This window comes from Phalangium opilio, unplaced genomic scaffold (genome assembly GCF_054372755.1).
Source record: "Phalangium opilio isolate 3A_F unplaced genomic scaffold, DU_Popi_V2 ptg000101l_1, whole genome shotgun sequence".
NCBI classification, from domain to species: Eukaryota; Metazoa; Arthropoda; class Arachnida; order Opiliones; family Phalangiidae; genus Phalangium; species Phalangium opilio.
Window position 1 is genome coordinate 9,748,815 of NW_028324204.1, and position 72,089 is coordinate 9,820,903.

Here is a 72,089-nt window from a genome sequence, read left to right on the forward strand (position 1 = left end):
GCTCCCGGATGGGCTCGAACCACCAACCTATTGGTTATCAGCCCAACGCGCTAACCATTGCGCCACGGAAGCCCAAAAATTAAATGGTCTTCAGGTATTGTGGAAAAACCTTGACTTTTTACGTCACATCTGAGACGTCACAACACCGCTCCCGGATGGGCTCGAACCACCAACCTATCGGTTAACAGCCGAAAGCGCTAACCATTGAGCCACGGAAGCTCAGAAATTAAATGGTTGTCACGTATTGTGGAAAAGTTTTGACTTTTTACGCAACATCTGAGACCCCACAACACCTCTCCCGGGTGGGCTCGAACCTTCAACCTTTCGATTAAAAGCTGTACGCGCTAATCATTGCGCCACGGAAGCCCAAAAATTAAATGTTCGTCAGGTGTTGTGGAAAAACTCTGACATTTTACGTTACATCTGAGACCTCACAACACCGCTCCCGGATGGGCTCGAACCACCAACCTATTGGTGAACAGCCGAACGCGCTAACCATTGAGCCACGGAAGCTCAGAAATTAAATGGTTGTCAGGTATTGTGGATAAGTTGTGACTTATTACGTTACATCTGAGACCCTACAACACCTCTCCCGGTTGTGCTCGAACCACCAACCTTTCGGTTAACAGCCGAACGCGCTAACCATTGCGCCAAGGAAGCCCAAAAATTAAATGTTCGTCAGGTATTGTGGAAAAACCTTGACTTTTTACGTCACATCTGAGACCTCACAACTCCGCTCCCGGGTGGGCTCAAACCACCAACCTATTGGTTAACAGCTGAACGCGCTAACCATTGCGCCACGGAAGCCCAAAAATTAAATGCTCGTCAGGTATTGTGTAAAAATCTTGACTTTTTACGTCACATCTGAGACCTCACAACACCGCTCCCGGATGGGCTCGAACCACCAACCTATTGGTTAACAGCCGAAGGCGCTAACCATTGAGCCACGGAAGCTCAGAAATTAAATGGTTGTCACGTATTGTGGAAAAGTTTTGACTTTTTACGCTACATCTGAGACCCCACAACACCTCTCCCGGGTGGGCTCGAACCTTCAACCTTTCGATTAACAGCTGAACGCGCTAATCATTGCGCCACGGAAGCCCAAAAATTAAATGTTCGTCAGGTGTTGTGGAAAAAACTTTGACTTTTTACGTTACATCTGAGACCTCACAACACCGCTCCCGGATGGGCTCGAACCACCAACCTATTGGTTATCAGCCCAACGCGCTAACCATTGCGCCACGGAAGCCCAAAAATTAAATGGTCTTCAGGTATTGTGGAAAAACCTTGACTTTTTACGTCACATCTGAGACGTCACAACACCGCTCCCGGATGGGCTCGAACCACCAACCTATCGGTTAACAGCCGAAAGCGCTAACCATTGAGCCACGGAAGCTCAGAAATTAAATGGTTGTCACGTATTGTGGAAAAGTTTTGACTTTTTACGCAACATCTGAGACCCCACAACACCTCTCCCGGGTGGGCTCGAACCTTCAACCTTTCGATTAAAAGCTGTACGCGCTAATCATTGCGCCACGGAAGCCCAAAAATTAAATGTTCGTCAGGTGTTGTGGAAAAACTCTGACATTTTACGTTACATCTGAGACCTCACAACACCGCTCCCGGATGGGCTCGAACCACCAACCTATTGGTGAACAGCCGAACGCGCTAACCATTGAGCCACGGAAGCTCAGAAATTAAATGGTTGTCAGGTATTGTGGATAAGTTGTGACTTATTACGTTACATCTGAGACCCTACAACACCTCTCCCGGTTGTGCTCGAACCACCAACCTTTCGGTTAACAGCCGAACGCGCTAACCATTGCGCCAAGGAAGCCCAAAAATTAAATGTTCGTCAGGTATTGTGGAAAAACCTTGACTTTTTACGTCACATCTGAGACCTCACAACACCGCTCCCGGATGAGCTCGAGCCACCAACCTATTGGTTAACAGCCGAACGCGCTAACCATTGCGCCACGGAAGCCCAAAAATTAAATGGTCGTCAGGTGTTGTGGAAAAAACCTTGACTTTTTACGTCACATCTGAGACGTCACAACACCGCTCCCGGATGGGCTCGAACCACCAACCTATTGATTAACAGCCGAACGCGCTAACCATTGAGCCACGGAAGCCCAAAAGTTAAATGCTCGTCAGGTATTGTGTAAAAACCTTGACTTTTTACGTCACATCTGAGACCTCACAACACCTTTCCCGGATGGGCTCGAACCACCAACCTATTGGTTAACAGCCGAACGCGCTAACCCATGAGCCACGGAAGCTCAGAAATTAAATGGTTGTCACGTATTGTGGAAAAGTTTTGACTTTTTACGCTACATCTGAGACCCCACAACACCTCTCCCGGGTGGGCTCGAACCTTCAACCTTTCGATTAACAGCCGAACGCGCTAACCATTGAGCCACGGAAGCCCAAAAATTAAATGCTCGTCAGGTATTGTGTAAAAATCTTTGACTTTTTACGTTACATCTGAGACCTCACAACACCGCTCCCGGATGGGCTCGAACCACCAACCTATTGGTTAACAGCCCAACGCGCTAACCATTGCGCCACGGAAGCCCAAAAATTAAATGGTCTTCAGGTATTGTGGAAAAACCTTGACTTTTTACGTCACATCTGAGACGTCACAACACCGCTCCCGGATGGGCTCGAACCACCAACCTATCGGTTAACAGCCGAACGCGCTAACCATTGAGCCACGGAAGCTCAGAAATTAAATGGTTGTCACGTATTGTGGAAAAGTTTTGACTTTTTACGCAACATCTGAGACCCCACAACACCTCTCCCGGGTGGGCTCGAACCTTCAACCTTTCGATTAACAGCTGTACGCGCTAATCATTGCGCCACGGAAGCCCAAAAATTAAATGTTCGTCAGGTGTTGTGGAAAAACTCTGACATTTTACGTTACATCTGAGACCTCACAACACCGCTCCCGGATGGGCTCGAACCACCAACCTATTGGTGAAGAGCCGAACGCGCTAACCATTGAGCCACGGAAGCTCAGAAATTAAATGGTTGTCAGGTATTGTGGATACGTTGTGACTTATTACGTTACATCTGAGACCCTACAACACCTCTCCCGGTTGTGCTCGAACCACCAACCTTTCGGTTAACAGCCGAACGCGCTAACCATTGCGCCAAGGAAGCCCAAAAATTAAATGTTCGTCAGGTATTGTGGAAAAACCTTGACTTTTTACGTCACATCTGAGACCTCACAACACCGCTCCCGGATGAGCTCGAGCCACCAACCTATTGGTTAACAGCCGAACGCGCTAACCATTGAGCCACGGAAGCTCAGAAATTAAATGGTTGTCACGTATTGTGGAAAAGTTTTGACTTTTTACGCTACATCTGAGACCCCACAACACCTCTCCCGGGTGGGCTCGAACCTTCAACCTTTCGATTAACAGCTGAACGCGCTAATCATTGCGCCACGGAAGCTCAAAAATTAAATGTTCGTCAGGTATTGTGGAAAAACTCTGACATTTTACGTTACATCTGAGACCTCACAACACCGCTCCCGGAGGGGCTCGAACCACCAACCTATTGGTTAACAGCCGAACGCGCTAACCATTGCGCCACGGAAGCCCAAAAATTAAATGGTCGTCAGGTGTTGTGGAAAAAACCTTGACTTTTTACGTCACATCTGAGACGTCACAACACCGCTCCCGGATGGGCTCGAACCACCAACCTATTGGTTAACAGCCGAACGCGCTAACCATTGAGCCACGGAAGCCCAAAAGTTAAATGCTCGTCAGGTATTGTGTAAAAACCTTGACTTTTTACGTCACATCTGAGACCTCACAACACCTTTCCCGGATGGGCTCGAACCACCAACCTATTGGTTAACAGCCGAACGCGCTAACCATTGAGCCACGGAAGCTCAGAAATTAAATGGTTGTCACGTATTGTGGAAAAGTTTTGACTTTTTACGCTACATCTGAGACCCCACAACACCTCTCCCGGGTGGGCTCGAACCTTCAACCTTTCGATTAACAGCTGAACGCGCTAATCATTGCGCCACGGAAGCCCAAAAATTAAATGCTCGTCAGGTATTGTGTAAAAATCTTTGACTTTTTACGTTACATCTGAGACCTCACAACACCGCTCCCGGGTGGGCTCGAACCTTCAACCTTTCGATTAACAGCTGTACGCGCTAATCATTGCGCCACGGAAGCCCAAAAATTAAATGTTCTTCAGGTGTTGTGGAAAAACTCTGACATTTTACGTTACATCTGAGACCTCACAACACCGCTCCCGGATGGGCTCGAACCACCAACCTATTGGTGAACAGCCGAACGCGCTAACCATTGAGCCACGGAAGCTCAGAAATTAAATGGTTGTCAGGTATTGTGGATAAGTTATGACTTATTACGTTACATCTGAGACCCTACAACACCTCTCCCGGTTGTGCTCGAACCACCAACCTTTCGGTTAACAGCCGAACGCGCTAACCATTGCGCCAAGGAAGCCCAAAAATTAAATGTTCGTCAGGTATTGTGGAAAAACCTTGACTTTTTACGTCACATCTGAGACCTCACAACACCGCTCCCGGATGAGCTCGAGCCACCAACCTATTGGTTAACAGCCGAACGCGCTAACCATTGAGCCACGGAAGCTCAGAAATTAAATGGTTGTCACGTATTGTGGAAAAGTTTTGACTTTTTACGCTACATCTGAGACCCCACAACACCTCTCCCGGGTGGGCTCGAACCTTCAACCTTTCGATTAACAGCTGAACGCGCTAATCATTGCGCCACGGAAGCTCAAAAATTAAATGTTCGTCAGGTATTGTGGAAAAACTCTGACATTTTACGTTACATCTGAGACCTCACAACACCGCTCCCGGAGGGGCTCGAACCACCAACCTATTGGTTAACAGCCGAACGCGCTAACCATTGCGCCACGGAAGCCCAAAAATTAAATGGTCGTCAGGTGTTGTGGAAAAAACCTTGACTTTTTACGTCACATCTGAGACGTCACAACACCGCTCCCGGATGGGCTCGAACCACCAACCTATTGGTTAACAGCCGAACGCGCTAACCATTGAGCCACGGAAGCTCAGAAATTAAATGGTTGTCACGTATTGTGGAAAGGTTTTGACTTTTTACGCAACATCTGAGACCCCACAACACCTCTCCCGGGTGGGCTCGAACCTTCAACCTTTCGATTAACAGCTGTACGCGCTAATCATTGCGCCACGGAAGCCCAAAAATTAAATGTTCGTCAGGTGTTGTGGAAAAACTCTGACATTTTACGTTACATCTGAGACCTCACAACACCGCTCCCGGATGGGCTCGAACCAACAACCTATTGGTTAACAGCCGAACGCGCTAACCATTGCGCCACGGAAGCCCAAAAATTAAATGGTCGTCAGGTGTTGTGGAAAAAACCTTGACTTTTTACGTCACATCTGAGACGTCACAACACCGCTCCCGGATGGGCTCGAACCACCAACCTATTGGTTAACAGCCGAACGCGCTAACCATTGAGCCACGGAAGCCCAAAAGTTAAATGCTCGTCAGGTATTGTGTAAAAACCTTGACTTTTTACGTCACATCTGAGACCTCACAACACCTTTCCCGGATGGGCTCGAACCACCAACCTATTGGTTAACAGCCGAACGCGCTAACCATTGAGCCACGGAAGCTCAGAAATTAAATGGTTGTCACGTATTGTGGAAAAGTTTTGACTTTTTACGCTACATCTGAGACCCCACAACACCTCTCCCGGGTGGGCTCGAACCTTCAACCTTTCGATTAACAGCTGAACGCGCTAATCATTGCGCCACGGAAGCCCAAAAATTAAATGCTCGTCAGGTATTGTGTAAAAATCTTTGACTTTTTACGTTACATCTGAGACCTCACAACACCGCTCCCGGGTGGGCTCGAACCTTCAACCTTTCGATTAACAGCTGTACGCGCTAATCATTGCGCCACGGAAGCCCAAAAATTAAATGTTCTTCAGGTGTTGTGGAAAAACTCTGACATTTTACGTTACATCTGAGACCTCACAACACCGCTCCCGGATGGGCTCGAACCACCAACCTATTGGTGAACAGCCGAACGCGCTAACCATTGAGCCACGGAAGCTCAGAAATTAAATGGTTGTCAGGTATTGTGGATAAGTTATGACTTATTACGTTACATCTGAGACCCTACAACACCTCTCCCGGTTGTGCTCGAACCACCAACCTTTCGGTTAACAGCCGAACGCGCTAACCATTGCGCCAAGGAAGCCCAAAAATTAAATGTTCGTCAGGTATTGTGGAAAAACCTTGACTTTTTACGTCACATCTGAGACCTCACAACACCGCTCCCGGATGAGCTCGAGCCACCAACCTATTGGTTAACAGCCGAACGCGCTAACCATTGAGCCACGGAAGCTCAGAAATTAAATGGTTGTCACGTATTGTGGAAAAGTTTTGACTTTTTACGCTACATCTGAGACCCCACAACACCTCTCCCGGGTGGGCTCGAACCTTCAACCTTTCGATTAACAGCTGAACGCGCTAATCATTGCGCCACGGAAGCTCAAAAATTAAATGTTCGTCAGGTATTGTGGAAAAACTCTGACATTTTACGTTACATCTGAGACCTCACAACACCGCTCCCGGAGGGGCTCGAACCACCAACCTATTGGTTAACAGCCGAACGCGCTAACCATTGCGCCACGGAAGCCCAAAAATTAAATGGTCGTCAGGTGTTGTGGAAAAAACCTTGACTTTTTACGTCACATCTGAGACGTCACAACACCGCTCCCGGATGGGCTCGAACCACCAACCTATTGGTTAACAGCCGAACGCGCTAACCATTGAGCCACGGAAGCTCAGAAATTAAATGGTTGTCACGTATTGTGGAAAGGTTTTGACTTTTTACGCAACATCTGAGACCCCACAACACCTCTCCCGGGTGGGCTCGAACCTTCAACCTTTCGATTAACAGCTGTACGCGCTAATCATTGCGCCACGGAAGCCCAAAAATTAAATGTTCGTCAGGTGTTGTGGAAAAACTCTGACATTTTACGTTACATCTGAGACCTCACAACACCGCTCCCGGATGGGCTCGAACCAACAACCTATTGGTTAACAGCCGAACGCGCTAACCATTGCGCCACGGAAGCCCAAAAATTAAATGGTCGTCAGGTGTTGTGGAAAAAACCTTGACTTTTTACGTCACATCTGAGACGTCACAACACCGCTCCCGGATGGGCTCGAACCACCAACCTATTGGTTAACAGCCGAACGCGCTAACCATTGAGCCACGGAAGCCCAAAAGTTAAATGCTCGTCAGGTATTGTGTAAAAATCTTGATTTTTTACGTCACATCTGAGACCTCACAACACCTTTCCCGGATGGGCTCGAACCACCAACCTATTGGTTAACAGCCGAACGCGCTAACCATTGAGCCACGGAAGCTCAGAAATTAAATGGTTGTCACGTATTGTGGAAAAGTTTTGACTTTTTACGCTACATCTGAGACCCCACAACACCTCTCCCGGGTGGGCTCGAACCTTCAACCTTTCGAATAACAGCTGAACGCGCTAATCATTGCGCCACGGAAGCCCAAAAATTAAATGCTCGTCAGGTATTGTGTAAAAATCTTGACTTTTTACGTCACATCTGAGACCTCACAACACCGCTCCCGGATGGGCTCGAACCACCAACCTATTGGTTAACAGCCGAACGCGCTAACCATTGAGCCACGGAAGCTCAGAAATTAAATGGTTGTCACGTATTGTGGAAAAGTTTTGACTTTTTACGCAACATCTGAGACCCCACAACACCTCTCCCGGGTGGGCTCGAACCTTCAACCTTTCGATTAACAGCTGAACGCGCTAATCATTGCGCCACGGAAGCCCAAAAATTAAATGTTCGTCAGGTGTTGTGGAAAAAACTTTGACTTTTTACGTTACATCTGAGACCTCACAACACCGCTCCCGGATGGGCTCGAACCACCAACCTATTGGTGAACAGCCGAACGCGCTAACCATTGAGCCACGGAAGCTCAGAAATTAAATGGTTGTCAGGTATTGTGGATAAGTTATGACTTATTACGTTACATCTGAGACCCTACAACACCTCTCCCGGTTGTGCTCGAACCACCAACCTTTCGGTTAACAGCCGAACGCGCTAACCATTGCGCCAAGGAAGCCCAAAAATTAAATGTTCGTCAGGTATTGTGGAAAAACCTTGACTTTTTACGTCACATCTGAGACCTCACAACACCGCTCCCGGATGAGCTCGAGCCACCAACCTATTGGTTAACAGCCGAACGCGCTAACCATTGAGCCACGGAAGCTCAGAAATTAAATGGTTGTCACGTATTGTGGAAAAACTCTGACATTTTACGTTACATCTGAGACCTCACAACACCGCTCCCGGAGGGGCTCGAACCACCAACCTATTGGTTAACAGCCGAACGCGCTAACCATTGCGCCACGGAAGCCCAAAAATTAAATGGTCGTCAGGTGTTGTGGAAAAAACCTTGACTTTTTACGTCACATCTGAGACGTCACAACACCGCTCCCGGATGGGCTCGAACCACCAACCTATTGGTTAACAGCCGAACGCGCTAACCATTGAGCCACGGAAGCTCAGAAATTAAATGGTTGTCACGTATTGTGGAAAGGTTTTGACTTTTTACGCAACATCTGAGACCCAACAACACCTCTCCCGGGTGGGCTCGAACCTTCAACCTTTCGATTAACAGCTGTACGCGCTAATGATTGCGCCACGGAAACCCAAAAATTAAATGTTCGTCAGGTGTTGTGGAAAAACTCTGACATTTTACGTTACATCTGAGACCTCACAACACCGCTCCCGGATGGGCTCGAACCAACAACCTATTGGTTAACAGCCGAACGCGCTAACCATTGCGCCACGGAAGCCCAAAAATTAAATGGTCGTCAGGTGTTGTGGAAAAAACCTTGACTTTTTACGTCACATCTGAGACGTCACAACACCGCTCCCGGATGGGCTCGAACCACCAACCTATTGGTTAACAGCCGAACGCGCTAACCATTGAGCCACGGAAGCCCAAAAGTTAAATGCTCGTCAGGTATTGTGTAAAAACCTTGATTTTTTACGTCACATCTGAGACCTCACAACACCTTTCCCGGATGGGCTCGAACCACCAACCTATTGGTTAACAGCCGAACGCGCTAACCATTGAGCCACGGAAGCTCAGAAATTAAATGGTTGTCACGTATTGTGGAAAAGTTTTGACTTTTTACGCAACATCTGAGACCCCACAACACCTCTCCCGGGTGGGCTCGAACCTTCAACCTTTCGATTAACAGCTGAACGCGCTAATCATTGCGCCACGGAAGCCCAAAAATTAAATGTTCGTCAGGTGTTGTGGAAAAAACTTTGACTTTTTACGTTACATCTGAGACCTCACAACACCGCTCCCGGATGGGCTCGAACCACCAACCTATTGGTGAACAGCCGAACGCGCTAACCATTGAGCCACGGAAGCTCAGAAATTAAATGGTTGTCAGGTATTGTGGATAAGTTATGACTTATTACGTTACATCTGAGACCCTACAACACCTCTCCCGGTTGTGCTCGAACCACCAACCTTTCGGTTAACAGCCGAACGCGCTAACCATTGCGCCAAGGAAGCCCAAAAATTAAATGTTCGTCAGGTATTGTGGAAAAACCTTGACTTTTTACGTCACATCTGAGACCTCACAACACCGCTCCCGGATGAGCTCGAGCCACCAACCTATTGGTTAACAGCCGAACGCGCTAACCATTGAGCCACGGAAGCTCAGAAATTAAATGGTTGTCACGTATTGTGGAAAAACTCTGACATTTTACGTTACATCTGAGACCTCACAACACCGCTCCCGGAGGGGCTCGAACCACCAACCTATTGGTTAACAGCCGAACGCGCTAACCATTGCGCCACGGAAGCCCAAAAATTAAATGGTCGTCAGGTGTTGTGGAAAAAACCTTGACTTTTTACGTCACATCTGAGACGTCACAACACCGCTCCCGGATGGGCTCGAACCACCAACCTATTGGTTAACAGCCGAACGCGCTAACCATTGAGCCACGGAAGCTCAGAAATTAAATGGTTGTCACGTATTGTGGAAAGGTTTTGACTTTTTACGCAACATCTGAGACCCAACAACACCTCTCCCGGGTGGGCTCGAACCTTCAACCTTTCGATTAACAGCTGTACGCGCTAATGATTGCGCCACGGAAACCCAAAAATTAAATGTTCGTCAGGTGTTGTGGAAAAACTCTGACATTTTACGTTACATCTGAGACCTCACAACACCGCTCCCGGATGGGCTCGAACCAACAACCTATTGGTTAACAGCCGAACGCGCTAACCATTGCGCCACGGAAGCCCAAAAATTAAATGGTCGTCAGGTGTTGTGGAAAAAACCTTGACTTTTTACGTCACATCTGAGACGTCACAACACCGCTCCCGGATGGGCTCGAACCACCAACCTATTGGTTAACAGCCGAACGCGCTAACCATTGAGCCACGGAAGCCCAAAAGTTAAATGCTCGTCAGGTATTGTGTAAAAACCTTGATTTTTTACGTCACATCTGAGACCTCACAACACCTTTCCCGGATGGGCTCGAACCACCAACCTATTGGTTAACAGCCGAACGCGCTAACCATTGAGCCACGGAAGCTCAGAAATTAAATGGTTGTCACGTATTGTGGAAAAGTTTTGACTTTTTACGCTACATCTGAGACCCCACAACACCTCTCCCGGGTGGGCTCGAACCTTCAACCTTTCGAATAACAGCTGAACGCGCTAATCATTGCGCCACGGAAGCCCAAAAATTAAATGCTCGTCAGGTATTGTGTAAAAATCTTGACTTTTTACGTCACATCTGAGACCTCACAACACCGCTCCCGGATGGGCTCGAACCACCAACCTATTGGTTAACAGCCCAACGCGCTAACCATTGCGCCACGGAAGCCCAAAAATTAAATGGTCTTCAGGTATTGTGGAAAAACCTTGACTTTTTACGTCACATCAGAGACGTCACAACATCGCTCCCGGATGGGCTCGAACCACCAACCTATCGGTTAACAGCCGAACGCGCTAACCATTGAGCCACGGAAGCTCAGAAATTAAATGGTTGTCACGTATTGTGGAAAAGTTTTGACTTTTTACGCAACATCTGAGACCCCACAACACCTCTCCCGGGTGGGCTCGAACCTTCAACCTTTCGATTAACAGCTGTACGCGCTAATCATTGCGCCACGGAAGCCCAAAAATTAAATGTTCGTCAGGTGTTGTGGAAAAACTCTGACATTTTACGTTACATCTGAGACCTCACAACACCGCTCCCGGATGGGCTCGAACCAACAACCTATTGGTTAACAGCCGAACGCGCTAACCATTGAGCCACGGAAGCTCAGAAATTAAATGGTTGTCACGTATTGTGGAAAAGTTTTGACTTTTTACGCTACATCTGAGACCCCACAACACCTCTCCCGGGTGAGCTCGAACCTTCAGCCTTTCGATTAACAGCTGAACGCGCTAATCATTGCGCCACGGAAGCCCAAAAATTAAATGTTCGTCAGGTGTTGTGGAAAAAACCTTGACTTTTTTCGTTACATCTGAGACCTCACAACACCGCTCCCGGATGGGCTCGAACCACCAACCTATTGGTTAACAGCCCAACGCGCTAACCATCGCGCCACGGAAGCCCAAAAATTAAATGGTCTTCAGGTATTGTGGAAAAACCTTGACTTTTTACGTCACATCTGAGACGTCACAACACCGCTCCCGGATGGGCTCGAACCACCAACCTATCGGTTAACAGCCGAACGCGCTAACCATTGAGCCACGGAAGCTCAGAAATTAAATGGTTGTCACGTATTGTGGAAAAGTTTTGACTTTTTACGCAACATCTGAGACCCCACAACACCTCTCCCGGGTGGGCTCGAACCTTCAACCTTTCGATTAACAGCTGTACGCGCTAATCATTGCGCCACGGAAGCCCAAAAATTAAATGTTCGTCAGGTGTTGTGGAAAAACTCTGACATTTTACGTTACATCTGAGACCTCACAACACCGCTCCCGGATGGGCTCGAACCACCAACCTATTGGTTAACAGCCGAACGCGCTAACCATTGACCCACGGAAGCTCAGAAATTAAATGGTTGTCAGGTATTGTGGATAAGTTATGACTTATTACGTAACATCTGAGACCCTACAACACCTCTCCCGGTTGGGCTCGAACCACCAACCTTTCGGTTAACAGCCGAACGCGCTAACCATTGCGCCAAGGAAGCCCAAAAAATAAATGGTCGTCAGGTATTGTGGAAAAACTTTGGCTTTCTACGTTACATTTGAGATTCCACATCACCCTCCCGGGTGGGCTCGAACCACCAACCTATTGGTTAACAACCGAACGCGCTAACCATTGCGCCACGGAAGCCCAAAAACTAAATGGTCGTCAGGTATGTGGAAAAACTTTGGTTTTCTACGTTACATTTGAGATCCCACAACACCGCTCCCGGGTGGGCTCAAACCACCAACCTATTGGTTAACAGCTGAACGCGCTAACCATTGCGCCACGGAAGCCCAAAAATTAAATGCTCGTCAGGTATTGTGTAAAAACCTTGACTTTTTACGTCACATCTGAGACCTCACAACACCGCTCCCGGATGGGCCCGAACCACCAACCTATTGGTTAACAGCCGAACGCGCTAACCATTGAGCCACGGAAGCTCAGAAATTAAATGGTTGTCACGTATTGTGGAAAATTTTTGACTTTTTTCGCTACATCTGAGACCCCACAACACCTCTCCTTGGTGGGCTCGAACCTGCAACCTTTCGATTAACAGCTGAACGCGCTAATCATTGCGCCACGGAAGCCCAAAAATTAAATGTTCGTCAGGTGTTGTGAAAAAACTTTGGCTTTCTACGTTACGTTTGAGATCCCACAACACCGCGCCCGGGTGGGCTCGAACCACCAACCTATTGGTTAACAGCCCAACGCGCTAACCATTGCGCCACGGAAGCCCAAAAATTAAATGGTCTTCAGGTATTGTGGAAAAACCTTGACTTTTTACGTCACATCTGAGACGTCACAACACCGCTCCCGGATGGGCTCGAACCACCAACCTATTGGTTAACAGCCGAACGCGCTAACCATTGAGCCACGGAAGCTCAGAAATTAAATGGTTGTCACGTATTGTGGATAAGTTATGACTTATTACGTTACATCTGAGACCCTACAACACCTCTCCCGGTTGGGCTCGAACCACCAACCTTTCGGTTAACAGCCGAACGCGCTAACCATTGCGCCTCGGAAGCCCAAAAATTAAATGTTCGTCAGGTATTGTGGAAAAAATCTGACATTTTACGTTACATCTGAGACCTCACATCACCGCTCCCGGGTGTGCTCGAACCACCAACTTATTGGTTTACAGCCGAACGCGCTATCCATTGCGCCACGGAAGCCCAAAAACTAAATGGTCGTCAGGTATTGTGGAAAAACATTGGCTTTCTACGTTACATTTGAGATCCCACATCACCCCTCCCGGGTGGGCTCGAACCACCAACCTATTGGTTAACAACCGAACGCGCTAACCATTGCGCCACGGAAGCCCAAAAACTAAATGGTCGTCAGGTATTGTGGAAAAACTTTGGTTTTCTACGTTACATTTGAGATCCCACAACACCGCTCCCGGGTGGGCTCAAACCACCAACCTATTGGTTAACAGCTGAACGCGCTAACCATTGCGCCACGGAAGCCCAAAAATTAAATGCTCGTCAGGTATTGTGTAAAAACCTTGACTTTTTACGTCACATCTGAGACCTCACAACACCGCTCCCGGATGGGCTCGAACCACCAACCTATTGGTTAACAGCCGAACGCGCTAACCATTGAGCCACGCAAGCTCAGAAATTAAATGGTTGTAACGTATTGTGGAAAAGTTTTGACTTTTTACGCTACATCTGAGACCCCACAACACCTTTCCCGGGTGGGCTCAACCTTCAACCTTTCGATTAACAGCTGAACGCGCTAATCATTGCGCCACGGAAGCCCAAAAATTAAATGTTCGTCAGGTGTTGTGGAAAAAACCTTGACTTTTTACGTTACATCTGAGACCTCACAACACCGCTCCCGGATGGGCTCGAACCACCAACCTATTGGTTAACAGCCCAACGCGCTAACCATTTAGCCACGGAAGCTCAGAAATTAAATGGTTGTCAGGTATTGTGGATAAGTTATGACTTATTACGTAACATCTGAGACCCTACAACACCTCTCCCGGTTGGGCTCGAACCACCAACCTTTCGGTTAACAGCCGAACGCGCTAACCATTGCGCCAAGGAAGCCCAAAAAATAAATGGTCGTCAGGTATTGCGGAAAAACTTTGGCTTTTTACGTTACATTTGAGATCCCACATCACCCCTCCCGGGAGGGCTCGAACCACCAACCTATTGGTTAACAACCGAACGCGCTAACCATTGCGCCACGGAAGCCCGAAAACTAAATGGTCGTCAGGTATTGTGGAAAAACTTTGGTTTTCTACGTTACATTTGAGATCCCACAACACCGCTCCCGGGTGGGCTCAAACCACCAACCTATTGGTTAACAGCTGAACGCGCTAACCATTGCGCCACGGAAGCCCAAAAATTAAATGCTCGTCAGGTATTGTTTAAAAATCTTGACATTTTACGTCACATCTGAGACCTCACAACACCGCTCCCGGATGGGCTCGAACCACCAACCTATTGGTTAACAGCCGAACGCGCTAACCATTGAGCCACGGAAGCTCAGAAATTAAATGGTTGTCACGTATTGTGGAAAAGTTTTGACTTTTTACGCTACATCTGAGACCCCACAACACCTCTCCCGGGTGGGCTCGAACCTTCAACCTTTCGATTAACAGCTGAACGCGCTAATCATTGCGCCACGGAAGCCCAAAAATTAAATGTTCGTCAGGTGTTGTGGAAAAAACTTTGACTTTTTACGTTACATCTGAGACCTCACAACACCGCTCCCGGATGGGCTCGAACCACCAACCTATTGGTTATCAGCCCAACGCGCTAACCATTGCGCCACGGAAGCCCAAAAATTAAATGGTCTTCAGGTATTGTGGAAAAACCTTGACTTTTTACGTCACATCTGAGACGTCACAACACCGCTCCCGGATGGGCTCGAACCACCAACCTATCGGTTAACAGCCGAACGCGCTAACCATTGAGCCACGGAAGCTCAGAAATTAAATGGTTGTCACGTATTGTGGAAAAGTTTTGACTTTTTACGCAACATCTGAGACCCCACAACACCTCTCCCGGGTGGGCTCGAACCTTCAACCTTTCGATTAAAAGCTGTACGCGCTAATCATTGCGCCACGGAAGCCCAAAAATTAAATGTTCGTCAGGTGTTGTGGAAAAACTCTGACATTTTACGTTACATCTGAGACCTCAAAACACCGCTCCCGGATGGGCTCGAACCACCAACCTATTGGTGAACAGCCGAACGCGCTAACCATTGAGCCACGGAAGCTCAGAAATTAAATGGTTGTCAGGTATTGTGGATAAGTTGTGACTTATTACGTTACATCTGAGACCCTACAACACCTCTCCCGGTTGTGCTCGAACCACCAACCTTTCGGTTAACAGCCGAACGCGCTAACCATTGCGCCAAGGAAGCACAAAAATTAAATGTTCGTCAGGTATTGTGGAAAAACCTTGACTTTTTACGTCACATCTGAGACCTCACAACACCGCTCCCGGATGAGCTCGAGCCACCAACCTATTGGTTAACAGCCGAACGCGCTAACCATTGAGCCACGGAAGCTCAGAAATTAAATGGTTGTCACGTATTGTGGAAAAGTTTTGACTTTTTACGCTACATCTGAGACCCCACAACACCTCTCCCGGGTGGGCTCGAACCTTCAACCTTTCGATTAAAAGCTGTACGCGCTAATCATTGCGCCACGGAAGCCCAAAAATTAAATGTTCGTCAGGTGTTGTGGAAAAACTCTGACATTTTACGTTACATCTGAGACCTCACAACACCGCTCCCGGATGGGCTCGAACCTCCAACCTATTGGTGAACAGCCGAACGCGCTAACCATTGAGCCACGGAAGCTCAGAAATTAAATGGTTGTCAGGTATTGTGGATAAGTTGTGACTTATTACGTTACATCTGAGACCCTACAACACCTCTCCCGGTTGTGCTCGAACCACCAACCTTTCGGTTAACAGCCGAACGCGCTAACCATTGCGCCAAGGAAACCCAAAAATTAAATGTTCGTCAGGTATTGTGGAAAAACCTTGACTTTTTACGTCACATCTGAGACCTCACAACACCGCTCCCGGATGAGCTCGAGCCACCAACCTATTGGTTAACAGCCGAACGCGCTAACCATTGAGCCACGGAAGCTCAGAAATTAAATGGTTGTCACGTATTGTGGAAAAGTTTTGACTTTTTACGCTACATCTGAGACCCCACAACACCTCTCCCGGGTGGGCTCGAACCTTCAACCTTTCGATTAACAGCTGAACGCGCTAATCATTGCGCCACGGAAGCTCAAAAATTAAATGTTCGTCAGGTATTGTGGAAAAACTCTGACATTTTACGTTACATCTGAGACCTCACAACACCGCTCCCGGAGGGGCTCGAACCACCAACCTATTGGTTAACAGCCGAACGCGCTAACCATTGCGCCACGGAAGCCCAAAAATTAAATGGTCGTCAGGTGTTGTGGAAAAAACCTTGACTTTTTACGTCACATCTGAGACGTCACAACACCGCTCCCGGATGGGCTCGAACCACCAACCTATTGGTTAACAGCCGAACGCGCTAACCATTGAGCCACGGAAGCCCAAAAGTTAAATGCTCGTCAGGTATTGTGTAAAAACCTTGACTTTTTACGTCACATCTGAGACCTCACAACACCTTTCCCGGATGGGCTCGAACCACCAACCTATTGGTTAACAGCCGAACGCGCTAACCATTGAGCCACGGAAGCTCAGAAATTAAATGGTTGTCACGTATTGTGGAAAAGTTTTGACTTTTTACGCTACATCTGAGACCCCACAACACCTCTCCCGGGTGGGCTCGAACCTTCAACCTTTCGATTAACAGCTGAACGCGCTAATCATTGCGCCACGGAAGCCCAAAAATTAAATGCTCGTCAGGTATTGTGTAAAAATCTTTGACTTTTTACGTTACATCTGAGACCTCACAACACCGCTCCCGGATGGGCTCGAACCACCAACCTATTGGTTAACAGCCCAACGCGCTAACCATTGCGCCACGGAAGCCCAAAAATTAAATGGTCTTCAGGTATTGTGGAAAAACCTTGACTTTTTACGTCACATCTGAGACGTCACAACACCGCTCCCGGATGGGCTCGAACCACCAACCTATCGGTTAACAGCCGAACGCGCTAACCATTGAGCCACGGAAGCTCAGAAATTAAATGGTTGTCACGTATTGTGGAAAAGTTTTGACTTTTTACGCAACATCTGAGACCCCACAACACCTCTCCCGGGTGGGCTCGAACCTTCAACCTTTCGATTAACAGCTGTACGCGCTAATCATTGCGCCACGGAAGCCCAAAAATTAAATGTTCGTCAGGTGTTGTGGAAAAACTCTGACATTTTACGTTACATCTGAGACCTCACAACACCGCTCCCGGATGGGCTCGAACCACCAACCTATTGGTGAACAGCCGAACGCGCTAACCATTGAGCCACGGAAGCTCAGAAATTAAATGGTTGTCAGGTATTGTGGATAAGTTGTGACTTATTATGTTACATCTGAGACCCTACAACACCTCTCCCGGTTGTGCTCGAACCACCAACCTTTCGGTTAACAGCCGAACGCGCTAACCATTGCGCCAAGGAAGCCCAAAAATTAAATGTTCGTCAGTTATTGTGGAAAAACCTTGACTTTTTACGTCACATCTGAGACCTCACAACACCGCTCCCGGATGAGCTCGAGCCACCAACCTATTGGTTAACAGCCGAACGCGCTAACCATTGAGCCACGGAAGCTCAGAAATTAAATGGTTGTCACGTATTGTGGAAAAGTTTTGACTTTTTACGCTACATCTGAGACCCCACAACACCTCTCCCGGGTGGGCTCGAACCTTCAACCTTTCGATTAACAGCTGAACGCGCTAATCATTGCGCCACGGAAGCTCAAAAATTAAATGTTCGTCAGGTATTGTGGAAAAACTCTGACATTTTACGTTACATCTGAGACCTCACAACACCGCTCCCGGAGGGGCTCGAACCACCAACCTATTGGTTAACAGCCGAACGCGCTAACCATTGCGCCACGGAAGCCCAAAAATTAAATGGTCGTCAGGTGTTGTGGAAAAAACCTTGACTTTTTACGTCACATCTGAGACGTCACAACACCGCTCCCGGATGGGCTCGAACCACCAACCTATTGGTTAACAGCCGAACGCGCTAACCATTGAGCCACGGAAGCCCAAAAGTTAAATGCTCGTCAGGTATTGTGTAAAAACCTTGACTTTTTACGTCACATCTGAGACCTCACAACACCTTTCCCGGATGGGCTCGAACCACCAACCTATTGGTTAACAGCCGAACGCGCTAACCATTGAGCCACGGAAGCTCAGAAATTAAATGGTTGTCACGTATTGTGGAAAAGTTTTGACTTTTTACGCTACATCTGAGACCCCACAACACCTCTCCCGGGTGGGCTCGAACCTTCAACCTTTCGATTAACAGCTGAACGCGCTAATCATTGCGCCACGGAAGCCCAAAAATTAAATGCTCGTCAGGTATTGTGTAAAAATCTTTGACTTTTTACGTTACATCTGAGACCTCACAACACCGCTCCCGGATGGGCTCGAACCACCAACCTATTGGTTAACAGCCCAACGCGCTAACCATTGCGCCACGGAAGCCCAAAAATTAAATGGTCTTCAGGTATTGTGGAAAAACCTTGACTTTTTACGTCACATCTGAGACGTCACAACACCGCTCCGGGATGGGCTCGAACCACCAACCTATCGGTTAACAGCCGAACGCGCTAACCATTGAGCCACGGAAGCTCAGAAATTAAATGGTTGTCACGTATTGTGGAAAAGTTTTGACTTTTTACGCAAAATCTGAGACCCCACAACACCTCTCCCGGGTGGGCTCGAACCTTCAACCTTTCGATTAACAGCTGTACGCGCTAATCATTGCGCCACGGAAGCCCAAAAATTAAATGTTCGTCAGGTGTTGTGGAAAAACTCTGACATTTTACGTTACATCTGAGACCTCACAACACCGCTCCCGGATGGGCTCGAACCACCAACCTATTGGTGAACAGCCGAACGCGCTAACCATTGAGCCACGGAAGCTCAGAAATTAAATGGTTGTCAGGTATTGTGGATAAGTTATGACTTATCACGTTACATCTGAGACCCTACAACACCTCTCCCGGTTGTGCTCGAGCCACCAACCTTTCGGTTAACAGCCGAACGCGCTAACCATTGCGCCAAGGAAGCCCAAAAATTAAATGTTCGTCAGGTATTGTGGAAAAACCTTGACTTTTTACGTCACATCTGAGACCTCACAACACCGCTCCCGGATGAGCTCGAGCCACCAACCTATTGGTTAACAGCCGAACGCGCTAACCATTGAGCCACGGAAGCTCAGAAATTAAATGGTTGTCACGTATTGTGGAAAAGTTTTGACTTTTTACGCTACATCTGAGACCCCACAACACCTCTCCCGGGTGGGCTCGAACCTTCAACCTTTCGATTAACAGCTGAACGCGCTAATCATTGCGCCACGGAAGCTCAAAAATTAAATGTTCGTCAGGTATTGTGGAAAAACTCTGACATTTTACGTTACATCTGAGACCTCACAACACCGCTCCCGGAGGGGCTCGAACCACCAACCTATTGGTTTACAGCCGAACGCGCTAACCATTGCGCCACGGAAGCCCAAAAATTAAATGGTCGTCAGGTGTTGTGGAAAAAACCTTGACTTTTTACGTCACATCTGAGACGTCACAACACCGCTCCCGGATGGGCTCGAACCACCAACCTATTGGTTAACAGCCGAACGCGCTAACCATTGAGCCACGGAAGCCCAAAAGTTAAATGCTCGTCAGGTATTGTGTAAAAACCTTGATTTTTTACGTCACATCTGAGACCTCACAACACCTTTCCCGGATGGGCTCGAACCACCAACCTATTGGTTAACAGCCGAACGCGCTAACCATTGAGCCACGGAAGCTCAGAAATTAAATGGTTGTCACGTATTGTGGAAAAGTTTTGACTTTTTACGCTACATCTGAGACCCCACAACACCTCTCCCGGGTGGGCTCGAACCTTCAACCTTTCGAATAACAGCTGAACGCGCTAATCATTGCGCCACGGAAGCCCAAAAATTAAATGCTCGTCAGGTATTGTGTAAAAATCTTGACTTTTTACGTCACATCTGAGACCTCACAACACCGCTCCCGGATGGGCTCGAACCACCAACCTATTGGTTAACAGCCGAACGCGCTAACCATTGAGCCACGGAAGCTCAGAAATTAAATGGTTGTCACGTATTGTGGAAAAGTTTTGACTTTTTACGCAACATCTGAGACCCCACAACACCTCTCCCGGGTGGGCTCGAACCTTCAACCTTTCGATTAACAGCTGAACGCGCTAATCATTGCGCCACGGAAGCCCAAAAATTAAATGTTCGTCAGGTGTTGTGGAAAAAACTTTGATTTTTACGTTACATCTGAGACCTCACAACACCGCTCCCGGATGGGCTCGAACCACCAACCTATTGGTGAACAGCCGAACGCGCTAACCATTGAGCCACGGAAGCTCAGAAATTAAATGGTTGTCAGGTATTGTGGATAAGTTATGACTTATTACGTTACATCTGAGACCCTACAACACCTCTCCCGGTTGTGCTCGAACCACCAACCTTTCGGTTAACAGCCGAACGCGCTAACCATTGCGCCAAGGAAGCCCAATAATTAAATGTTCGTCAGGTATTGTGGAAAAACCTTGACTTTTTACGTCACATCTGAGACCTCACAACACCGCTCCCGGATGAGCTCGAGCCACCAACCTATTGGTTAACAGCCGAACGCGCTAACCATTGAGCCACGAAAGCTCAGAAATTAAATGGTTGTCACGTATTGTGGAAAAACTCTGACATTTTACGTTACATCTGAGACCTCACAACACCGCTCCCGGAGGGGCTCGAACCACCAACCTATTGGTTAACAGCCGAACGCGCTAACCATTGAGCCACGGAAGCTCAGAAATTAAATGGTTGTCACGTATTGTGGAAAGGTTTTGACTTTTTACGCAACATCTGAGACCCCACAACACCTCTCCCAGGTGGGCTCGAACCTTCAACCTTTCGATTAACAGCTGTACGCGCTAATCATTGCGCCACGGAAGCCCAAAAATTAAATGTTCGTCAGGTGTTGTGGAAAAACTCTGACATTTTACGTTACATCTGAGACCTCACAACACCGCTCCCGGATGGGCTCGAACCAACAACCTATTGGTTAACAGCCGAACGCGCTAACCATTGCGCCACGGAAGCCCAAAAATTAAATGGTCGTCAGGTGTTGTGGAAAAAACCTTGACTTTTTACGTCACATCTGAGACGTCACAACACCGCTCCCGGATGGGCTCAAACCACCAACCTATTGGTTAACAGCCGAACGCGCTAACCATTGAGCCACGGAAGCCCAAAAGTTAAATGCTCGTCAGGTATTGTGTAAAAACCTTGATTTTTTACGTCACATCTGAGACCTCACAACACCTTTCCCGGATGGGCTCGAACCACCAACCTATTGGTTAACAGCCGAACGCGCTAACCATTGAGCCACGGAAGCTCAGAAATTAAATGGTTGTCACGTATTTTGGAAAAGTTTTGACTTTTTACGCTACATCTGAGACCCCACAACACCTCTCCCGGGTGGGCTCGAACATTCAACCTTTCGAATAACAGCTGAACGCGCTAATCATTGCGCCACGGAAGCCCAAAAATTAAATGCTCGTCAGGTATTGTGTAAAAATCTTGACTTTTTACGTCACATCTGAGACCTCACAACACCGCTCCCGGATGGGCTCGAACCACCAACCTATTGGTTAACAGCCGAACGTGCTAACCATTGAGCCACGGAAGCTCAGAAATTAAATGGTTGTCACGTATTGTGGAAAAGTTTTGACTTTTTACGCAACATCTGAGACCCCACAACACCTCTCCCGGGTGGGCTCGAACCTTCAACCTTTCGATTAACAGCTGAACGCGCTAATCATTGCGCCACGGAAGCCCAAAAATTAAATGTTCGTCAGGTGTTGTGGAAAAAACTTTGACTTTTTACGTTACATCTGAGACCTCACAACACCGCTCCCGGATGGGCTCGAACCACCAACCTATTGGTGAACAGCCGAACGCGCTAACCATTGAGCCACGGAAGCTCAGAAATTAAATGGTTGTCAGGTATTGTGGATAAGTTATGACTTATTACGTTACATCTGAGACCCTACAACACCTCTCCCGGTTGTGCTCGAACCACCAACCTTTCGGTTAACAGCCGAACGCGCTAACCATTGCGCCAAGGAAGCCCAAAAATTAAATGTTCGTCAGGTATTGTGGAAAAACCTTGACTTTTTACGTAACATCTGAGACCTCACAACACCGCTCCCGGATGAGCTCGAGCCACCAACCTATTGGTTAACAGCCGAACGCGCTAACCATTGAGCCACGGAAGCTCAGAAATTAAATGGTTGTCACGTATTGTGGAAAAACTCTGACATTTTACGTTACATCTGAGACCTCACAACACCGCTCCCGGAGGGGCTCGAACCACCAACCTATTGGTTAACAGCCGAACGCGCTAACCATTGCGCCACGGAAGCCCAAAAATTAAATGGTCGTCAGGTGTTGTGGAAAAAACCTTGACTTTTTACGTCACATCTGAGACGTCACAACACCGCTCCCGGATGGGCTCGAACCACCAACCTATTGGTTAACAGCCGAACGCGCTAACCATTGAGCCACGAAAGCTCAGAAATTAAATGGTTGTCACGTATTGTGGAAAGGTTTTGACTTTTTACGCAACATCTGAGACCCAACAACACCTCTCCCGGGTGGGCTCGTACCTTCAACCTTTCGATTAACAGCTGTACGCGCTAATCATTGCGCCACGGAAGCCCAAAAATTAAATGTTCGTCAGGTGTTGTGGAAAAACTCTGACATTTTACGTTACATCTGAGACCTCACAACACCGCTCCCGGATGGGCTCGAACCAACAACCTATTGGTTAACAGCCGAACGCGCTAACCATTGCGCCACGGAAGCCCAAAAATTAAATTTTCGTCAGGTGTTGTGGAAAAAACCTTGACTTTTTACGTCACATCTGAGACGTCACAACACCGCTCCCGGATGGGCTCGAACCACCAACCTATTGGTTAACAGCCGAACGCGCTAACCATTGAGCCACGGAAGCCCAAAAGTTAAATGCTCGTCAGGTATTGTGTAAAAACCTTGATTTTTTACGTCACATCTGAGACCTCACAACACCTTTCCCGGATGGGCTCGAACCACCAACCTATTGGTTAACAGCCGAACGCGCTAACCATTGAGCCACGGAAGCTCAGAAATTAAATGGTTGTCACGTATTGTGGAAAAGTTTTGACTTTTTACGCTACATCTGAGACCCCACAACACCTCTCCCGGGTGGGCTCGAACCTTCAACCTTTCGAATAACAGCTGAACGCGCTAATCATTGCGCCACGGAAGCCCAAAAATTAAATGCTCGTCAGGTATTGTGTAAAAATCTTGACTTTTTACGTCACATCTGAGACCTCACAACACCGCTCCCGGATGGGCTCGAACCACCAACCTATTGGTTAACAGCCGAACGCGCTAACCATTGAGCCACGGAAGCTCAGAAATTAAATGGTTGTCACGTATTGTGGAAAAGTTTTGACTTTTTACGCTACATCTGAGACCCCACAACACCTCTCCCGGGTGGGCTCGAACCTTCAACCTTTCGATTAACAGCTGAACGCGCTAATCATTGCGCCACGGAAGCCCAAAAATTAAATGTTCGTCAGGTGTTGTGGAAAAAACTTTGACTTTTTACGTTACATCTGAGACCTCACAACACCGCTCCCGGATGGGCTCGAACCACCAACCTATTGGTTAACAGCCCAACGCGCTAACCATTGCGCCACGGAAGCCCAAAAATTAAATGGTCTTCAGGTATTGTGGAAAAACCTTGACTTTTTACGTCACATCAGAGACGTCACAACATCGCTCCCGGATGGGCTCGAACCACCAACCTATCGGTTAACAGCCGAACGCGCTAACCATTGAGCCACGGAAGCTCAGAAATTAAATGGTTGTCACGTATTGTGGAAAAATTTTGACTTTTTACGCAACATCTGAGACCCCACAACACCTCTCCCGGGTGGGCTCGAACCTTCAACCTTTCGATTAACAGCTGTACGCGCTAATCATTGCGCCACGGAAGCCCAAAAATTAAATGTTGGTCAGGTGTTGTGGAAAAAACCTTGACTTTTTACGTTACATCTGAGACCTCACAACACCGCTCCCGGATGGGCTCGAACCACCAACCTATTGGTTAACAGCCCAACGCGCTAACCATTGCGCCACGGAAGCCCAGAAATTAAATGTTCTTCAGGTATTGTGGAAAAACCTTGACTTTTTACGTCACATCTAAGACGTCACAACACCGCTCCCGGATGGGCTCGAACCACCAACCTATCGGTTAACAGCCGAACGCGCTAACCATTGAGCCACGGAAGCTCAGAAATTAAATGGTTGTCACGTATTGTGGAAAAGTTTTGACTTTTTACGCAACATCTGAGACCCCACAACACCGCTCCCGGATGGGCTCGAACCACCAACCTATTGGTTAACAGCCGAACGCGCTAACCATTGAGCCACGGAAGCCCAAAAGTTAAATGCTCGTCAGGTATTGTGTAAAAACCTTGACTTTTTACGTCACATCTGAGACCTCACAACACCGCTCCCGGATGGGCTCGAACCACCAACCTATTGGTTAACAGCCCAACGCGCTAACCATTGCGCCACGGAAGCCCAAAAATTAAATGGTCTTCAGGTATTGTGGAAAAACTTTGACTTTTTACGTCACATCAGAGACGTCACAACATCGCTCCCGGATGGGCTCGAACCACCAACCTATCGGTTAACAGCCGAACGCGCTAACCATTGAGCCACGGAAGCTCAGAAATTAAATGGTTGTCACGTATTGTGGAAAAGTTTTGACTTTTTACGCAACATCTGAGACCCCACAACACCTCTCCCGGGTGGGCTCGAACCTTCAACCTTTCGATTAACAGCTGTACGCGCTAATCATTGCGCCACGGAAGCCCAAAAATTAAATGTTCGTCAGGTGTTGTGGAAAAACTCTGACATTTTACGTTACATCTGAGACCTCACAACACCGCTCCCGGATGGGCTCGAACCAACAACCTATTGGTTAACAGCCGAACGCGCTAACCATTGAGCCACGGAAGCTCAGAAATTAAATGGTTGTCAGGTATTGTGGATAAGTTATGACTTATTACGTAACATCTGAGACCCTACAACACCTCTCCCGGTTGGGCTAGAACCACCAACCTTTCGGTTAACAGCCGAACGCGCTAACCATTGCGCCAAGGAAGCCCAAAAAATAAATGGTCGTCAGGTATTGTGGAAAAACTTTGGCTTTCTACGTTACATTTGAGATCCCACATCACCCCTCCCGGGAGGGCTCGAACCACCAACCTATTGGTTAACAACCGAACGCGCTAACCATTGCGCCACGGAAGCCCAAAAACTAAATGGTCGTCAGGTATTGTGGAAAAACTTTGGTTTTCTACGTTACATTTGAGATCCCACAACACCGCTCCCGGGTGGGCTCAAACCACCAACCTATTGGTTAACAGCTGAACGCGCTAACCATTGCGCCACGGAAGCCCAAAAATTAAATGCTCGTCAGGTATTGTGTAAAAATCTTGACTTTTTACGTCACATCTGAGACCTCACAACACCGCTCCCGGATGGGCTCGAACCACCAACCTATTGGTTAACAGCCGAACGCGCTAACCATTGAGCCACGGAAGCTCAGAAATTAAACGGTTGTCACGTATTGTGGAAAAGTTTTGACTTTTTACGCTACATCTGAGACCCCACAACACCTCTCCCGGGTGGGCTCGAACCTTCAACCTTTCGATTAACAGCTGAACGCGCTAATCATTGCGCCACGGAAGCCCAAAAATTAAATGTTCGTCAGGTGTTGTGGAAAAAACCTTGACTTTTTACGTTACATCTGAGACCTCACAACACCGCTCCCGGATGGGCTCGAACCACCAACCTATTGGTTAACCGCCCAACGCGCTAACCATTGCGCCACGGAAGCCCAAAAATTAAATGGTCTTCAGGTATTGTGGAAAAACCTTGACTTTTTACGTCACATCTGAGACGTCACAACACCGCTCCCGGATGGGCTCGAACCACCAACCTATCGGTTAACAGCCGAACGCGCTAACCATTGAGCCACGGAAGCTCAGAAATTAAATGGTTGTCACGTATTGTGGAAAAGTTTTGACTTTTTACGCAACATCTGAGACCCCACAACACCTCTCCCGGGTGGGCTCGAACCTTCAACCTTTCGATTAACAGCTGTACGCGCTAATCATTGCGCCACGGAAGCCCAAAAATTAAATGTTCGTCAGGTGTTGTGGAAAAACTCTGACATTTTACGTTACATCTGAGACCTCACAACACCGCTCCCGGATGGGCTCGAACCACCAACCTATTGGTTAACAGCCGAACGCGCTAACCATTGAGCCACGGAAGCTCAGAAATTAAATGGTTGTCAGGTATTGTGGATAAGTTATGACTTATTACGTAACATCTGAGACCCTACAACACCTCTCCCGGTTGGGGTCGAACCACCAACCTTTCGGTTAACAGCCGAACGCGCTAACCATTGCGCCAAGGAAGCCCAAAAAATAAATGGTCGTCAGGTATTGTGGAAAAACTTTGGCTTTCTACGTTACATTTGAGATCCCACATCACCCCTCCCGGGAGGGCTCGAACCACCAACCTATTGGTTAACAACCGAACGCGCTAACCATTGCGCCACGGAAGCCCAAAAACTAAATGCTCGTCAGGTATTGTGGAAAAACTTTGGTTTTCTACGTTACATTTGAGATCCCACAACACCGCTCCCGGGTGGGCTCAAACCACCAACCTATTGGTTAACAGCTGAACGCGCTAACCATTGCGCCACGGAAGCCCAAAAATTAAATGCTCGTCAGGTATTGTGTAAAAATCTTGACTTTTTACGTCACATCTGAGACCTCACAACACCGCTCCCGGATGGGCTCGAACCACCAACCTATTGGTTAACAGCCGAACGCGCTAACCATTGAGCCACGGAAGCTCAGAAATTAAATGGTTGTCACGTATTGTGGAAAAACTCTGACATTTTACGCTATATCTGAGACCCCACAACACCTCTCCCGGGTGGGCTCGAACCTTCAACCTTTCGATTAACAGCTGTACGCGCTAATCATTGCGCCACGGAAGCCCAAAAATTAAATGTTCGTCAGGTGTTGTGGAAAAATCCTTGACTTTTTACGTTACATCTGAGACCTCACAACACCGCTCCCGGATGGGCTCGAACCACCAACCTATTGGTTAACAGCCCAACGTGCTAACCATTGCGCCAAGGAAGCCCAAAAATTAAATGTTCGTCAGGTATTGTGGAAAAACCTTGACTTTTTACGTCACATCTGAGACCTCACAACACCGCTCCCGGATGAGCTCGAGCCACCAACCTATTGGTTAACAGCCGAACGCGCTAACCATTGAGCCACGGAAGCTCAGAAATTAAATGGTTGTCACGTATTGTGGAAAAGTTTTGACTTTTTACGCTACATCTGAGACCCCACAACACCTCTCCCGGGTGGGCTCGAACCTTCAACCTTTCGATTAACAGCTGAACGCGCTAATCATTGCGCCACGGAAGCTCAAAAATTAAATGTTCGTCAGGTATTGTGGAAAAACTCTGACATTTTACGTTACATCTGAGACCTCACAACACCGCTCCCGGATGGGCTCGAACCACCAACCTATTGGTTAACAGCCGAACGCGCTAACCATTGCGCCACGGAAGCCCAAAAATTAAATGGTCGTCAGGTGTTGTGGAAAAAACCTTGACTTTTTACGTCACATCTGAGACGTCACAACACCGCTCCCGGATGGGCTCGAACCACCAACCTATTGGTTAACAGCCGAACGCGCTAACCATTGAGCCACGGAAGCCCAAAAGTTAAATGCTCGTCAGGTATTGTGTAAAAACCTTGACTTTTTACGTCACATCTGAGACCTCACAACACCTTTCCCGGATGGGCTCGAACCACCAACCTATTGGTTAACAGCCGAACGCGCAAACCATTGAGCCACGGAAGCTCAGAAATTAAATGGTTGTCACGTATTGTGGAAAAGTTTTGACTTTTTACGCAACATCTGAGACCCCACAACACCTCTCCTGGGTGGGCTCGAACCTTCAACCTTTCGATTAACAGCTGTACGCGCTAATCATTGCGCCACGGAAGCCCAAAAATTAAATGTTCGTCAGGTGTTGTGGAAAAACTCTGACATTTTACGTTACATCTGAGACCTCACAACACCGCTCCCGGATGAGCTCGAACCACCAACCTATTGGTTAACAGCCGAACGCGCTAACCATTGAGCCACGGAAGCTCAGAAATTAAATGGTTGTCAGGTATTGTGGATAAGTTATGACTTATTACGTTACATCTGAGACCCCACAACACCTCTCCCGGGTGGGCCCGAACCTTCAACCTTTCGATTAACAGCTGAACGCGCTAATCATTGCGCCACGGAAGCTCAAAAATTAAATGTTCGTCAGGTATTGTGGAAAAACTCTGACATTTTACGTTACATCTGAGACCTCACAACACCGCTCCCGGATGGGCTCGAACCACCAACCTATTGGTTAACAGCCGAACGCGCTAACCATTGCGCCACGGAAGCCCAAAAATTAAATGGTCGTCAGGTGTTGTAGAAAAAACCTTGACTTTTTACGTCACATCTGAGACGTCACAACACCGCTCCCGGATGGGCTCGAACCACCAACCTATTGGTTTACAGCCGAACGCGCTAACCATTGCGCCACGGAAGCCCAAAAATTAAATGGTCGTCAGGTATTGTGGATAAGTTATGACTTATTACGTTACATCTGAGACCCTACAACACCTCTCCGGGTTGGGCTCGAACCACCAACCTATTGGTTAACAACCAAACGCGCTAACCATTGCGCCAAGGAATCCCAAAAACTAAATGGTCGTCAGGTATTGTGGAAAAACTTTGGTTTTCTACGTTACATTTGAGACCCTACAACACCTCTCCCGGTTGGGCTCGAACCACCAACCTTTCGGTTAACAGCCGAACGCGCTAACCATTGCGCCAAGGAAGCCCAAAAAATAAATGGTCGTCAGGTATTGTGGAAAAACTTTGGCTTTCTACGTTACATTTGAGATTCCACATCACCCCTCCCGGGTGGGCTCGAACCACCAACCTATTGGTTAACAACCGAACGCGCTAACCATTGCGCCACGGTAGCCCAAAAACAAAATGGTCGTCAGGTATTGTGGAAAAACTTTGGTTTTCTACGTTACATTTGAGATCCCACAACACCGCTCCCGGGTGGGCTCAAACCACCAATCTATTGGTTAACAGCCGAACGCGCTAACCATTGAGCCACGGAAGCTCAGAAATTAAATGGTTGTCACGTATTGTGGAAAAGTTTTGACTTTTTACGCTACATCTGAGACCCCACAACACCTCTCCCGGGTGGGCTCGAACCTGCAACCTTTCGATTAACAGCTGAACGCGCTAATCATTGCGCCACGGAAGCCCAAAAATTAAATGTTCGTCAGGTGTTGTGGAAAAAACCTTGGGTTTTTACGTTACATCTGAGACCTCACAACACCGCTCCCGGATGGGCTCGAACCACCAACCTATTGGTTAACAGCCGAACGCGCTAACCATTGCGCCACGGAAGCCCAAAAGTTAAATGCTCGTCAGGTATTGTGTAAAAACCTTGACTTTTACGTCACATCTGAGACCTCACAACACCGCTCCCGGATGGGCTAGAACCACCAACCTATTGGTTAACAGCCGAACGCGCTAACCATTGCGCCACGGAAGCCCAAAAATTAAATGGTCGTCAGGTATTGTGGAAAAACTTTGGCTTTCTACGTTACATTTGAGATCCCACAACACCGCTCCCGGGTGGGCTCGATCCACCAACCTATTGGCTAACAGCCGAACGCGCTAACCATTGAGCCACGGAAGCTCCCAGCCGAACGCGCTAACCATTGCGCCACGGAAGCACAAAAGTTAAATGCTCGTCAGGTATTGTGTAAAAACCTTGACTTTTTACGTCACATCTGAGACCTCACAACACCGCTCCCGGATGGGCTCGAACCACCAACCTATTGGTTAACAGCCGAACGCGCTAACCATTGCGCCACGGAAGCCCAAAAGTTAAATGCTCGTTAGGTATTGTGTAAAAACCTTGACTTTTTACGTCACATCTGAGACCTCACAACACCGCTCCCGGATGGGCTCGAACCACCAACCTATTGGTTAACAGCCGAACGCGCTAACCATTGCGCCACGGAAGCCCAAAAGTTAAATGCTCGTCAGGTATTATGTAAAAACCTTGACTTTTTACGTCACATCTGAGACCTCACAACACCGCTCCCGGATGGGGTCGAACCACCAACCTATTGGTTAACAGCCGAACGCGCTAACTATTGCGCCACGGAAGCCCAAAAATTAAATGGTCGTCAGGTATTGTGGAAAAACTTTGGCTTTCTACGTTACATTTGAGATCACACAACACCGCTCCCGGATGGGCTCGAACCACCAACCTATTGGTTAACAGCCGAACGCGCTAACCATTGATCCACGGAAGCTCAGAAATTAAATGATTGTCAGGTATTGTGGAAAAACTTTGGCTTTCTACGTTACATTTGAGATCCCACAACACCGCTCCCGGGTGGGCTCGATCCACCAACCTATTGGCTAACAGCCGAACGCGCTAACCATTGAGCCACGGAAGCTCCCAGCCGAACGCGCTAACCATTGCGCCACGGAAGCACAAAAGTTAAATGCTCGTCAGGTATTGTGTAAAAACCTTGACTTTTTACGTCACATCTGAGACCTCACAACACCGCTCCCGGATGGGCTCGAACCACCAACCTATTGGTTAACAGCCGAACGCGCTAACCATTGCGCCACGGAAGCCCAAAAGTTAAATGCTCGTTAGGTATTGTGTAAAAACCTTGACTTTCTACGTTACATTTGAGACCCCACAACACCTTTCCCGGGTGGGCTCGAACCACCAACCTTTCGATTAACAGCTGAACGCGCTAACCATTGCGCCACGGAAGCCCAAAAATTAAATGCTCGTCAGGTATTGTGTAAAAACCTTGACTTTTTACGTCACATCTGAGACCTCACAACACCGCTCCCGGATGGGCTCGAACCACCAACCTATTGGTTAACAGCCGAACGCGCTAACCATTGCGCCACGGAAGCCAAAAAGTTAAATGCTCGTCAGGTATTGTGTAAAAACCTTGACTTTTTACGTCAAATCTGAGACCTCACAACACCGCTCCCGGATGGGGTCGAACCACCAACCTATTGGTTCACAGCCGAACGCGCTAACCATTGCGCCACGGAAGCCCAAAAATTAAATGGTTGTCACGTTAGAGCCAATCCGGGAGCGGTGTTGTGAGGTCTCAGATGTGACGTAAAAAGTCAAGGTTTTTACACAATACCTGACGAGCATTTAACTTTTGGGCTTCCGTGGCGCAATGGTTAGCGCGTTCGGCTGTTAACCAATAGGTTGGTGGTTCGAGCCCATCCGGGAGCGGTGTTGTGAGGTCTCAGATGTGACGTAAAAAGTCAAGGTTTTTACATAATACCTGACGAGCATTTAACTTTTGGGCTTCCGTGGCGCAATGCTTAGCGCGCTCAACTGTTATACAAAAGATTGAAGGTTCGAGCCCACCCGGGAGCGGTGTTGTGAGGTCTCAGATGTGACGTAAGAAGTCAAGGTTTTTCCACAATACCTGACGACCATTTAATATTTGGGCTTCCGTGGCGCAATGGTTAGCGCGTTCGGCTGTTAACCGACTGAAAGGTTGGTGGTTCGAGCCCATCTGGGAGCGGTGTTGTGAGGTCTCAGATGTAACGTAAAAAGTCAAGTTTTTCCACAATACCTGACAACCATTTAATTTATGGGCTTCCGTGGCGCAATGGTTAGCGCGTTCAGCTGCAATTCAGAAGACTGGTTGTTTGAGCCCTCCCTGGAGCGGTGTTGTGACGTCTCAGATGTAACGTAAAATGTCAGAGTTTTTCCACAATACCTGACGAACATTTAATTTTTGGGCTTCCGTGGCGCAATGGTTAGCGCGCTCAGCTGTTATTCAAAAGGTTGGTGGTTCGAGCCCACCCGAGAGAGGTGTTGTGGGGTCTCAGACGTAGCGTGAAAAGTCAAAACTTTTCCACAATACCTGACAACCTTTTAATTTCTTGGCTTCCGTGGCGCAATGGTTAGCGCGTTCGGCTGTTAACCAATAGGTTGGTGGTTCGAGCCCACCCGGGAGCGGTGTTGTGTGATCTCAAATGTAACGTAGAAAGCCAAAGTTTTTCCACAATACCTGACGACCATTTAATTTTTGGGCTTCCGTGGCGCAATGGTTAGCACGTTCGGCTGTTAACCAATAGGTTGGTGGTTCGAGACCATCCGGGAGCGGTGTTGTGGGATCTCAAATGTAACGTAGAAAGCCAAAGCTTTTGCACAATAAATGACGACCATTTAATTTTTGGGCTTCCGTGGTGCAATGGTTAGCGCGTTCGGCTGTGAACCAATAGGTTGGTGGTTCGACCCCATCCGGGAGCGGTGTTGTGAGGTCTCAGACCTATTGGTTAACAGCCGAACGCGCTAACCATTGCGCCACGGAAGCCCAAAAGTTAAATGCTCGTCAGGTATTATGTAAAAACCTTGACCTTTTACGTCACATCTGAGACCTCACAACACCGCTCCCGGATGGGCTCGAACCACCAACCTATTGGTTAACAGCCGAACGCGCTAACCATTGCGCCACGGAAGCACAAAAGTTAAATGCTCGTCAGGTATTGTGTAAAAACCTTGACTTTTTACGTCACATCTGAGACCTCACAACACCGCTCCCGGATGGGCTCGAACCACCAACCTATTGGTAAACAGCCGAACGCGCTAACCATTGCGCCACGGAAGCCCAAAAGTTAAATGCTCGTTAGGTATTGTGTAAAAACCTTGACTTTTTACGTCACATCTGAGACCTCACAACACCGCTCCCGGATGGGCTCGAACCACCAACCTATTGGTTAACAGCCGAACGCGCTAACCATTGCGCCACGGAAGCCCAAAAGTTAAATGCTCGTCAGGTATTGTGTAAAAACCTTGACTTTTTACGTCACATCTGAGACATCACAACACCGCTCCCGGATGGGCTCGAACCACCAACCTATTGGTTAACAGCCGAACGCGCTAACCATTGCGCCACGGAAGCCCAAAAGTTAAATGCTCGTCAGGTATTGTGTAAAAACCTTGACTTTTTACGTCAAATCTGAGACCTCACAACACCGCTCGCGGATGGGGTCGAACCACCAACCTATTGGTTCACAGCCGAACGCGCTAACCATTGCGCCACGGAAGCACAAAAGTTAAATGCTCGTCAGGTATTGTGTAAAAACCTTGACTTTTTACGTCACATCTGAGACCTCACAACACCGCTCCCGGATGGGCTCGAACCACCAACCTATTGGTTAACAGCCGAACGCGCTAACCATTGCGCCACGGAAGCCCAAAAGTTAAATGCTCGTTAGGTATTGTGTAAAAACCTTGACTTTTTACGTCACATCTGAGACCTCACAACACCGCTCCCGGATGGGCTCGAACCACCAACCTTTCGGTTAACAGCCGAACGCGCTAACCATTGCGCCACGGAAGCCCAAAAGTTAAATACTCGTCAGGTATTGTGTAAAAACCTTGACTTCTTACGTCACATCTGAGACCTCACAACACCGCCCCCGGATGGGCTCGAACCACCAACCTATTGGTTAACAGCCGAACGCGCTAACCATTGCGCCACGGAAGCACAAAAGTTAAATGCTCGTCAGGTATTGTGTAAAAACCTTGACTTTTTACGTCACATCTGAGACCTCACAACACCGCTCCCGGATGGGCTCGAACCACCAACCTATTGGTTAACAGCCGAACGCGCTAACCATTGCGCCACGGAAGCCCAAAAGTTGGATGCTCGTTAGGTATTGTGTAAAAACCTTGACTTTTTACGTCACATCTGAGACCTCACAACACCGCTCCCGGATGGGCTCGAACCACCAACCTATTGGTTAACAGCCGAATGCGCTAACCATTGCGCCACGGAAGCCCAAAATTTGAATGCTCGTCAGGTATTATGTAAAAACCTTGACTTTTTACGTCACATCTGAGACCTCACAACACCGCTCCCGGATGGGGTCGAACCACCAACCTATTGGTTAACAGCCGAAAGCGCTAACTATTGCGCCACGGAAGCCCAAAAATTAAATGGTCGTCAGGTATTGTGGAAAAACTTTGGCTTTCTACGTTACATTTGAGATCACACAACACCGCTCCCGGATGGGCTCGAACCACCAACCTATTGGTTAACAGCCGAACGCGCTAACCATTGATCCACGGAAGCTCAGAAATTAAATGGTTGTCAGGTATTGTGGAAAAACTTTGGCTTTCTACGTTACATTTGAGACCCCACAACACCTTTCCCGGGTGGGCTCGAACCACCAACCTTTCGATTAACAGCTGAACGCGCTAACCATTATGCCACGGAAGCCCAAAAATTAAATGCTCGTCAGGTATTGTGTAAAAACCTTGACTTTTTACGTCACATCTGAGACCTCACAACACCGCTCCCGGATGGGGTCGAACCACCAACCTATTGGTTCACAGCCGAACGCGCTAACCATTGCACCACGGAAGCCCAAAAATTAAATGGTCGTCATTTATTGTGCAAAAGCTTTGGCTTTCTACGTTACATTTGAGATCCCACAACACCGCTCCCGGATGGGCTCGAACCACCAACCTATTGGTTAACAGCCGAACGTGCTAACCATTGCGCCACGGAAGCCCAAAAATTAAATGGTCGTCAGGTATTGTGGAAAAACTTTGGCTTTCTACGTTACATTTGAGATCACACAACACCGCTCCCGGGTGGGCTCGAACCACCAACCTATTGGTTAACAGCCGAACGCGCTAACCATTGCGCCACGGAAGCCAAGAAATTAAAAGGTTGTCAGGTATTGTGGAAAAGTTTTGACTTTTCACGCTACGTCTGAGACCCCACAACACCTCTCTCGGGTGGGCTCGAACCACCAACCTTTTGAATAACAGCTGAGCGCGCTAACCATTGCGCCACGGAAGCCCAAAAATTAAATGTTCGTCAGGTATTGTGGAAAAACTCTGACATTTTACGTTACATCTGAGACGTCACAACACCGCTCCAGGGAGGGCTCAAACAACCAGTCTTCTGAATTGCAGCTGAACGCGCTAACCATTGCGCCACGGAAGGTCATAAATTACATGGTTGTCAGGTATTGTGGAAAAACCTTGACTTTTTACGTTACATCTGAGACCTCACAACACCGCTCCCAGATGGGCTCGAACCACCAACCTTTCAGTCGGTTAACAGCCGAACGCGCTAACCATTGCGCCACGGAAGCCCAAATATTAAATGGTCGTCAGGTATTGTGGAAAAACCTTGACTTCTTACGTCACATCTGAGACCTCACAACACCGCTCCCGGGTGGGCTCGAACCTTCAACCTTTTGTATAACAGTTGAGCGCGCTAACCATTGCGCCACGGAAGCCCAAAAGTTAAATGCTCGTCAGGTATTATGTAAAAACCTTGACTTTTTACGTCACATCTGAGACCTCACAACACCGCTCCCGGATGGGCTCGAACCACCAACCTATTGGTTAACAGCCGAACGCGCTAACCATTGCGCCACGGAAGCCCAAAAGTTAAATGCTCGTCAGGTATTGTGTAAAAACCTTGACTTTTTACGTCACATCTGAGACCTCACAACGCCGCTCCCGGATTGGCTCGAACCACCAACCTATTGGTTAACAGCCGAACGCGCTAACCATTGCGCCACGGAAGCCCAAAAGTTAAATGCTCGTTAGGTATTGTGTAAAAACCATGACTTTTTACGTCACATCTGAGACCTCACAACACCGCTCCCGGATGGGCTCGAACCACCAACCTATTGGTTAACAGCCGAACGCGCTAACCATTGCGCCACGGAAGCCCAAAAGTTAAATGCTCGTCAGGTATTATGTAAAAACCTTGACCTTTTACGTCACATCTGAGACCTCACAACACCGCTCCCGGATGGGCTCGAACCACCAACCTATTGGTTAACAGCCGAACGCGCTAACCATTGCGCCACGGAAGCACAAAAGTTAAATGCTCGTCAGGTATTGTGTAAAAACCTTGACTTTTTACGTCACATCTGAGACCTCACAACACCGCTCCCGGATGGGCTCGAACCACCAACCTATTGGTTAACAGCCGAACGCGCTAACCATTGCGCCACGGAAGCCCAAAAGTTAAATGCTCGTTAGGTATTGTGTAAAAACCTTGACTTTTTACGTCACATCTGAGACCTCACAACACCGCTCCCGGATGGGCTCGAACCACCAACCTATTGGTTAACAGCCGAACGCGCTAACCATTGCGCCACGGAAGCCCAAAAGTTAAATGCTCGTCAGGTATTGTGTAAAAACCTTGAATTTTTACGTCACATCTGAGACCTCACTACACCGCTCCCGGATGGGCTCGAACCACCAACCTATTGGTTAACAGCCGAACGCGCTAACCATTGCGCCACGGAAGCCCAAAAGTTAAATGCTCGTCAGGTATTGTGTAAAAACCTTGACTTTTTACGTCAAATCTGAGACCTCACAACACCGCTCGCGGATGGGGTCGAACCACCAACCTATTGGTTCACAGCCGAACGCGCTAACCATTGCGCCACGGAAGCACAAAAGTTAAATGCTCGTCAGGTATTGTGTAAAAACCTTGACTTTTTACGTCACATCTGAGACCTCACAACACCGCTCCCGGATGGGCTCGAACCACCAACCTATTGGTTAACAGCCGAACGCGCTAACCATTGCGCCACGGAAGCCCAAAAGTTAAATGCTCGTTAGGTATTGTGTAAAAACCTTGACTTTTTACGTCACATCTGAGACCTCACAACACCGCTCCCGGATGGGCTCGAACCACCAACCTTTCGGTTAACAGCCGAACGCGCTAACCATTGCGCCACGGAAGCCCAAAAGTTAAATACTCGTCAGGTATTGTGTAAAAACCTTGACTTCTTACGTCACATCTGAGACCTCACAACACCGCCCCCGGATGGGTTCGAACCACCTACCTATTGGTTAACAGCCGAACGCGCTAACCATTGCGCCACGGAAGCACAAAAGTTAAATGCTCGTCAGGTATTGTGTAAAAACCTTGACTTTTTACGTCAAATCTGAGACCTCACAACACCGCTCGCGGATGGGGTCGAACCACCAACCTATTGGTTCACAGCCGAACGCGCTAACCATTGCGCCACGGAAGCACAAAAGTTAAATGCTCGTCAGGTATTGTGTAAAAACCTTGACTTTTTACGTCACATCTGAGACCTCACAACACCGCTCCCGGATGGGCTCGAACCACCAACCTATTGGTTAACAGCCGAACGCGCTAACCATTGCGCCACGGAAGCCCAAAAGTTAAATGCTCGTTAGGTATTGTGTAAAAACCTTGACTTTTTACGTCACATCTGAGACCTCACAACACCGCTCCCGGATGGGCTCGAACCACCAACCTTTCGGTTAACAGCCGAACGCGCTAACCATTGCGCCACGGAAGCCCAAAAGTTAAATACTCGTCAGGTATTGTGTAAAAACCTTGACTTCTTACGTCACATCTGAGACCTCACAACACCGCCCCCGGATGGGCTCGAACCACCAACCTATTGGTTAACAGCCGAACGCGCTAACCATTGCGCCACGGAAGCACAAAAGTTAAATGCTCGTCAGGTATTGTGTAAAAACCTTGACTTTTTACGTCACATCTGAGACCTCACAACACCGCTCCCGGATGGGCTCGAACCACCAACCTATTGGTTAACAGCCGAACGCGCTAACCATTGCGCCACGGAAGCCCAAAAGTTGGATGCTCGTTAGGTATTGTGTAAAAACCTTGACTTTTTACGTCACATCTGAGACCTCACAACACCGCTCCCGGATGGGCTCGAACCACCAACCTATTGGTTAACAGCCGAACGCGCTAACCATTGCGCCACGGAAGCCCAAAAGTTGAATGCTCGTCAGGTATTATGTAAAAACCTTGACTTTTTACGTCACATCTGAGACCTCACAACACCGCTCCCGGATGGGGTCGAACCACCAACCTATTGGTTAACAGCCGAACGCGCTAACTATTGCGCCACGGAAGCCCAAAAATTAAATGGTCGTCAGGTATTGTGGAAAAACTTTGGCTTTCTACGTTACATTTGAGATCACACAACACCGCTCCCGGATGGGCTCGAACCACCAACCTATTGGTTAACAGCCGAACGCGCTAACCATTGATCCACGGAAGCTCAGAAATTAAATGGTTGTCAGGTATTGTGGAAAAACTTTGGCTTTCTACGTTACATTTGAGACCCCACAACACCTTTCCCGGGTGGGCTCGAACCACCAACCTTTCGATTAACAGCTGAACGCGCTAACCATTATGCCACGGAAGCCCAAAAATTAAATGCTCGTCAGGTATTGTGTAAAAACCTTGACTTTTTACGTCACATCTGAGACCTCACAACACCGCTCCCGGATGGGCTCGAACCACCAACCTATTGGTTAACAGCCGAACGCGCTAACCATTGCGCCACGGAAGCCCAAAAGTTAAATGCTCGTTAGGTATTGTGTAAAAACCTTGACTTTTTACGTCACATCTGAGACCTCACAACACCGCTCCCGGATGGGCTCGAACCACCAACCTTTCGGTTAACAGCCGAACGCGCTAACCATTGCGCCACGGAAGCCCAAAAGTTAAATACTCGTCAGGTATTGTGTAAAAACCTTGACTTCTTACGTCACATCTGAGACCTCACAACACCGCCCCCGGATGGGCTCGAACCACCAACCTATTGGTTAACAGCCGAACGCGCTAACCATTGCGCCACGGAAGCACAAAAGTTAAATGCTCGTCAGGTATTGTGTAAAAACCTTGACTTTTTACGTCACATCTGAGACCTCACAACACCGCTCCCGGATGGGCTCGAACCACCAACCTATTGGTTAACAGCCGAACGCGCTAACCATTGCGCCACGGAAGCCCAAAAGTTGGATGCTCGTTAGGTATTGTGTAAAAACCTTGACTTTTTACGTCACATCTGAGACCTCACAACACCGCTCCCGGATGGGCTCGAACCACCAACCTATTGGTTAACAGCCGAACGCGCTAACCATTGCGCCACGGAAGCCCAAAAGTTGAATGCTCGTCAGGTATTATGTAAAAACCTTGACTTTTTACGTCACATCTGAGACCTCACAACACCGCTCCCGGATGGGGTCGAACCACCAACCTATTGGTTAACAGCCGAACGCGCTAACTATTGCGCCACGGAAGCCCAAAAATTAAATGGTCGTCAGGTATTGTGGAAAAACTTTGGCTTTCTACGTTACATTTGAGATCACACAACACCGCTCCCGGATGGGCTCGAACCACCAACCTATTGGTTAACAGCCGAACGCGCTAACCATTGATCCACGGAAGCTCAGAAATTAAATGGTTGTCAGGTATTGTGGAAAAACTTTGGCTTTCTACGTTACATTTGAGACCCCACAACACCTTTCCCGGGTGGGCTCGAACCACCAACCTTTCGATTAACAGCTGAACGCGCTAACCATTATGCCACGGAAGCCCAAAAATTAAATGCTCGTCAGGTATTGTGTAAAAACCTTGACTTTTTACGTCACATCTGAGACCTCACAACACCGCTCCCGGATGGGCTCGAACCACCAACCTATTGGTTAACAGCCGAACGCGCTAACCATTGCGCCACGGAAGCCCAAAAGTTAAATGCTCGTCAGGTATTGTGTAAAAACCTTGACTTTTTACGTCAAATCTGAGACCTCACAACACCGCTCCCGGATGGGGTCGAACCACCAACCTATTGGTTCACAGCCGAACGCGCTAACCATTGCACCACGGAAGCCCAAAAATTAAATGGTCGTCATTTATTGTGCAAAAACTTTGGCTTTCTACGTTACATTTGAGATCCCACAACACCGCTCCCGGATGGGCTCGAACCACCAACCTATTGGTTAACAGCCGAACGTGCTAACCATTGCGCCACGGAAGCCCAAAAATTAAATGGTCGTCAGGTATTGTGGAAAAACTTTGGCTTTCTACGTTACATTTGAGATCACACAACACCGCTCCCGGGTGGGCTCGAACCACCAACCTATTGGTTAACAGCCGAACGCGCTAACCATTGCGCCACGGAAGCCAAGAAATTAAAAGGTTGTCAGGTATTGTGGAAAAGTTTTGACTTTTCACGCTACGTCTGAGACCCCACAACACCTCTCTCGGGTGGGCTCGAACCACCAACCTTTTGAATAACAGCTGAGCGCGCTAACCATTGCGCCACGGAAGCCCAAAAATTAAATGTTCGTCAGGTATTGTGGAAAAACTCTGACATTTTACGTTACATCTGAGACGTCACAACACCGCTCCAGGGAGGGCTCAAACAACCAGTCTTCTGAATTGCAGCTGAACGCGCTAACCATTGCGCCACGGAAGCCCATAAATTAAATGGTCGTCAGGTATTGTGGAAAAACCTTGACTTTTTACGTTACATCTGAGACCTCACAACACCGCTCCCAGATGGGCTCGAACCACCAACCTTTCAGTCGGTTAACAGCCGAACGCGCTAACCATTGCGCCACGGAAGCCCAAATATTAAATGGTCGTCAGGTATTGTGGAAAAACCTTGACTTCTTACGTCACATCTGAGACCTCACAACACCGCTCCCGGGTGGGCTCGAACCTTCAACCTTTTGTATAACAGTTGAGCGCGCTAACCATTGCGAAACGGAAGCCCAAAAATAAAATGTTCGTCAGGTATTGTGGAAAAACCTTGATTTTACTTCACATCTGAGACGTCACAACACCGCTCCCGGATGGGCTCGAACCACCAACCTATTGGTTAACAGCCGAACGCGCTAACCATTGAGCCACGGTAGCTCAGAAATTAAATCGTTGTCAGGTATTGTGGAAAAACCTTGATTTTTTACGTCACATCTGAGACGTCACAACACCGCTCCTGGATTGGCTCGAACCACCAACCTATTTGTTAACAGCCAAACGCGCTAACCATTGAGCCACGGAAGCTCAGAAATTAAATGTTTGTCAGGTATTGTGGAAAAGTTATGACTTTTTACGTTACATCTGAGACCCTACAACACCTCTCCCGGGTGGGCTCGAACCACCAACCTTTCGGTTAACAGCCGAACGCGCTAACCATTGAGCCACGGAAGCTCAGAAATTAAATGGTTGTCACGTAATGTGTAAAAGTTTTGACTTTTTGCGCTACATCTGAGACCACACAACACCTCTCCCGGTTGGGCTCGAACCAACAATCTTTCGATTAACAGCTGAACGCGCTAACCATTGCGCCACGGAAGCCCAAAAATGAAATGGTCGTCAGGTATTGTGGAAAAACTTTGGCTTTCTACGTTACATTTGAGAACCCACAACACCGCTCCTGGGTGGGCCGAACGCGCTAACCATTGAGCCACAGAAGCTCAGAAATTAAATGGTTGTCACGTATTGTGGAAATGTTTTGACTTTTTACGCTACATCTGAGACCCCACAACACCTCTCCCGGGTGGGCCCGAACCACCAAATTTTCGATTAACAGCTGAAAGCGCTAACCAATTGCGCCACGGACGCCCAAAAATTAAATGTTCGTCAGGTATTTTGGAAAAACTAACATTTTACGTTACATCTGAGACGTCACAACACCGCTCCCGGGTGGGCTCAAACCACCAGTCTTTTGAATAGCAGCTGAACGCGCTAACCATTGCGCCACGGAAGCCCAAAAATTAATTGGTCGTCAGGTATTGTGGAAAACCTTGACTTTTGACGTCATCTTGAGACGTCACAACACCTCTCCCGGATGGGCTCGAACCACCAACCTTTCGATTAACAGCTGAACGCGCTAACCAATTGCGCCACGGACGCCCAAAAATTAAATGTTCGTCAGGTATTTTGGAAAAACTCTAACATTTTACGTTACATCTGAGACGTCACAACACCGCTCCCGGGTGGGCTCAAACCACCAGTCTTTTGAATAGCAGCTGAACGCGCTAACCATTGCGCCACGGAAGCCCAAAAATTAATTGGTCGTCAGGTATTGTGGAAAAACCTTGACTTTTGACGTCATCTTGAGACGTCACAACACCGCTCCCGGATGGGCTCGAACCACCAACCTATTTGTTAACAGCCGAACGCGCTAACCATTGAGCCACGGAAGCTCTGAAATTAAATGGTTGTCACGTATTGTGGAAATGTTTTGACTTTTTCCGCTACATCTGAGACCGTACAACACCTCTCCCGGGTGGGCTCGAACCACCAACCTTTCGATTAACAGCTGAACGCGCTAACCATTGCGACACGGAAGCCAAAAAATTAAATGTTCGTCAGGGATTGTGGAAAAACTCTGACATTTTACGTTACATCTGAGACGTCACAACAACGCTCCCGGGTGGGCTCAAACCACCAGTCTTTTGAATAGCAGCTGAACGCGCTAACCATTGCGCCACGGAAGCCCAAAAATTAATTGGTCGTCAGGTATTGTGGAAAAACCTTGACTTTTGACGTCATCTTGAGACGTCACAACACCGCTTCCGGATGGGCTCGAACCACCAACCTATTTGTTAACAGCCGAACGCGCTAACCATTGAGCCACGGAAGCTCTGAAATTAAATGGTTGTCACGTATTGTGGAAATGTTTTGACTTTTTCCGCTACATCTGAGACCGTACAACACCTCTCCCGGGTGGGCTCGAACCACCAACCTTTCGATTAACAGCTGAACGCGCTAACCATTGCGCCACGGAAGCCAAAAAATTAAATGTTCGTCAGGGATTGTGGAAAAACTCTGACATTTTACGTTACATCTGAGACGTCACAACAACGCTCCCGGGAGGGCTCAAACCACCAGTCTTTTGAATAGCAGCTGAACGCGCTAACCATTGCGCCACGGAAGCCCAAAAATTAAATGGTCGTCAGGTATTTTGGAAAAACCTTGACTTTTTACGTCACATCTGAGACCACACAACACCTCTCCCGGGTGTGCTCGAACCACCAATCTTTCGATTAACAGCTGAACGCGCTAAACATTGCGCCACGGAAGCCCAAAAATTAAATGTTCGTCAGGTATTGTGGAAAAACTCTGATATTTTACGTTACATCTGAGACGTCACAACACCGCTCCCGGGAGGGCTCAACGATTTTGAAAATGTTATTAAAAATCGAGGTACATTTTTAATTATTGTTCAATCGAGATGAAATCACTTTCAATGAGTGTTTTATAGGGAATTAAGCTGAATTCGGTCAAACATTTCTCCAGAAAAAAATACATTCAAAAGTGTACCGAAAAAATCGCATGTTTTTCTTCTTCAAGATACAAAATCCTTGACAACGATTTCTTATTGAAAAATTTAATTTTAACAGTTTTTTAAATGAATATCGTTACATTTGCTTGAATTAAAGCAAAAAGTATAAAAATGATGGTTTCAGTGAACATATTTGAAAATAGTGAAGAAATACTCAAAGTAAGCTTCTTTGGCCGTGAAACGTCGATTTTGAAAATGTTATTAAAAATCGAGGTAAATTTTTAATTATTGTTCAATCGAGATGAAATCACTTTCAATGAGTGTTTTATAGGGAATTAAGCTGAATTCGGTCAAACATTTCTCCAGAAAAAAATGCATTCAAAAGTGTACCGAAAAAATCGCATGTTTTTTTTCTTCAAGATGCAAAATCCGTGACAACGATTTCTTATTTAAAATTGAATTTTAACAGTTTGTTGAATGAATATCGTTACATTTGCTTGAATTAACGCAAAAATTACAAAAATAATAGTTTCAGTGGTTATATTTGAAAACAGTGAACAAATACTCAAAATGTTTTCCTTAGGCCGAGTTACGTCGATTTTGAAAATGTTATTAAAAATCGAGGTACATTTTTATTTATTGTTCAATCGAGATGAAATCACTTTCAATGAGTGTTTTATAGGGAATTAAGCTGAATTCGGTCAAAAATTTCTCCAGAAAAAAATTCATTCAAAAAAGTACCGAAAAAATCGCAGGTTTTTCTTCTTCAAGACACAAAATCCGTGAATACGATTTCTTACTGAAAATTGAATTTTAACAGTTTTTTGAATGAATATCGTTACATTGCTTGAATTAAAGCAAAAAGTATAAAAATAATGGTTTCAGTGAACATATTTGAAAATAGTGAAGAAATGCTCAAAGTATGCTTCTTTGGCCGTGAAACGTCGATTTTGAAAATGTTATTAAAAATCGAGGTAAATTTTTAATTATTGTTCAATCAAGATGAAATCACTTTCAAAGAGTGTTTTATAGGGAATTAAGCTGAATTCGGTCAAACATTTCTCCAAAAAAAAATGCATTCAAAAGTGTACCGAAAAAATCGCATGTTTTTTTTCTTCAAGATACAATATCCGTGACAACGATTTCTTATTGAAAATTGAATTTTAACAGTTTTTTGAATGAATATCGTTACATTGCTTGAATTAAAGCAAAAAGTATAAAAATAATGGTTTCAGTGGTTATATTTGAAAATTGTGAAGAAATACTCAAAATATGCTTCTTTGGCCGTGAAACGTCGATTTTGAAAATGTTATTAAAAATCGAGGTACATTTTTATTTATTGTTCAATCGAGATGAAATCACTTTCAATGAGTGTTTTATAGGGAATTAAGCTGAATTCGGTCAAAAATTTCTCCTGAAAAAAATGCATTCAAAAAAGTACCGAAAAAATCGCATGTTTTTTTTCTTCAAGATACAAAATCCGTGACAACGATTTCTTATTTAAAATTGAATTTTAACAGTTTGTTGAATGAATATCGTTACATTTGCTTGCATTAAAGCAAAAAGTATAAAAATAATGGTTTCAGTGGTTATTTTTGAAAATAGTGAAGAAATACTCAAAATATGCTTCTTTGGCCGTGAAACGTCGATTTTGAAAATGTTATTAAAAATCGAGGTACATTTTTATTTATTGTTCAATCGAGATGAAATCACTTTCAATGAGTGTTTTATAGGGAATTAAGCTGAATTCGGTCAAAAATTTCTCCTGAAAAAAATGCATTCAAAAAAGTACCGAAAAAATCGCATGTTTTTCTTCTTCAAGATACAAAATCCGTGACAACGATTTCTTATTGAAAAATTTAATTTTAACAGTTTTTTGATTGAATATCGTTACATTTGCTTGAATTAAAGCAAAAAGTATAAAAATTATGGTTTCAGTGAACATATTTGAAAATAGTGAAGAAATACTCAAAGTAAGCTTCTTTGGCCGTGAAACGTCGATTTTGAAAATGTTATTAAAAATCGAGGTCAATTTTTAATTATTGTTCAATCGAGATGAAATCACTTTCAAAGAGTGTTTTATAGGGAATTAAGCTGAATTCGGTCAAACATTTCTCCAAAAAAAATGCATTCAAAAGTGTACCGAAAAAATCGCATGTTTTTTTTCTTCAAGATACAATATCCGTGACAACGATTTCTTATTGAAAATTGAATTTTAACAGTTTTTTGAATGAATATCGTTACATTGCTTGAATTAAAGCAAAAAGTATAAAAATAATGGTTTCAGTGGTTATATTTGAAAATTGTGAAGAAATACTCAAAATATGCTTCTTTGGCCGTGAAACGTCGATTTTGAAAATGTTATTAAAAATCGAGGTACATTTTTATTTATTGTTCAATCGAGATGAAATCACTTTTAATGAGTGTTTTATAGGGAATTAAGCTGAATTCGGTCAAAAATTTCTCCTGAAAAAAATGCATTCAAAAAAGTACCGAAAAAATCGCAGGTTTTTCTTCTTCAAGACACAAAATCCGTGAATACGATTTCTTATTGAAAATTGAATTTTAACAGTTTTTTGAATGAATATCGTTACATTTCTTGAATTAAAGCAAAAAGTATAAAAATAATGGTTTCAATGAATATATTTGAAAATAGTGAAGAAATACTCAAAGTATGCTTCTTTGGCCGTGAAACGTCGATTTTGAAAATGATATTAAAAATCGAGGTAAATTTTTAATTATTGTTCAATCGAGATGAAATCACTTTCAAAGAGTGTTTTATAGGGAATTAAGCTGAATTCGGTCAAACATTTCTCCAAAAAAAAATGCATTCAAAAGTGTACCGAAAAAATCGCATGTTTTTTTTCTTCAAGATACAATATCCGTGACAACGATTTCTTATTGAAAATTGAATTTTAACAGTTTTTTGAATGAATATCGTTACATTGCTTGAATTAAAGCAAAAAGTATAAAAATAATGGTTTCAGTGGTTATATTTGAAAATTGTGAAGAAATACTCAAAATATGCTTCTTTGGACGTGAAACGTCGATTTTGAAAATGTTATTAAAAATCGAGGTACATTTTTATTTATTGTTCAATCGAGATGAAATCACTTTTAATGAGTGTTTTATAGGGAATTAAGCTGAATTCGGTCAAAAATTTCTCCTGAAAAAAATGCATTCAAAAAAGTACCGAAAAAATCGCAGGTTTTTCTTCTTCAAGACACAAAATCCGTGAATACGATTTCTTATTGAAAATTGAATTTTAACAGTTTTTTGAATGAATATCGTTACATTTCTTGAATTAAAGCAAAAAGTATAAAAATAATGGTTTCAATGAATATATTTGAAAATAGTGAAGAAATACTCAAAGTATGCTTCTTTGGCCGTGAAACGTCGATTTTGAAAATGTTATTAAAAATCGAGGAAAATTTTTAAATATTGTTCAATCGAGATGAAATCACTTTCAATGAGTGTTTTTTAGGCAATTAAGCTGAATTCGGTCAAAAATTTCTCCAGAAAAAAATGCATTCAAAAAAGTACCGAAAAAATCGCATGTTTTTTTTTCTTCAAGATACAAAATCCGTGACAACGATTTCTTATTTAAAATTGAATTTTAACAGTTTGTTGAATGAATATCGTTACATTTGCTTGAATTATAGCAAAAAGTATAAAAATAATGGTTTCAGTGAATATATTTGAAAACAGTGAACAAATACTCAAAATGTTTTTCTTAGGCCGAGTTACGTCGATTTTGAAAATGTTATTAAAAATCGAGGTACATTTTTATTTATTGTTCAATCGAGATGAAATCACTTTCAATGAGTGTTTTATAGGGAATTAAGCTGAATTCGGTCAAAAATTTCTACAGAAAAAAATGCATTCAAAAAAGTACCGAAAAAATCGCATGTTTTTTTTCTTCAAGATACAAAATCCGTGACAACGATTTCTTATTTAAAATTGAATTTTAACAGTTTGTTGAATGAATATCGTTACATTTGCTTGCATTAAAGCAAAAAGTATAAAAATAATGGTTTCAGTGGTTATTTTTGAAAATAGTGAAGAAATACTCAAAATATGCTTCTTTGGCCGTGAAACGTCGATTTTGAAAATGTTATTAAAAATCGAGGTACATTTTTATTTATTGTTCAATCGAGATGAAATCACTTTCAATGAGTGTTTTATAGGGAATTAAGCTGAATTCGGTCAAAAATTTCTCCTGAAAAAAATGCATTCAAAAAAGTACCGAAAAAATCGCATGTTTTTCTTCTTCAAGATACAAAATCCGTGACAACGATTTCTTATTGAAAAATTTAATTTTAACAGTTTTTTGATTGAATATCGTTACATTTGCTTGAATTAAAGCAAAAAGTATAAAAATAATGGTTTCAGTGAACATATTTGAAAATAGTGAAGAAATACTCAAAGTAAGCTTCTTTGGCCGTGAAACGTCGATTTTGAAAATGTTATTAAAAATCGAGGTAAATTTTTAATTATTGTTCAATCGAGATGAAATCACTTTCAAAGAGTGTTTTATAGGGAATTAAGCTGAATTCGGTCAAACATTTCTCCAAAAAAAATGCATTCAAAAGTGTACCGAAAAAATCGCATGTTTTTTTTCTTCAAGATACAATATCCGTGACAACGATTTCTTATTGAAAATTGAATTTTAACAGTTTTTTGAATGAATATCGTTACATTGCTTGAATTAAAGCAAAAAGTATAAAAATAATGGTTTCAGTGGTTATATTTGAAAATTGTGAAGAAATACTCAAAATATGCTTCTTTGGCCGTGAAACGTGGATTTTGAAAATGTTATTAAAAATCGAGGTACATTTTTATTTATTGTTCAATCGAGATGAAATCACTTTTAATGAGTGTTTTATAGGGAATTAAGCTGAATTTGGTCAAAAATTTCTCCTGAAAAAAATGCATTCAAAAAAGTACCGAAAAAATCGCAGGTTTTTCTTCTTCAAGACACAAAATCCGTGAATACGATTTCTTATTGAAAATTGAATTTTAACAGTTTTTTGAATGAATATCGTTACATTTCTTGAATTAAAGCAAAAAGTATAAAAATAATGGTTTCAATGAATATATTTGAAAATAGTGAAGAAATACTCAAAGTATGCTTCTTTGGCCGTGAAACGTCGATTTTGAAAATGTTATCAAAAATCGAGGTAAATTTTTAATTATTGTTCAATCGAGATGAAATCACTTTCAAAGAGTGTTTTATAGGGAATTAAGCTGAATTCGGTCAAACATTTCTCCAAAAAAAATGCATTCAAAAGTGTACCGAAAAAATCGCATGTTTTTTTTCTTCAAGATACAATATCCGTGACAACGATTTCTTATTGAAAATTGAATTTTAACAGTTTTTTGAATGAATATCGTTACATTGCTTGAATTAAAGCAAAAAGTATAAAAATAATGGTTTCAGTGGTTATATTTGAAAATTGTGAAGAAATACTCAAAATATGCTTCTTTGGCCGTGAAACGTGGATTTTGAAAATGTTATTAAAAATCGAGGTACATTTTTATTTATTGTTCAATCGAGATGAAATCACTTTTAATGAGTGTTTTATAGGGAATTAAGCTGAATTCGGTCAAAAATTTCTCCTGAAAAAAATGCATTCAAAAAAGTACCGAAAAAATCGCAGGTTTTTCTTCTTCAAGACACAAAATCCGTGAATACGATTTCTTATTGAAAATTGAATTTTAACAGTTTTTTGAATGAATATCGTTACATTTCTTGAATTAAAGCAAAAAGTATAAAAATAATGGTTTCAATGAATATATTTGAAAATAGTGAAGAAATACTCAAAGTATGCTTCTTTGGCCGTGAAACGTCGATTTTGAAAATGTTATTAAAAATCGAGGTAAATTTTTAATTATTGTTCAATCGAGATGAAATCACTTTCAAAGAGTGTTTTATAGGGAATTAAGCTGAATTCGGTCAAACATTTCTCCAAAAAAAATGCATTCAAAAGTGTACCGAAAAAATCGCATGTTTTTTTTCTTCAAGATACAATATCCGTGACAACGATTTCTTATTGAAAATTGAATTTTAACAGTTTTTTGAATGAATATCGTTACATTGCTTGAATTAAAGCAAAAAGTATAAAAATAATGGTTTCAGTGAACATATTTGAAAATAGTGACGAAATATTCAAAGTAAGCTTCTTTGGCCGTGAAACGTCGATTTTGAAAATGTTATTAAAAATCGAGGTAAATTTTTAATTATTGTTCAATCGAGATGAAATCACTTTCAATGAGTGTTTTATAGGGAATTAAGCTGAATTCGGTCAAACATTTCTCCTGAAACAAATGCATTCAAAAAAGTACCGAAAAAATCGCATGTTTTTCTTCTTCAAGATACAAAATCCGTGACAACGATTTCTTATTTAAAATTGAAATTTAACAGTTTGTTGAATGAATATCGTTACATTTGCTTGAATTAACGCAAAAATTACAAAAATAATGGTTTCAGTGGTTATATTTGAAAACAGTGAACAAATACTCAAAATGTTTTTCTTAGGCCGAGTTACGTCGATTTTGAAAATGTTATTAAAAATCGAGGTACATTTTAATTTATTGTTCAATCGAGATGAAATCACTTTTAATGAGTGTTTTATAGGCAATTAAGCTGAATTCGGTCAAAAATTTCTCCTGAAAAAATGCATTCAAAAGTGTACCGAAAAAATCGCATGTTTTTTTTCTTCAAGATACAAAATCCGTGACAACGATTTCTTATTTAAAATTGAATTTTAACAGTTTGTTGAATGAATATCGTTACATTTGCTTGAATTAACGCAAAAATTTCAAAAATAATGGTTTCAGTGGTTATATTTGAAAGCAGTGAACAAATACTCAAAATGTTTTTCTTAGGCCGAGTTACGTCGATTTTGAAAATGTTATTAAAAATCGAGGTACATTTTTATTTATTGTTCAATCGAGATGAAATCACTTTCAATGAGTGTTTTATAGGGAATTAAGCTGAATTCGGTCAAAAATTTCTCCAGAAAAAAATGCATTCAAAAAAAATACCGAAAAAATCGCATGTTTTTCTTCTTCAAGATACAAAATCCGTGACAACGATTTCTTATTGAAAAATTGAATTTTAACAGTTTTTTGAATGAATATCGTTACATTTGCTTGAATTAAAGCAAAAAGTATAAAAATAATGGTTTCAGTGAATATATTTGTAAATAATGAACAAATACTCAAAATGTTTTTCTTAGGCCGAGTTACGTCGATTTTGAAAATGTTATTAAAAATCGAGGTATATTTTTATTTATTGTTCAATCAAGATGAAATCACTTTAATTGAGTGTTTTATAGGGAATTAAGCTGAATTCGGTCAAAAAGTTCTCCAGAAAAAAATGCATTCAAAAAAGTACCGAAAAAATCGCATGTTTTTTTCTTCAAGATACAAAATCCGTGACAACGATTTCTTATTTAAAATTGAATTTTAACAGTTTGTTGAATGAATATCGTTACATTTGCTTGCATTAAAGCAAAAAGTATAAAAATAATGGTTTCAGTGGTTATTTTTGAAAATAGTGAAGAAATACTCAAAATATGCTTCTTTGGCCGTGAAACGTCGATTTTGAAAATGTTATTAAAAATCGAGGAAAATTTTTAAATATTGTTCAATCGAGATGAAATCACTTTCAATGAGTGTTTTTTAGGCAATTAAGCTGAATTCGGTCAAAATTTCTCCAGAAAAAAATGCATTCAAAAAAGTACCGAAAAAATCGCATGTTTTTCATCTTCAAGATACAAAATCCGTGACAACGATTTCTTATTGAAAAATTGAATTTTAACAGTTTTTTGAATGAATATCGTTACATTTGCTTGAATTAAAGCAAAAAGTATAAAAATAATGGTTTCAGTGAATATATTTGTAAATAGTGAACAAATACTCAAAATGTTTTTCTTAGGCCGAGTTACGTCGATTTTGAAAATGTTATTAAAAATCGAGGTATATTTTTATTTATTGTTCAATCGAGATGAAATCACTTTTATTGAGTGTTTTATAGGGAATTAAGCTGAATTCGGTCAAAAATTTCTCCAGAAAAAAATGCATTCAAAAAAGTACCGAAAAAATCGCATGTTTTTTTTTCTTCAAGATACAAAATCCGTGACAACGATTTCTTATTTAAAATTGAATTTTAACAGTTTGTTGAATGAATATCGTTACATTTGCTTGAATTATAGCAAAAAGTATAAAAATAATGGTTTCAGTGAATATATTTGAAAACAGTGAACAAATACTCAAAATGTTTTTCTTAGGCCGAGTTACGTCGATTTTGAAAATGTTATTAAAAATCGAGGTACATTTTTATTTATTGTTCAATCGAGATGAAATCACTTTCAATGAGTGTTTTATAGGGAATTAAGCTGAATTCGGTCAAAAATTTCTACAGAAAAAAATGCATTCAAAAAAGTACCGAAAAAATCGCATGTTTTTTTTCTTCAAGATACAAAATCCGTGACAACGATTTCTTATTTAAAATTGAATTTTAACAGTTTGTTGAATGAATATCGTTACATTTGCTTGCATTAAAGCAAAAAGTATAAAAATAATGGTTTCAGTGGTTATTTTTGAAAATAGTGAAGAAATACTCAAAATATGCTTCTTTGGCCGTGAAACGTCGATTTTGAAAATGTTATTAAAAATCGAGGTACATTTTTATTTATTGTTCAATCGAGATGAAATCACTTTCAATGAGTGTTTTATAGGGAATTAAGCTGAATTCGGTCAAAAATTTCTCCTGAAAAAAATGCATTCAAAAAAGTACCGAAAAAATCGCATGTTTTTCTTCTTCAAGATACAAAATCCGTGACAACGATTTCTTATTGAAAAATTTAATTTTAACAGTTTTTTGATTGAATATCGTTACATTTGCTTGAATTAAAGCAAAAAGTATAAAAATAATGGTTTCAGTGAACATATTTGAAAATAGTGAAGAAATACTCAAAGTAAGCTTCTTTGGCCGTGAAACGTCGATTTTGAAAATGTTATTAAAAATCGAGGTAAATTTTTAATTATTGTTCAATCGAGATGAAATCACTTTCAAAGAGTGTTTTATAGGGAATTAAGCTGAATTCGGTCAAACATTTCTCCAAAAAAAATGCATTCAAAAGTGTACCGAAAAAATCGCATGTTTTTTTTCTTCAAGATACAATATCCGTGACAACGATTTCTTATTGAAAATTGAATTTTAACAGTTTTTTGAATGAATATCGTTACATTGCTTGAATTAAAGCAAAAAGTATAAAAATAATGGTTTCAGTGGTTATATTTGAAAATTGTGAAGAAATACTCAAAATATGCTTCTTTGGCCGTGAAACGTGGATTTTGAAAATGTTATTAAAAATCGAGGTACATTTTTATTTATTGTTCAATCGAGATGAAATCACTTTTAATGAGTGTTTTATAGGGAATTAAGCTGAATTCGGTCAAAAATTTCTCCTGAAAAAAATGCATTCAAAAAAGTACCGAAAAAATCGCAGGTTTTTCTTCTTCAAGACACAAAATCCGTGAATACGATTTCTTATTGAAAATTGAATTTTAACAGTTTTTTGAATGAATATCGTTACATTTCTTGAATTAAAGCAAAAAGTATAAAAATAATGGTTTCAATGAATATATTTGAAAATAGTGAAGAAATACTCAAAGTATGCTTCTTTGGCCGTGAAACGTCGATTTTGAAAATGTTATTAAAAATCGAGGTAAATTTTTAATTATTGTTCAATCGAGATGAAATCACTTTCAAAGAGTGTTTTATAGGGAATTAAGCTGAATTCGGTCAAACATTTCTCCAAAAAAAATGCATTCAAAAGTGTACCGAAAAAATCGCATGTTTTTTTTCTTCAAGATACAATATCCGTGACAACGATTTCTTATTGAAAATTGAATTTTAACAGTTTTTTGAATGAATATCGTTACATTGCTTGAATTAAAGCAAAAAGTATAAAAATAATGGTTTCAGTGGTTATATTTGAAAATTGTGAAGAAATACTCAAAATATGCTTCTTTGGCCGTGAAACGTGGATTTTGAAAATGTTATTAAAAATCGAGGTACATTTTTATTTATTGTTCAATCGAGATGAAATCACTTTTAATGAGTGTTTTATAGGGAATTAAGCTGAATTCGGTCAAAAATTTCTCCTGAAAAAAATGCATTCAAAAAAGTACCGAAAAAATCGCAGGTTTTTCTTCTTCAAGACACAAAATCCGTGAATACGATTTCTTATTGAAAATTGAATTTTAACAGTTTTTTGAATGAATATCGTTACATTTCTTGAATTAAAGCAAAAAGTATAAAAATAATGGTTTCAATGAATATATTTGAAAATAGTGAAGAAATACTCAAAGTATGCTTCTTTGGCCGTGAAACGTCGATTTTGAAAATGTTATTAAAAATCGAGGTAAATTTTTAATTATTGTTCAATCGAGATGAAATCACTTTCAATGAGTGTTTTATAGGGAATTAAGCTGAATTCGGTCAAACATTTCTCCTGAAAAAAATGCATTCAAAAAAGTACCGAAAAAATCGCATGTTTTTCTTCTTCAAGATACAAAATCCGTGACAACGATTTCTTATTTAAAATTGAAATTTAACAGTTTGTTGAATGAATATCGTTACATTTGCTTGAATTAACGCAAAAATTACAAAAATAATGGTTTCAGTGGTTATATTTGAAAACAGTGAACAAATACTCAAAATGTTTTTCTTAGGCCGAGTTACGTCGATTTTGAAAATGTTATTAAAAATCGAGGTACATTTTAATTTATTGTTCAATCGAGATGAAATCACTTTTAATGAGTGTTTTATAGGCAATTAAGCTGAATTCGGTAAAAAATTTCTCCTGAAAAAATGCATTCAAAAGTGTACCGAAAAAATCGCATGTTTTTTTTCTTCAAGATACATAATCCGTGACAACGATTTCTTATTTAAAATTGAATTTTAACAGTTTGTTGAATGAATATCGTTACATTTGCTTGAATTAACGCAAAAATTTCAAAAATAATGGTTTCAGTGGTTATATTTGAAAGCAGTGAACAAATACTCAAAATGTTTTTCTTAGGCCGAGTTACGTCGATTTTGAAAATGTTATTAAAAATCGAGGTACATTTTTATTTATTGTTCAATCGAGATGAAATCACTTTCAATGAGTGTTTTATAGGGAATTAAGCTGAATTCGGTCAAAAATTTCTCCAGAAAAAAATGCATTCAAAAAAAATACCGAAAAAATCGCATGTTTTTCTTCTTCAAGATACAAAATCCGTGACAACGATTTCTTATTGAAAAATTGAATTTTAACAGTTTTTTGAATGAATATCGTTACATTTGCTTGAATTAAAGCAAAAAGTATAAAAATAATGGTTTCAGTGAATATATTTGTAAATAATGAACAAATACTCAAAATGTTTTTCTTAGGCCGAGTTACGTCGATTTTGAAAATGTTATTAAAAATCGAGGTATATTTTTATTTATTGTTCAATCAAGATGAAATCACTTTAATTGAGTGTTTTATAGGGAATTAAGCTGAATTCGGTCAAAAAGTTCTCCAGAAAAAAATGCATTCAAAAAAGTACCGAAAAAATCGCATGTTTTTTTCTTCAAGATACAAAATCCGTGACAACGATTTCTTATTTAAAATTGAATTTTAACAGTTTGTTGAATGAATATCGTTACATTTGCTTGCATTAAAGCAAAAAGTATAAAAATAATGGTTTCAGTGGTTATTTTTGAAAATAGTGAAGAAATACTCAAAATATGCTTCTTTGGCCGTGAAACGTCGATTTTGAAAATGTTATTAAAAATCGAGGTACATTTTTATTTATTGTTCAATCGAGATGAAATCACTTTTAATGAGTGTTTTATAGGGAATTAAGCTGAATTCGGTCAAAAATTTCTCCTGAAAAAAATGCATTCAAAAAAGTACCGAAAAAATCGCATGTTTTTCTTCTTCAAGATACAAAATCCGTGACAACGATTTCTTATTGAAAAATTGAATTTTAACAGTTTTTTGAATGAATATCGTTACATTTGCTTGAATTATAGCAAAAAGTATAAAAATAATGGTTTCAGTGAATATATTTGTAAATAGTGAACAAATACTCAAAATGTTTTTCTTAGGCCGAGTTACGTCGATTTTGAAAATGTTATTAAAAATCGAGGTATATTTTTATTTATTGTTCAATCGAGATGAAATCACTTTAATTGAGTGTTTTATAGGGAATTAAGCTGAATTCGGTCAAACATTTCTCCAGAAAAAAATGCATTCAAAAAAGTACCGAAAAAATCGCATGTTTTTTTTCTTCAAGATACAAAATCCGTGACAACGATTTCTTATTGAAAAATTGAATTTTAACAGTTTGTTGAATGAATATCGTTACATTTGCTTGAATTAACGCAAAAATTACAAAAATAATGGTTTCAGTGGTTATATTTGAAAATAGTGAACAAATACTCAAAATGTTTTTCTTAGGCCGAGTTACGTCGATTTTGAAAATGTTGTTAAAAATCGAGGTAAATTTTTAATTATTGTTCAATCGAGATGAAATCACTTTAATTGAGTGTTTTATAGGGAATTAAGCTGAATTCGGTCAAAAATTTCTCCAGAAAAAAATGCATTCAAAAAAGTACCGAAAAAATCGCATGTTTTTTTTCTTCAAGATACAAAATCCGTGACAACGATTTCTTATTGAAAAATTGAATTTTAACAGTTTGTTGAATGAATATCGTTACATTTGCTTGAATTAACGCAAAAATTACAAAAATAATGGTTTCAGTGGTTATATTTGAAAATAGTGAACAAATACTCAAAATGTTTTTCTTAGGCCGAGTTACGTCGATTTTGAAAATGTTATTAAAAATCGAGGTATATTTTTATTTATTGTTCAATCAAGATGAAATCACTTTAATTGAGTGTTTTATAGGGAATTAAGCTGAATTCGGTCAAAAAGTTCTCCAGAAAAAAATGCATTCAAAAAAGTACCGAAAAAATCGCATGTTTTTTTCTTCAAGATACAAAATCCGTGACAACGATTTCTTATTTAAAATTGAATTTTAACAGTTTGTTGAATGAATATCGTTACATTTGCTTGCATTAAAGCAAAAAGTATAAAAATAATGGTTTCAGTGGTTATTTTTGAAAATAGTGAAGAAATACTCAAAATATGCTTCTTTGGCCGTGAAACGTCGATTTTGAAAATGTTATTAAAAATCGAGGTACATTTTTATTTATTGTTCAATCGAGATGAAATCACTTTTAATGAGTGTTTTATAGGGAATTAAGCTGAATTCGGTCAAAAATTTCTCCTGAAAAAAATGCATTCAAAAAAGTACCGAAAAAATCGCATGTTTTTCTTCTTCAAGATACAAAATCCGTGACAACGATTTCTTATTGAAAAATTGAATTTTAACAGTTTTTTGAATGAATATCGTTACATTTGCTTGAATTATAGCAAAAAGTATAAAAATAATGGTTTCAGTGAATATATTTGTAAATAGTGAACAAATACTCAAAATGTTTTTCTTAGGCCGAGTTACGTCGATTTTGAAAATGTTATTAAAAATCGAGGTATATTTTTATTTATTGTTCAATCGAGATGAAATCACTTTAATTGAGTGTTTTATAGGGAATTAAGCTGAATTCGGTCAAAAATTTCTCCAGAAAAAAATGCATTCAAAAAAGTACCGAAAAAATCGCATGTTTTTTTTCTTCAAGATACAAAATCCGTGACAACGATTTCTTATTGAAAAATTGAATTTTAACAGTTTGTTGAATGAATATCGTTACATTTGCTTGAATTAACGCAAAAATTACAAAAATAATGGTTTCAGTGGTTATATTTGAAAATAGTGAACAAATACTCAAAATGTTTTTCTTAGGCCGAGTTACGTCGATTTTCAAAATGTTGTTAAAAATCGAGGTAAATTTTTAATTATTGTTCAATCGAGATGAAATCACTTTCAATGAGTGTTTTATAGGGAATTAAGCTGAATTCGGTCAAACATTTCTCCAGAAAAAAATGCATTCAAAAAATTACCGAAAAAATCGCAGGTTTTTCTTCTTCAAGACACAAAATCCGTGAATACGATTTCTTATTGAAAATTGAATTTTAACAGTTTTTTGAATGAATATCGTTACATTGCTTGAATTAAAGCAAAAAGTATTAAAATAATGGTTTCAATGAATATATTTGAAAATAGTGAAGAAATACTCAAAGTATGCTTCTTTGGCCGTGAAACGTCGATTTTGAAAATGTTGTTAAAAATCGAGGTAAATTTTTAATTATTGTTCAATCGAGATGAAATCACTTTCAATGAGTGTTTTATAGGGAATTAAGCTGAATTCGGTCAAAAATTTCTCCTGAAAAAAATGCATTCAAAAAAGTACCGAAAAAATCGCATGTTTTTCTTCTTCAAGATACAAAATCCGTGACAACGATTTCTTATTGAAAAATTGAATTTTAACAGTTTTTTGAATGAATATCGTTACATTTGCTTGAATTATAGCAAAAAGTATAAAAATAATGGTTTCAGTGAATATATTTGTAAATAGTGAACAAATACTCAAAATGTTTTTCTTAGGCCGAGTTACGTCGATTTTGAAAATGTTATTAAAAATCGAGGTATATTTTTATTTATTGTTCAATCGAGATGAAATCACTTTAATTGAGTGTTTTATAGGGAATTAAGCTGAATTCGGTCAAAAATTTCTCCAGAAAAAAATGCATTCAAAAAAGTACCGAAAAAATCGCATGTTTTTTTTCTTCAAGATACAAAATCCGTGACAACGATTTCTTATTGAAAAATTGAATTTTAACAGTTTGTTGAATGAATATCGTTACATTTGCTTGAATTAACGCAAAAATTACAAAAATAATGGTTTCAGTGGTTATATTTGAAAATAGTGAACAAATACTCAAAATGTTTTTCTTAGGCCGAGTTACGTCGATTTTCAAAATGTTGTTAAAAATCGAGGTAAATTTTTAATTATTGTTCAATCGAGATGAAATCACTTTCAATGAGTGTTTTATAGGGAATTAAGCTGAATTCGGTCAAACATTTCTCCAGAAAAAAATGCATTCAAAAAATTACCGAAAAAATCGCAGGTTTTTCTTCTTCAAGACACAAAATCCGTGAATACGATTTCTTATTGAAAATTGAATTTTAACAGTTTTTTGAATGAATATCGTTACATTGCTTGAATTAAAGCAAAAAGTATTAAAATAATGGTTTCAATGAATATATTTGAAAATAGTGAAGAAATACTCAAAGTATGCTTCTTTGGCCGTGAAACGTCGATTTTGAAAATGTTGTTAAAAATCGAGGTAAATTTTTAATTATTGTTCAATCGAGATGAAATCACTTTCAATGAGTGTTTTATAGGGAATTAAGCTGAATTCGGTCAAACATTTCTCCAAAAAAAATGCATTCAAAAGTGTACCGAAAAAATCGCATGTTTTTTTTCTTCAAGATACAATATCCGTGACAACGATTTCTTATTGAAAATTGAATTTTAACAGTTTTTTGAATGAATATCGTTACATTGCTTGAATTAAAGCAAAAAGTATAAAAATAATGGTTTCAGTGGTTATATTTGAAAATTGTGAAGAAATACTCAAAATATGCTTCTTTGGCCGTGAAACGTGGATTTTGAAAATGTTATTAAAAATCGAGGTACATTTTTATTTATTGTTCAATCGAGATGAAATCACTTTTAATGAGTGTTTTATAGGGAATTAAGCTGAATTCGGTCAAAAATTTCTCCTGAAAAAAATGCATTCAAAAAAGTACCGAAAAAATCGCAGGTTTTTCTTCTTCAAGACACAAAATCCGTGAATACGATTTCTTATTGAAAATTGAATTTTAACAGTTTTTTGAATGAATATCGTTACATTTCTTGAATTAAAGCAAAAAGTATAAAAATAATGGTTTCAATGAATATATTTGAAAATAGTGAAGAAATACTCAAAGTATGCTTCTTTGGCCGTGAAACGTCGATTTTGAAAATGTTATTAAAAATCGAGGTAAATTTTTAATTATTGTTCAATCGAGATGAAATCACTTTCAAAGAGTGTTTTATAGGGAATTAAGCTGAATTCGGTCAAACATTTCTCCAAAAAAAATGCATTCAAAAGTGTACCGAAAAAATCGCATGTTTTTTTTCTTCAAGATACAATATCCGTGACAACGATTTCTTATTGAAAATTGAATTTTAACAGTTTTTTGAATGAATATCGTTACATTGCTTGAATTAAAGCAAAAAGTATAAAAATAATGGTTTCAGTGGTTATATTTGAAAATTGTGAAGAAATACTCAAAATATGCTTCTTTGGCCGTGAAACGTCGATTTTGAAAATGTTATTAAAAATCGAGGTACATTTTTATTTATTGTTCAATCGAGATGAAATCACTTTTAATGAGTGTTTTATAGGGAATTAAGCTGAATTCGGTCAAAAATTTCTCCTGAAAAAATGCATTCAAAAAAGTACCGAAAAAATCGCAGGTTTTTCTTCTTCAAGACACAAAATCCGTGAATACGATTTCTTATTGAAAATTGAATTTTAACAGTTTTTTGAATGAATATCGTTACATTTCTTGAATTAAAGCAAAAAGTATAAAAATAATGGTTTCAATGAATATATTTGAAAATAGTGAAGAAATACTCAAAGTATGCTTCTTTGGCCGTGAAACGTCGATTTTGAAAATGTTATTAAAAATCGAGGAAAATTTTTAAATATTGTTCAATCGAGATGAAATCACTTTCAATGAGTGTTTTTTAGGCAATTAAGCTGAATTCGGTCAAAATTTCTCCAGAAAAAAATGCATTCAAAATCGTACCGAAAAAATCGCATGTTTTTCTTCTTCAAGATACAAAATCCGTGACAACGATTTCTTATTGAAAAATTGAATTTTAACAGTTTTTTGAATGAATATCGTTACATTTGCTTGAATTAAAGCAAAAAGTATAAAAATAATGGTTTCAGTGAATATATTTGTAAATAGTGAACAAATACTCAAAATGTTTTTCTTAGGCCGAGTTACGTCGATTTTGAAAATGTTATTAAAAATCGAGGTATATTTTTATTTATTGTTCAATCGAGATGAAATCACTTTTATTGAGTGTTTTATAGGGAATTAAGCTGAATTCGGTCAAAAATTTCTCCAGAAAAAAATGCATTCAAAAAAGTACCGAAAAAATCGCATGTTTTTTTTTCTTCAAGATACAAAATCCGTGACAACGATTTCTTATTTAAAATTGAATTTTAACAGTTTGTTGAATGAATATCGTTACATTTGCTTGAATTATAGCAAAAAGTATAAAAATAATGGTTTCAGTGAATATATTTGAAAACAGTGAACAAATACTCAAAATGTTTTTCTTAGGCCGAGTTACGTCGATTTTGAAAATGTTATTAAAAATCGAGGTACATTTTTATTTATTGTTCAATCGAGATGAAATCACTTTCAATGAGTGTTTTATAGGGAATTAAGCTGAATTCGGTCAAAAATTTCTACAGAAAAAAATGCATTCAAAAAAGTACCGAAAAAATCGCATGTTTTTTTTCTTCAAGATACAAAATCCGTGACAACGATTTCTTATTTAAAATTGAATTTTAACAGTTTGTTGAATGAATATCGTTACATTTGCTTGCATTAAAGCAAAAAGTATAAAAATAATGGTTTCAGTGGTTATTTTTGAAAATAGTGAAGAAATACTCAAAATATGCTTCTTTGGCCGTGAAACGTCGATTTTGAAAATGTTATTAAAAATCGAGGTACATTTTTATTTATTGTTCAATCGAGATGAAATCACTTTCAATGAGTGTTTTATAGGGAATTAAGCTGAATTCGGTCAAAAATTTCTCCTGAAAAAAATGCATTCAAAAAAGTACCGAAAAAATCGCATGTTTTTCTTCTTCAAGATACAAAATCCGTGACAACGATTTCTTATTGAAAAATTTAATTTTAACAGTTTTTTGATTGAATATCGTTACATTTGCTTGAATTAAAGCAAAAAGTATAAAAATAATGGTTTCAGTGAACATATTTGAAAATAGTGAAGAAATACTCAAAGTAAGCTTCTTTGGCCGTGAAACGTCGATTTTGAAAATGTTATTAAAAATCGAGGTAAATTTTTAATTATTGTTCAATCGAGATGAAATCACTTTCAAAGAGTGTTTTATAGGGAATTAAGCTGAATTCGGTCAAACATTTCTCCAAAAAAAATGCATTCAAAAGTGTACCGAAAAAATCGCATGTTTTTTTTCTTCAAGATACAATATCCGTGACAACGATTTCTTATTGAAAATTGAATTTTAACAGTTTTTTGAATGAATATCGTTACATTGCTTGAATTAAAGCAAAAAGTATAAAAATAATGGTTTCAGTGGTTATATTTGAAAATTGTGAAGAAATACTCAAAATATGCTTCTTTGGCCGTGAAACGTGGATTTTGAAAATGTTATTAAAAATCGAGGTACATTTTTATTTATTGTTCAATCGAGATGAAATCACTTTTAATGAGTGTTTTATAGGGAATTAAGCTGAATTCGGTCAAAAATTTCTCCTGAAAAAAATGCATTCAAAAAAGTACCGAAAAAATCGCAGGTTTTTCTTCTTCAAGACACAAAATCCGTGAATACGATTTCTTATTGAAAATTGAATTTTAACAGTTTTTTGAATGAATATCGTTACATTTCTTGAATTAAAGCAAAAAGTATAAAAATAATGGTTTCAATGAATATATTTGAAAATAGTGAAGAAATACTCAAAGTATGCTTCTTTGGCCGTGAAACGTCGATTTTGAAAATGTTATTAAAAATCGAGGTAAATTTTTAATTATTGTTCAATCGAGATGAAATCACTTTCAAAGAGTGTTTTATAGGGAATTAAGCTGAATTCGGTCAAACATTTCTCCAAAAAAAATGCATTCAAAAGTGTACCGAAAAAATCGCATGTTTTTTTTCTTCAAGATACAATATCCGTGACAACGATTTCTTATTGAAAATTGAATTTTAACAGTTTTTTGAATGAATATCGTTACATTGCTTGAATTAAAGCAAAAAGTATAAAAATAATGGTTTCAGTGGTTATATTTGAAAATTGTGAAGAAATACTCAAAATATGCTTCTTTGGCCGTGAAACGTCGATTTTGAAAATGTTATTAAAAATCGAGGTACATTTTTATTTATTGTTCAATCGAGATGAAATCACTTTTAATGAGTGTTTTATAGGGAATTAAGCTGAATTCGGTCAAAAATTTCTCCTGAAAAAAATGCATTCAAAAAAGTACCGAAAAAATCGCAGGTTTTTCTTCTTCAAGACACAAAATCCGTGAATACGATTTCTTATTGAAAATTGAATTTTAACAGTTTTTTGAATGAATATCGTTACATTTCTTGAATTAAAGCAAAAAGTATAAAAATAATGGTTTCAATGAATATATTTGAAAATAGTGAAGAAATACTCAAAGTATGCTTCTTTGGCCGTGAAACGTCGATTTTGAAAATGTTATTAAAAATCGAGGAAAATTTTTAAATATTGTTCAATCGAGATGAAATCACTTTCAATGAGTGTTTTATAGGGAATTAAGCTGAATTCGGTCAAACATTTCTCCAAAAAAAATGCATTCAAAAGTGTACCGAAAAAATCGCATGTTTTTTTTCTTCAAGATACAAAATCCGTGACAACGATTTCTTATTGAAAAATTGAATTTTAACAGTTTTTTGAATGAATATCGTTACATTTGCTTGAATTAAAGCAAAAAGTATAAAAATAATGGTTTCAGTGAATATATTTGTAAATAGTGAACAAATACTCAAAATGTTTTTCTTAGGCCGAGTTACGTCGATTTTGAAAATGTTATTAAAAATCGAGGTATATTTTTATTTATTGTTCAATCGAGATGAAATCACTTTTATTGAGTGTTTTATAGGGAATTAAGCTGAATTCGGTCAAAAATTTCTCCAGAAAAAAATGCATTCAAAAAAGTACCGAAAAAATCGCATGTTTTTTTTTCTTCAAGATACAAAATCCGTGACAACGATTTCTTATTTAAAATTGAATTTTAACAGTTTGTTGAATGAATATCGTTACATTTGCTTGAATTATAGCAAAAAGTATAAAAATAATGGTTTCAGTGAATATATTTGAAAACAGTGAACAAATACTCAAAATGTTTTTCTTAGGCCGAGTTACGTCGATTTTGAAAATGTTATTAAAAATCGAGGTACATTTTTATTTATTGTTCAATCGAGATGAAATCACTTTCAATGAGTGTTTTATAGGGAATTAAGCTGAATTCGGTCAAAAATTTCTACAGAAAAAAATGCATTCAAAAAAGTACCGAAAAAATCGCATGTTTTTTTTCTTCAAGATACAAAATCCGTGACAACGATTTCTTATTTAAAATTGAATTTTAACAGTTTGTTGAATGAATATCGTTACATTTGCTTGCATTAAAGCAAAAAGTATAAAAATAATGGTTTCAGTGGTTATTTTTGAAAATAGTGAAGAAATACTCAAAATATGCTTCTTTGGCCGTGAAACGTCGATTTTGAAAATGTTATTAAAAATCGAGGTACATTTTTATTTATTGTTTAATCGAGATGAAATCACTTTCAATGAGTGTTTTATAGGGAATTAAGCTGAATTCGGTCAAAAATTTCTCCTGAAAAAAATGCATTCAAAAAAGTACCGAAAAAATCGCATGTTTTTCTTCTTCAAGATACAAAATCCGTGACAACGATTTCTTATTGAAAAATTTAATTTTAACAGTTTTTTGATTGAATATCGTTACATTTGCTTGAATTAAAGCAAAAAGTATAAAAATAATGGTTTCAGTGAACATATTTGAAAATAGTGAAGAAATACTCAAAGTAAGCTTCTTTGGCCGTGAAACGTCGATTTTGAAAATGTTATTAAAAATCGAGGTAAATTTTTAATTATTGTTCAATCGAGATGAAATCACTTTCAATGAGTGTTTTATAGGGAATTAAGCTGAATTCGGTCAAACATTTCTCCAGAAAAAAATGCATTCAAAAAAGTACCGAAAAAATCGCAGGTTTTTCTTCAAGATACAAAATCCGTGACAACGATTTCTTATTTAAAATTGAAATTTAACAGTTTGTTGAATGAATATCGTTACATTTGCTTGAATTAACGCAAAAATTACAAAAATAATGGTTTCAGTGGTTATATTTGAAAACAGTGAACAAATACTCAAAATGTTTTTCTTAGGCCGAGTTACGTCGATTTTGAAAATGTTATTAAAAATCGAGGTACATTTTTATTTATTGTTCAATCGAGATGAAATCACTTTCAAAGAGTGTTTTATAGGGAATTAAGCTGAATTCGGTCAAAAATTTCTCCAGAAAAAAATGCATTCAAAAAAGTACCGAAAAAATCGCATGTTTTTCTTCTTCAAGATACAAAATCCGTGACAACGATTTCTTATTGAAAAATTGAATTTTAACAGTTTTTTGAATGAATATCGTTACATTTGCTTGAATTAAAGCAAAAAGTATAAAAATAATGGTTTCAGTGAATATATTTGTAAATAGTGAAGAAATACTCAAAATATGCTTCGTTGGCGGTGAAACGTCGATTTTTAAAATGTTATTAAAAATCGAGGTACATTTTTAATTATTGTTCAATCGAGATGAAATCACTTTTAATGAGTGTTTTATAGGGAATTAAGCTGAATTCGGTCAAACATTTCTCCAGAAAAAAATGCAATTAAAAGTGTACCGAAAAAATCGCATGTTTTTTTTCTTCAAGATACAAAATCCGTGACAACGATTTCTTATTTAAAATTGAATTTTAACAGTTTGTTGAATGAATATCGTTACATTTGCTTGAATTAACGCAAAAATTACAAAAATCATGGTTTCAGTGGTTATATTTGAAAACAGTGAACAAATACTCAAAATGTTTTTCTTAGGCCGAGTTACGTCGATTTTGAAAATGTTATTAAAAATCGAGGTACATTTTAATTTATTGTTCAATCGAGATGAAATCACTTTTATTGAGTGTTTTATAGGGAATTAAGCTGAATTCGGTCAAAAATTTCTCCAGAAAAAAATGCATTCAAAAGTGTACCGAAAAAATCGCATGTTTTTTTTCTTCAAGATACAAAATCCGTGACAACGATTTCTTATTTAAAATTGAATTTTAACAGTTTATTGAATGAATATCGTTACATTGCTTGAATTAAAGCAAAATGTATAAAAATAATGGTTTCAGTGAACATATTTGAAAATAGTGAAGAAATACTCAAAGTATGCTTCTTTGGCCGTGAAACGTCGATTTTGAAAATGTTATTAAAAATCGAGGTAAATTTTTAATTATTGTTCAATCAAGATGAAATCACTTTCAAAGAGTGTTTTATAGGGAATTAAGCTGAATTCGGTCAAACATTTCTCCAAAAAAAAATGCATTCAAAAGTGTTCCGAAAAAATCGCATGTTTTTTTCTTCAAGATACAATATCCGTGACAACGATTTCTTATTGAAAATTGAATTTTAACAGTTTTTTGAATGAATATCGTTACATTGCTTGAATTAAAGCAAAAAGTATAAAAATAATGGTTTCAGTGGTTATATTTGAAAATAGTGAAGAAATACTCAAAATATGCTTCTTTGGCCGTGAAACGTCGATTTTGAAAATGTTATTAAAAATCGAGGCACAATTTTATTTATTGTTCAATCGAGATGAAATCACTTTTAATGAGTGTTTTATAGGCAATTAAGCTGAATTCGGTCAAAAATTTCTCCTGAAAAAAATGCATTCAAAAGTGTACCGAAAAAATCGCATGTTTTTTTTCTTCAAGATACAAAATCCGTGACAACGATTTCTTATTTAAAATTGAATTTTAACAGTTTGTTGAATGAATATCGTTACATTTGCTTGCATTAAAGCAAAAAGTATAAAAATAATGGTTTCAGTGGTTATTTTTGAAAATAGTGAAGAAATACTCAAAATATGCTTCTTTGGCCGTGAAACGTCGATTTTGAAAATGTTATTAAAAATCGAGGTACATTTTTATTTATTGTTCAATCGAGATGAAATCACTTTTAATGAGTGTTTTATAGGGAATTAAGCTGAATTCGGTCAAAAATTTCTCCTGAAAAAAATGCATTCAAAAAAGTACGGAAAAAATCGCATGTTTTTCTTCTTCAAGATACAAAATCCGTGACAACGATTTCTTATTGAAAAATTTAATTTTAACAGTTTTTTGATTGAATATCGTTACATTTGCTTGAATTAAAGCAAAAAGTATAAAAATAATGGTTTCAGTGAACATATTTGAAAATAGTGAAGAAATACTCAAAGTAAGCTTCTTTGGCCGTGAAACGTCGATTTTGAAAATGTTATTAAAAATCGAGGTAAATTTTTAATTATTGTTCAATCGAGATGAAATCACTTTCAATGAGTGTTTTATAGGGAATTAAGCTGAATTCGGTCAAACATTTCTCCAGAAAAAAATGCATTCAAAAAAGTACCGAAAAAATCGCATGTTTTTCTTCTTCAAGATACAAAATCCGTGACAACGATTTCTTATTTAAAATTGAAATTTAACAGTTTGTTGAATGAATATCGTTACATTTGCTTGAATTAACGCAAAAATTACAAAAATAATGGTTTCAGTGGTTATATTTGAAAACAGTGAACAAATACTCAAAATGTTTTTCTTAGGCCGAGTTATGTCGATTTTGAAAATGTTATTAAAAATCGAGGTACATTTTAATTTATTGTTCAATCGAGATGAAATCACTTTCAAAGAGTGTTTTATAGGGTATTAAGCTGAATTCGGTCAAACATTTCTCCAAAAAAAATGCATTCAAAAGTGTACCGAAAAAATCGCATGTTTTTTTCTTCAAGATACAATATCCGTGACAACGATTTCTTATTGAAAATTGAATTTTAACAGTTTTTTGAATGAATATCGTTACATTGCTTGAATTAAAGCAAAAAGTATAAAAATAATGGTTTCAGTGGTTATATTTGAAAATAGTGAAGAAATACTCAAAATATGCTTCTTTGGCCGTGAAACGTCGATTTTGAAAATGTTATTAAAAATCGAGGCACAATTTTATTTATTGTTCAATCGAGATAAAATCACTTTTAATGAGTGTTTTATAGGCAATTAAGCTGAATTCGGTCAAAAATTTCTCCTGAAAAAAATGCATTCAAAAGTGTACCGAAAAAATCGCATGTTTTTTTTCTTCAAGATACAAAATCCGTGACAACGATTTCTTATTTAAAATTGAATTTTAACAGTTTGTTGAATGAATATCGTTACATTTGCTTGCATTAAAGCAAAAAGTATAAAAATAATGGTTTCAGTGGTTATTTTTGAAAATAGTGAAGAAATACTCAAAATATGCTTCTTTGGCCGTGAAACGTCGATTTTGAAAATGTTATTAAAAATCGAGGTACATTTTTATTTATTGTTCAATCGAGATGAAATCACTTTTAATGAGTGTTTTATAGGGAATTAAGCTGAATTCGGTCAAAAATTTCTCCTGAAAAAAATGCATTCAAAAAAGTACGGAAAAAATCGCATGTTTTTCTTCTTCAAGATACAAAATCCGTGACAACGATTTCTTATTGAAAAATTTAATTTTAACAGTTTTTTGATTGAATATCGTTACATTTGCTTGAATTAAAGCAAAAAGTATTAAAATAATGGTTTCAGTGAACATATTTGAAAATAGTGAAGAAATACTCAAAGTAAGCTTCTTTGGCCGTGAAACGTCGATTTTGAAAATGTTATTAAAAATCGAGGTAAATTTTTAATTATTGTTCAATCGAGATGAAATCACTTTCAATGAGTGTTTTATAGGGAATTAAGCTGAATTCGGTCAAACATTTCTCCAGAAAAAAATGCATTCAAAAAAGTACCGAAAAAATCGCATGTTTTTCTTCTTCAAGATACAAAATCCGTGACAACGATTTCTTATTTAAAATTGAAATTTAACAGTTTGTTGAATGAATATCGTTACATTTGCTTGAATTAACGCAAAAATTACAAAAATAATGGTTTCAGTGGTTATATTTGAAAACAGTGAACAAATACTCAAAATGTTTTTCTTAGGCCGAGTTATGTCGATTTTGAAAATGTTATTAAAAATCGAGGTACATTTTAATTTATTGTTCAATCGAGATGAAATCACTTTCAAAGAGTGTTTTATAGGGTATTAAGCTGAATTCGGTCAAACATTTCTCCAAAAAAAATGCATTCAAAAGTGTACCGTAAAAATCGCATGTTTTTTTCTTCAAGATACAATATCCGTGACAACGATTTCTTATTGAAAATTGAATTTTAACAGTTTTTTGAATGAATATCGTTACATTGCTTGAATTAAAGCAAAAAGTATAAAAATAATGGTTTCAGTGGTTATATTTGAAAATAGTGAAGAAATACTCAAAATATGCTTCTTTGGCCGTGAAACGTCGATTTTGAAAATGTTATTAAAAATCGAGGTACATTTTTATTTATTGTTCAATCGAGATGAAATCACTTTCAATGAGTGTTTTATAGGGAATTAAGCTGAATTCGGTCAAAAATTTCTCCAGAAAAAAATGCATTCAAAAAAGTACCGAAAAAATCGCATGTTTTTTCTTCAAGATACAATATCCGTGACAACGATTTCTTATTGAAAATTGAATTTTAACAGTTTTTTGAATGAATATCGTTACATTGCTTGAATTAAAGCAAAAAGTATAAAAATAATGGTTTCAGTGAACATATTTGAAAATAGTGACGAAATACTCAAAGTAAGCTTCTTTGGCCGTGAAACGTCGATTTTGAAAATGTTATTAAAAATCGAGGTACATTTTTAATTATTGTTCAATCGAGATGAAATCACTTTTAATGAGTGTTTTATAGGGAATTAAGCTGAATTCGGTCAAACATTTCTCCAGAAAAAAATGCATTCAAAAGTGTACCGAAAAAATCGCATGTTTTTTTTCTTCAAGATACAAAATCCGTGACAACGATTTCTTATTTAAAATTGAATTTTAACAGTTTATTGAATGAATATCGTTACATTGCTTGAATTAAAGCAAAATGTATAAAAATAATGGTTTCAGTGAACATATTTGAAAATAGTGAAGAAATACTCAAAGTATGCTTCTTTGGCCGTGAAACGTCGATTTTGAAAATGTTATTAAAAATCGAGGTAAATTTTTAATTATTGTTCAATCAAGATGAAATCACTTTCAAAGAGTGTTTTATAGGGAATTAAGCTGAATTCGGTCAAACATTTCTCCAAAAAAAAATGCATTCAAAAGTGTACCGAAAAAATCGCATGTTTTTTTCTTCAAGATACAATATCCGTGACAACGATTTCTTATTGAAAATTGAATTTTAACAGTTTTTTGAATGAATATCGTTACATTGCTTGAATTAAAGCAAAAAGTATAAAAATAATGGTTTCAGTGGTTATATTTGAAAATAGTGAAGAAATACTCAAAATATGCTTCTTTGGCCGTGAAACGTCGATTTTGAAAATGTTATTAAAAATCGAGGCACATTTTTATTTATTGTTCAATCGAGATGAAATCACTTTTAATGAGTGTTTTATAGGCAATTAAGCTGAATTCGGTCAAAAATTTCTCCTGAAAAAAATGCATTCAAAAGTGTACCGAAAAAATCGCATGTTTTTTATCTTCAAGATACAAAATCCGTGACAACGATTTCTTATTTAAAATTGAATTTTAACAGTTTGTTGAATGAATATCGTTACATTTGCTTGAATTAACGCAAAAATTACAAAAATAATGGTTTCAGTGGTTATATTTGAAAACAGTGAACAAATACTCAAAATGTTTTTCTTAGGCCGAGTTACGTCGATTTTGAAAATGTTATTAAAAATCGAGGTACATTTTTATTTATTGTTCAATCGAGATGAAATCACTTTCAATGAGTGTTTTATAGGGAATTAAGCTGAATTCGGTCAAAAATTTCTCCAGAAAAAAATGCATTCAAAAAAGTACCGAAAAAATCGCATGTTTTTCTTCTTCAAGATACAAAATCCGTGACAACGATTTCTTATTGAAAAATTGAATTTTAACAGTTTTTTGAATGAATATCGTTACATTTGCTTGAATTAAAGCAAAAAGTATAAAAATAATGGTTTCAGTGAATATATTTGTAAATAGTGAACAAATACTCAAAATGTTTTTCTTAGGCCGAGTTACGTCGATTTTGAAAATGTTATTAAAAATCGAGGTATATTTTTATTTATTGTTCAATCGAGATGAAATCACTTTTATTGAGTGTTTTATAGGGAATAGGGCTGAATTCGGTCAAAAATTTCTCCAGAAAAAAATGCATTCAAAAAAGTACCGAAAAAATCGCATGTTTTTTTTCTTCAAGATACAAAATCCGTGACAACGATTTCTTATTTAAAATTGAATTTTAACAGTTTGTTGAATGAATATCGTTACATTTGCTTGCATTAAAGCAAAAAGTATAAAAATAATGGTTTCAGTGGTTATTTTTGAAAATAGTGAAGAAATACTCAAAATATGCTTCTTTGGCCGTGAAACGTCGATTTTGAAAATGTTATTAAAAATCGAGGTAAATTTTTAATTATTGTTCAATCGAGATGAAATCACTTTCAATGAGTGTTTTATAGGGAATTAAGCTGAATTCGGTCAAAAATTTCTCCAGAAAAAAATGCATTCAAAAAAGTACCGAAAAAATCGCATGTTTTTCTTCTTCAAGATACAAAATCCGTGACAACGATTTCTTATTGAAAAATTTAATTTTAACAGTTTTTTGATTGAATATCGTTACATTTGCTTGAATTAAAGCAAAAAGTATAAAAATAATGGTTTCAGTGAACATATTTGAAAATAGTGACGAAATACTCAAAGTAAGCTTCTTTGGCCGTGAAACGTCGATTTTGAAAATGTTATTAAAAATCGAGGTAAATTTTTAATTATTGTTCAATCGAGATGAAATCACTTTCAATGAGTGTTTTATAGGGAATTAAGCTGAATTCGGTCAAACATTTCTCCAGAAAAAAATGCATTCAAAAAAGTACCGAAAAAATCGCATGTTTTTCTTCTTCAAGATACAAAATCCGTGACAACGATTTCTTATTTAAAATTGAAATTTAACAGTTTGTTGAATGAATATCGTTACATTTGCTTGAATTAACGCAAAAATTACAAAAATAATGGTTTCAGTGGTTATATTTGAAAACAGTGAACAAATACTC

At 39.9% G+C, this 72,089-nt stretch overlaps 9 non-coding genes across 9 annotated transcripts in view; 1 reads left to right on the forward strand and 8 right to left on the reverse strand.

The window, feature by feature from the left end:
* The window catches only part of TRNAI-GAU (transfer RNA isoleucine (anticodon GAU)), a 73-nt gene extending 1 nt beyond the window's left edge, over nucleotides 1-72 (reverse strand). Inside the window, exon 1 of the tRNA in view lies at nucleotides 1-72. This exon is cut by the window's left edge and continues 1 nt beyond it. This is a non-coding gene — a tRNA (tRNA-Ile).
* A 1,104-nt stretch (nucleotides 73-1,176) lies between these two features.
* TRNAI-GAU (transfer RNA isoleucine (anticodon GAU)) lies at nucleotides 1,177-1,249 on the reverse strand. The gene has a single exon. It is a non-coding gene; the product is annotated as a tRNA-Ile (tRNA).
* A 13,760-nt stretch (nucleotides 1,250-15,009) lies between these two features.
* On the reverse strand, nucleotides 15,010-15,082 carry TRNAI-GAU (transfer RNA isoleucine (anticodon GAU)). Its single transcript has one exon. It is a non-coding gene; the product is annotated as a tRNA-Ile (tRNA).
* A 4,782-nt stretch (nucleotides 15,083-19,864) lies between these two features.
* Nucleotides 19,865-19,937, reverse strand: TRNAY-GUA (transfer RNA tyrosine (anticodon GUA)). Its single transcript has one exon. It is a non-coding gene; the product is annotated as a tRNA-Tyr (tRNA).
* A 9,199-nt stretch (nucleotides 19,938-29,136) lies between these two features.
* TRNAY-GUA (transfer RNA tyrosine (anticodon GUA)) lies at nucleotides 29,137-29,209 on the reverse strand. Its single transcript has one exon. It is a non-coding gene; the product is annotated as a tRNA-Tyr (tRNA).
* Nucleotides 29,210-31,709: 2,500 nt separating this feature from the next.
* On the reverse strand, nucleotides 31,710-31,782 carry TRNAH-GUG (transfer RNA histidin (anticodon GUG)). The gene has a single exon. It is a non-coding gene; the product is annotated as a tRNA-His (tRNA).
* A 1,149-nt stretch (nucleotides 31,783-32,931) lies between these two features.
* On the forward strand, nucleotides 32,932-33,004 carry TRNAH-GUG (transfer RNA histidin (anticodon GUG)). Its single transcript has one exon. It is a non-coding gene; the product is annotated as a tRNA-His (tRNA).
* A 2,049-nt stretch (nucleotides 33,005-35,053) lies between these two features.
* TRNAH-GUG (transfer RNA histidin (anticodon GUG)) lies at nucleotides 35,054-35,126 on the reverse strand. Its single transcript has one exon. It is a non-coding gene; the product is annotated as a tRNA-His (tRNA).
* Nucleotides 35,127-40,349: 5,223 nt separating this feature from the next.
* Nucleotides 40,350-40,422, reverse strand: TRNAH-GUG (transfer RNA histidin (anticodon GUG)). The gene has a single exon. It is a non-coding gene; the product is annotated as a tRNA-His (tRNA).
* Between the last annotated feature and the right edge of the window lie 31,667 nt (nucleotides 40,423-72,089).